Source organism: Bidens hawaiensis, unplaced genomic scaffold, assembly GCF_021521415.1.
Source record: "Bidens hawaiensis isolate Kalapana, Puna unplaced genomic scaffold, B.hawaiensis_p1.1 tig00002477_1, whole genome shotgun sequence".
NCBI classification, from domain to species: Eukaryota; Viridiplantae; Streptophyta; class Magnoliopsida; order Asterales; family Asteraceae; genus Bidens; species Bidens hawaiensis.
In genome coordinates this window covers 3,114,197-3,186,285 of record NW_027491136.1, presented here as the reverse complement: position 1 = coordinate 3,186,285, position 72,089 = coordinate 3,114,197, and the positions used below count along the sequence as shown (strand labels likewise).

General features: G+C 33.4%; 6 protein-coding genes across 7 annotated transcripts; 2 read left to right on the top strand and 4 right to left on the bottom strand.

The window, feature by feature from the left end:
* The first annotated feature begins 20,481 nt into the window (after positions 1-20,481).
* Positions 20,482-20,910, top strand: LOC143619548 (bZIP transcription factor 44-like). The gene has a single exon (XM_077091444.1). It carries the CDS (start codon positions 20,482-20,484, stop codon positions 20,908-20,910), a length of 429 nt encoding a protein of 142 aa, XP_076947559.1.
* A 14,897-nt stretch (positions 20,911-35,807) lies between these two features.
* Positions 35,808-37,211, top strand: LOC143619714 (uncharacterized). The gene is made up of 5 exons (XM_077091581.1): positions 35,808-36,356; positions 36,450-36,590; positions 36,665-36,784; positions 36,868-36,963; positions 37,079-37,211. Exons 1-5 carry the CDS (start codon positions 36,135-36,137, stop codon positions 37,181-37,183), a joined length of 684 nt encoding a protein of 227 aa, XP_076947696.1. The 5' UTR covers positions 35,808-36,134; the 3' UTR covers positions 37,184-37,211.
* A 3,637-nt stretch (positions 37,212-40,848) lies between these two features.
* Positions 40,849-43,069, bottom strand: LOC143619713 (peroxidase 9-like). Its single transcript, XM_077091580.1, has 4 exons — positions 42,659-43,069; positions 42,388-42,579; positions 42,121-42,286; positions 40,849-41,261 (listed from the first exon to the last, which is right to left on the bottom strand). Exons 1-4 carry the CDS (start codon positions 42,974-42,976, stop codon positions 40,849-40,851), a joined length of 1,089 nt encoding a protein of 362 aa, XP_076947695.1. The 5' UTR covers positions 42,977-43,069.
* A 6,747-nt stretch (positions 43,070-49,816) lies between these two features.
* On the bottom strand, positions 49,817-52,073 carry LOC143619646 (BEL1-like homeodomain protein 3). Of its 2 annotated transcripts, none has more exons than XM_077091529.1 (5): positions 51,993-52,073; positions 50,843-51,596; positions 50,380-50,750; positions 50,238-50,298; positions 49,817-50,161 (listed from the first exon to the last, which is right to left on the bottom strand). In XM_077091529.1, the coding sequence occupies exons 2-5, from the start codon at positions 51,515-51,517 to the stop codon at positions 49,982-49,984; spliced, it is 1,287 nt and encodes a 428-aa protein (XP_076947644.1). In that variant the 5' UTR covers positions 51,518-51,596; positions 51,993-52,073; the 3' UTR covers positions 49,817-49,981. The 2 variants fall into 2 exon arrangements, with proteins under 2 accessions (XP_076947644.1, XP_076947643.1); XM_077091528.1 differs by having other exon boundaries at positions 51,947-52,057.
* Positions 52,074-54,440: 2,367 nt separating this feature from the next.
* On the bottom strand, positions 54,441-59,054 carry LOC143619547 (putative ubiquitin-conjugating enzyme E2 16; the record flags this gene model as incomplete). The annotated part of the gene is made up of 5 exons (XM_077091443.1): positions 54,441-54,564; positions 54,668-54,756; positions 54,867-54,930; positions 58,769-58,871; positions 58,945-59,054. Coding segments are annotated over 5 exons (462 nt in total), but the record flags the coding sequence as incomplete, so codon positions are not given.
* An 8,606-nt stretch (positions 59,055-67,660) lies between these two features.
* Positions 67,661-68,882, bottom strand: LOC143619644 (thioredoxin H1-like). Its single transcript, XM_077091527.1, has 3 exons — positions 68,784-68,882; positions 67,975-68,098; positions 67,661-67,871 (listed from the first exon to the last, which is right to left on the bottom strand). Exons 1-3 carry the CDS (start codon positions 68,867-68,869, stop codon positions 67,719-67,721), a joined length of 363 nt encoding a protein of 120 aa, XP_076947642.1. The 5' UTR covers positions 68,870-68,882; the 3' UTR covers positions 67,661-67,718.
* Positions 68,883-72,089: the final 3,207 nt, after the last annotated feature.

Sequence of the window (72,089 nt, the reverse complement as noted above, 5' to 3'; positions counted from 1 at the left end):
TACTCGACATTAAATAACTAAAACGTGAAATTACTAAACATAACTTTCTTTTATTTATCAATATAAAAATTTCGGGATGTTACAAGTCTTCCCTCCTTAAAGAGGTTTCGTCCCCGAAACCTAACTTATTCCCTATAAACGGAAAACTTCTTATATTTACACGCTTTACCATCACACAACTATTTATTATAACCAACATGCATTCAAGTTAAATTCATAGATCGTTCATACTAAAGCACAAGAAGTCACAAGTACTTCATAACATAAAAGGAAATCATTCAAGCTTGCTAAACAACATAGGTTCAACTGTAACATAAAACACTCTTTAACTACTAAACATAAAACAACTGTGACATGCCACTTATTCTCCTGCAACCTCCTCAGCAGCTAATAGACCATCCCTTCACGCGTTTCCTCTTCCTTCCCTCACTGCCACGGCTTCTCTACACTCCCTAGCTATGTGACCTGACTTACCACACCTATAACACTTCTGGTCCTCGGTGCATTCACGGGAGAGGTGCCCCTCCCTCCCACATCGGTAGCACTGGTTTGGACCAGCCTTGCATTCCCCCAAGTGCATCTTTCCACACACCTTACATGCTCCACTCCCTGCCATCTTCTGTGTCCTTCTCCCTGCATGTTCCACGATATCCCCAGCTCTTTTAGTTCCTTTCCCTTTTCCCTCATCTTCCACTCCCACATCATCCGCCGCCAGATCATCATAGACTATCTCCGCCAACTCGACCGCAGACTCAAAGGTAACAGGTTTGTTGGCCCTGACCAACATGCGGACCTTCTGGGGAAGTCCTCTAACGTAGCACTTGATCCGTTTCGCCTCGGTGTTCACCATGTCAGGTACCAACCTAGACATGCGGTTGAATTCAGTGGTGTACTCACGATGTGTCATCTTGTCCGCCTTTAGATTCAGAAACTTCATCTCGGCCCTCTCAACCTCAGCATCAGCACAGAACCTTTTCATCACTAACTCCTTAAGGTCATCCCACCTCATGGCCTTAATCTCCTCTCGGGTCTTCCTTTGTTCGACCGTTTCCCACCAGTACATGGCCTCATCTTCAAATGACTGAGTGGCATAACCCACTGCTTGGTCAGGACGACACTCGCTAATGCGGATAACCTTATCCATGGCGGTTATCCACTGAAGAGTAGCGATTGCGTCTCCCAAACCAGTCAACTTAGGCGGGTCACAACCTTTGAAGGACTTATAGTTGCAACCGCCTCGGCCCCTCTTCCTTTCATCATCTTTCACAGACTTTACCTCACTCGAGTTATCCCTTTCCCTCTCGTCATTCTTTCTATTATTACCACCTGCCCCTTCAACGGTTCGTTCACGGCTTCCAGCAGACCCTTCGGGATTCAGGTTCTTCACAGCAGCAACTACAGCTTGAACAATGGCTGCTTGAACTGCAGGGCTAAGTTGAACTTCTTCGTTGTTGTTCTGGTCTCCTCCAGCTGCGCTTCCTTCATCTTCGGTGTGGGAAGCTTCTTCCACCGAGGGTTGCCGGACAAGACGAGGCCTGCCACGACGCCCAGTGCGACCCCCAGTTTCAACAAATTCTCCAGCTCCAGCCATCGTAATCTAAAAGGGAAAACACAAACATCATCACTCAAGGAACTATCTAGTACAAGGATAGTAAGGCTAACAGGTAATAACAGTGGCCAGTTGTGATTAGCTGATCACGTTACTTTCCGTGTCCTATACACTTCCCTTTATGAGTCTATTTGTGCTGGTTCTACTTAAGCAGTTGTCAAATCAAACAATCAATTATTCCTATCCCTGACGTTCACATATCTTTCTTTTCTCATTAACATATATCATTTAATCATACACCTTACCTTTACTGATCTTGCTTGAGCGACACATGGCATTCTTGAACTGGCATCTTCTTTCCTTTCTTACTTAAATCCCATTTTCTGTTCGAGTCTAAGCATGTAGGATGCTTAAATCTCTCGAACTTATGCTCTGATACCAACTTGTAAGGCCTCGTTACCGGAAGCCCTACTTTCGCGTTGGATTTACTCATAAACACAGTTCTAAATATCAGAGTTAATTTAAACATTTACGCGGAATATGAAACTTTCATAAAACATTACATAATTCATAACTTGTCTCAAAACATCCTTTGTTTTTCACATTAAACTATTAAAATTAAAACGTCATAAGTCTTCAGATGCCAGACTCTCGTTCAGTGCCATGTGTCCCCTCAAGCGAGCTGCCTCATTCTACTCACCTGCGTGCATACTAAAAGTCAGCTACGCTGAGTGAGTTCTAGATAATCACATAATCATACCCTTCACATAACAATATATTCATCCTTTCATTCATACTTTTATACTTTCATACTTTCTTACTTTCATACATTCATACTTTCTTACTTTCATACTTTCTTGCTTTCTTTTGTATTAACTTACTTTCATATCTTATGTTATAAAGAGCATTACGCCCTACATTCCTCGAGTATTATTAGGGCTCGGTACCCTCCTTCCTCGAGTATTATTAGGGCTCGGTACCCTCTTTCCTCGAGTATTATTAGGGCTCGGTACCCTCTTTCCTCGAACATTAGTAGGGTTCGGTTCCCTAGTTCTCGAATATTAGTAGGGTTCGATTCCCTCTTCGTTACCATACAACCATACATTATCGTTTCTTTCTTTTATTATCTTTATCACGTTCATACACGTAAACATACATATCATACTTACCTTACACATAGCGTTACAACCTGACAGTACGTGCAATATCCGAAGATCGTTCACGTAACATCAAGCAATCATTCATACATATCATATCATTCACATAAGGCATACACTTATCTCTTAGGATAAGCGTATTAACAACATATTGAGTATGCACACAGCCCCGAAAACATAACACATAAGGGGGCTAGAAACTCACCTGAATACGGTTACGTTCTCCGTTGATTGTAATTCCTTTCTTTAACTGGGCTCGGCTAACTGTATAATATTTACACATATCAATTAACTACTACTACCCGTTTTCAATAACTGCCTTAACACATTTCCCATTAGGTTTTTAATTCATTTTAAAAACGAACTTCGCTTCAGGCGAAGTTAAACCTTAGGCGAACTTGGAAACAACTTGGTTCTGGCTTGATTCGATCGAATAGGAACACGTTCGATCGAATAGGAACACGTTCGATCGAATAGGAACACGTTCGATCGAATAGGAACACGTTCGATCAAACAGGAACACGTTCGATCGAATAGGAACACGTTCGATCGAATACAACACTCATTCGATCGAATACAAAACTCATTCGATCGAATGAGTTGGAGACTATTCGGTTGCTTCCCTATTCGGTCGACTGGACTTGTTCGATCTACGCATTCGATCGAATGGACTGATTCGATCGACTGGTTCGATCGAATGAGTCTGATTCGACTCCTTCAAGCTGGGCGACGGAGAAACCCACGGGTTTTCCAGATTTTCCAGATTTTTGACCCAAAATCGAAGTTTTTGACATGGAAATGCTCGGGATTGAAAGGGCTATCGATTCCTTGTACTTTTAAACACAAAAGCTTGCATTTTGACATCAAAACAAGGCGGTTTTTGACCCGAAAACTCAAGTTACGAAAATAGGGAGTTTTTTGCTCGATTTGAGCTCGAAAATGGTTATGAAAACGGATGATTTTCAAGAGGGACTTACCAAAAACGATTAGGAACAAGATTGTGGACTCGGATTTGTGATTCGAGAACTTTCTCTCTCTAGCTTCTCTCTCTAGAAATGAGAGTGTTTGGGTGGGTGTAAGTGAAGGAAGATGGTGAAAATGGTGGAAGTGTCAAGAACTTTCGTTTATATACTACGGGTTTGGTTAGGCTCGGGTTGGCTTCCTACGGGTCGAGACAGGCCGAGTTCATAAAATAACTAAGCCCAAGACCCGTTCCTTACTCGACATTAAATAACTAAAACGTGAAATTACTAAACATAACTTTCTTTTATTTATCAATATAAAAATTTCGGGATGTTACACAAAACCATTCCTTCCCACCCCCCTTCTTTTTTTTCATTCCGTTCCTCCTTCACCATACTTTCTCAACAACACTACCACCTAACAACAACCACCAACACTACCATTGGCACCACCACCGCCGCCGTCGCCACCACCATCGCCACCATTTTCGTCGCCGGAGCTACCACCGTCGCCATTGTAGTTTCTTTTTTTTTTTGGGTTAAAAAGTATTTTGAGATATGAGTGTTTTTATTATTTCTATTTCATTTCTACAATTTTTTTGGATACCAAACAATAAAAATTAATAATTGATTTCATTCCCATATGTTAACCAAACAAGACAAAGAAATGGTAATAGTCCATTCCATTCTCTCTACCATTCCATTTCCCCTTCATTCAATTACCTCCAACCAAACATACCCTTAGTGTTTGTTTTTGGTGACTGTTTATCTTACAAAATTTTTATTTTTAACGTGTTACTAGATTATCATAACTGGATGACAAATAATGCTTTTATGTTTTAAGAGTTAAATTTCAAAATGTTTTGATTCGAAAACGATAAGAAAAATGAAGTTAGAGTTATAGTTTCTACTTTACTCAAATTCATGTAAATTAGACATTTTGCAGATGATACATCCATTGGACAATATGCAAATTAAAGACAGGTATCAAGACTTAAGTAGTGGCTCATAATGAAATGCGAGCATAAAGTAGTTCTTTACATATTATTTGTGTAAGGTGTATTTCGGTTGTGTTTTTCTATACAATCATCAGACATAAATATCAATACGTGAGTAAAATCCGACATAGTATAGGTGTGATATATTCGATCAAACCATAGAGATATGAAACCTATAACAAAATAGATAATTGTAAAATTCTCTTTAGATATATGAATAATTAGATTAAGTATAAAATATATCAATGTCATTGTTATCTAATAATGAATGAGATCTCATGTAACATGGCGTCTCCATTACCTTCTCATAAATTTTCCCATCTCTCTCTCTCTCTCTCTTCATGTCCCTCCCCCGCCCTTCCTCTCTCTCCCTCCGCCAGTCTCTCGTATAAAATGCATCTCTCTATTTTTAATAAACACATATTATAAAAAATAAATAAATGACTAATACACTGATAAAAAAACATTTATAATAAATAATTTTTTATTTAAAAAACTTTATTTACGATCACGTAGTAAATGAAAGTCAAATTACATAAATAGTAGTATATTTTTGAAAACAATTATATAATTTTTACATATAAGATGTAAATAAAAATAAAAAAAAGTAACGCATTTATATTTTCTCTCTCATCTATTATTCGGTTACTAAGCTAGTTAAATTGTAAAACAATATGGTAATTTTGTCAATAACACATTTCACATTGGCATGTTTTGAATCGAGGCTATAGGCGAGAAATTCAATATGTTGTTTTATCAACTAAAACATTTTCTTTTAAAGGTTATCCATCTAAGTTGCTTATTGTTTGATTTGAACACTCGACCTTCCAAGAAAGGGAACAAGAGCAATTAGTTAAGAGTATTCTTCAAGCTTTGTTTTTCGAGTTTTGGGTTTGTTAAGTCGAGTTTTTCGGTTTTAAGGTTTTAGATTTAAACTCGAAACTCGGTGTTGTGTATTCAAATTGACAAAACGAAAGAGAGAACAAATTATGCAATAACTACTGTGATTCGATTGATTCAATAGACCGATTACAATGAGAATTCAAAATAACAAAGAAGGAGATGAGAAGCAGATTCAAAGAAGTGGGATGAGAAGACTAGAGAGTACAGCTTTCTAACATTTTATTAAAATCCGTAGCTCTTCTTCTAACACTGCTTATAACCTATGATGGCCTCATCACAAACTCTTTTGTTGGGCTTCTAATACTCTTTGTTGGGTTACTTTATCAGGCCCAGTATGGTGAGGTTGCAATTAAATGGCTTAGGCCCAATAGTGACCACAACACTCACCCAAATCACTCATGGTTTTTCTGGTTCGGGTTATTTGGGTTCGGGTTTTTACAGTTTGGGTTTTCGGTATATAAGAAAAGAAAAGTTACAACATGAAAACTAAATCAACATACTCTTCTTCTTTACTCGTTACATAAAAACCGAATAATAAATAAAAACAACCGGCTAAATCAACATATGCTTTGATCACGTTTGTTATTAGCCATGAAAACAAAATATATATAAAAAATAAATCGTCAATCAACCATGATAGGTGGAATGGGAACAAGTGGAATATGTAAAGTGTTCCGTATACAATGTGCATACCTAACAATACTATAATGTTATATACAAACAGATTACAAATGTGGTGGTGGTGGTGGTCAGAGGTGGGGTGCCGGTGGTGGCAATGGCAAGCAGTGGTGGTGATGGAGGCGGGCGGAGGTGGCAGTGCCGATGGTGGTTGACGGTGGTAGTGGTAGCCAGTGGGGGTAGTGGTGAACGATGGTTGTAGTGACCAATAATTTTGGAGAAGCGGATGTATGATTTAACGGTGTTTAAAGAGAATGTGATTCATTATAAACTAGGTAATTATGGTCTAAACATTTTTTTTTCATCCTCTCTACCCTCGTAATGGTAAACCATCGTCACGAAAAAAGGATTGACACCTTCCATTCACCAAACGTTTGTAAGATTATTAATTATTTAAAAGATTTTATTCGAGGCATTTCAAGATATCATGTTATGGAACCGAATTACTTTTAAAATTATCACTCAAACAAAAAAGTAAATAAAGTAACCATTGTCTACACAAAAGAAAGAATAATCACCGACTACGATATTTTGTACCCTTAATTAAATAATACAAGATTCCTTACTATTATTTAATATCATTATTATTGTTTTATTACGATACAATATTTAATTTGCATTTTGATTTGTAAGTTTAAAGAATAAGTTAATGCTATTCTGGCACGAGAGGAAGAAACACACCATGTTAATTCGACAATAAATTAACATGGCTTTGCCACATTCAATGAACATTGAGAGCATAATATTCTACGTAAGTATTTTTATATAATTTCCCCCGTAACATTTTCATGTACTTCTACTAATATTTAAATTGCATTAAAAAAATAATAAAATAGGCCCCCGTTAATAATAATAATAATAATAATAATAATAATAATAATAATATTAATAATAAAGAGAACCATCACCTAATGTAGCATTCAATAATTTTAACTTTCATTTGAAATAAAAATATTAATTTAATGTAATATTTGGAATTTCGGATGTTACAAAATAATTAGTATTTGGTATAAATGTTTAATTTATAGGAACAGTTTTATGTAAACTTTTAACTAAAAGAATCATCTGGTTAGAATGTGATATGAATAACTAACTTTAAAATATTTTATGTGTAAATTTTAAAATTCTTCTTGCCAAGTTCTTATTTTGAGAATATTTCACATAAGGCTACACGGAATGCATCCAATGTCCCGCAATGAAGCTTCATTCTGCCTCCGATACCATTGCCATTGGTGTTCCCGCGCTACTAAGTCTTGTTCCCGCTTTTATTTCCTGTCATTCCTGAACTTTTCTCCAAAATGGTGAGTGGTTCCCCTTTGGCTCCCGATTCCTTGCTGCCTCTCAAAGACCATGGATCAGTTCCCTGCTAGTTCCTCATTGTCACCTCAATCCTTTCAAGCGGTTTGTTGCTTCCAATCTAGGGAGCTAAACAGTTAGAAAGTTTTGTTAAAGTTTTATTAAAGTGACTATTTTTTATAACTAAATTTTCAATATTGTTTTATTATGATGATTTTCTGTACATGCTAATTAAAAAAAAATATTAATATGAATCTTTTATATCAAATAAAATCTAAAGTGAGAGGTAATTATTAAGAAAAAGTCTTTAAATAATAACATAATTCTTTCATTTAGATCACTAAAATAATGAAAAAATTCATTAGAATAAAACACTTACGAAAGTTAATTGGTTTGATACTCAGTGGCAAAACTTGGGCTTCATCATGGGGTGACCGAAGTCACGGACCCAAAATTTTCGAGTCGATGATTCGGTTCGTGTCGGTGGTTCGGTTCGGATCCAACAATATGACATTTATATATCTAATTTTTTTTCATTCATTCAGACGATTGTTCTTAAAAAAGGCTAGATAATTTTTTAACCAACAAATACCTAAAATATTCATAATAATGCGAGAGCCACGAGAGGAAGGGTGAGTACCTTAAAAGACGAGTTACAAAGCAGCTCGACAACCTTTAAGATTTTTGAATTCCTCAATTATGGATTCCGAATCAAATGTTTCAGCAATTTCTTTTTCTATGTAAACCACCAAGCTATTCGCGAGATACTCATCTGATATCTTATTGCGAAGGCGATCCTTGAATATTTTCATGGCTGAAAACCCTCTTTTTGTTTAAACAAGTTTTTATTTTTACAAATAACCCTCTCAATTTTGAGTTTTATAAAAACAAAGCTTTTTACTACTCGGCTACTATTTTTTAACTTTTGTTTATAAAAACTGTGAGATTTTATAAAAAAAAATCAAACACTGGGGTATTATATTAAAGAAAAATCAATGGTGACCTGTACCTCTTTGGAAAAATGCATTGGTCGGTGTGACCACGCTTAAATCCTATAAAAACTTTCAGAAAACCACGAAATTTACCCTACTAACAAAAAAAATGGCAATAATAGGGGTTATCCCAGGTCCCTAAAGAGTTGCGCCCCCATTGATACTCACAATAAATAAATAAATAAATAAGAATGAGTTCATTTTAAACAATATTGAAATTTACTCATTATTATTTATTTTGTGTACCACTCTTATATTCTTTTAAAACTTTAATTATATTATATAAATATAAAAAAGTTGTACATTTTTGTGTTTGCTACTAGATTTTAGTTGAAATAATATTAAATTAGTTCTTAATTTGTTTTTAGTTACTATGAATGTAGTTATGATGTTGCATGCATGAGTTGTATGAATGGATTCCACTACTATATTTTATTATTACGGATGCCTTTCGCCTCAATATTTGACTATGAGTATACATGACATGATCTTGATTTTGTATAATATAACGTAATTAAATAATCTGCTACTTTAAGAGAAGAATAAAACAAGCATTTAAAAGCTCAAAGCATATTGTCACGACCTTACGTTAGTGAGCTTAATTTAAGATATTTAGTTTTTATTGCATTATTCTTACTCAGATTTATATGCCTATTGTTATTATAGTCTTGTATTGGTGGTAAAGACTTATGTCTTCTAATTTAGAGAGAACGATCATGGTTTAAATCCTAATATAAGATAGATTATCCTTTGATATTGCTCAGAGTAGAAAGTAGATGAGTGTGTCAAATGACATTAAAAAGAATTAAATTATATAACTATATTCACATGATAAAAAAATTGGAAACTAACATAAATTCGCTTGTCTTGTTTTGAACCAATTTCTTGTTGAGTCTATCTTGCTTTGTATTCAGGTTAGTGTTTAATATACTACACCTTGCCTTTAGATATGATATTTTAGAAACTTCAAGGAAGGATTCATCATATTCTTTGGAGAGTAATACGGAGATCTCTAGATCTTGGTACGTATCTAGTCTTTACATAAAATTTCGAGCATCTTGATCCAACTTTGGAGCTCACGACGTTCATGTTGTGCTATTCTCATGATAGATCTTGTTCTTGTCACCCTGTTCACTTTTTTAGTTAAACGAGTATAGGCCAATGTGAATATGACTCATTTATTCAACAAGTTCTGATAGCCAAAAATCAAATAATTTTCATGCCGTGTTAAAATTTATCATCCTATATGAAAGCTTAAACAAAACATTTAAAATATTCAAAATATTCTCTTCTCTTCTCTTCTCTTCTCTTCTCTCTCTTCAACTTTCTTTATCTCATTTAAAGCTATATAAAAAATTGCAGAAATTATCGAAAATTCGAAATTACTCATTGACAATTTATAAGTTGAAAATATAGTGGCTTGTCGATCAAAATATTCTTATGTTTTTTTTTTGTTGTGATATAAGAGAACTGAATAAGGAATTTTGAAATTTGCATGTCCCGTCATAAAAGGCCAAATCTCTCATTCTCTTGTACGTACCCCTCGTTATTCATATACGCCGGTCTTTAAATCCATTCATACATTTTTCAATGTAAAGCTCCAGATTTTGTAGTTAACCATAAAACAACTTATTATTGTCCATTACATATTAGAGCATTTTCTTCATCTAGATTTATATTTAGCAATTAATCAGTGTTTTATAAGTGCACAAATCACATTGAAATCGACATGCATTTCATAAAGATGTGATTCTAGAACAAAGTCTCAAAGTTCACTATGTTCCAACGGTTCAGATTGATGATCTTCTAAGTCCCACAAGGTTTAATATTCTTAGTTCTTAGCTTCACGTTGTTGCATATGTCTAACATACTTGCATGCATAAAAGGGCATGCAATTTAAACAGTTTATTAGTTATTGAGAAAGTAGTTGCTTATTTCCGTAGGCCTTAACGAATAACGAAATATATAAGCTAATTTTTATAAACGATGATTAATGTTATAACAATAAATATAACAAAAATATAATATGAATGTAATATCCAAATTTCCGAAACCCTAAAACTTAATACGTATACGAGTTGTTAGTACAAAATTTATCAAAATTAATTTAGTTATTTTAACATATGCTCAATTTTTTAAAATTGTTTAAAGGATTTTAAATTGTATGTTGAAATAAAAGTTAAGTGTGATGTAACACCCTAGCTAAAACGGAACCGCCTGAGTGTGACGTACAGATTGCTCAAGCACACGTGACAGTATTAGATGACCATAATAACATTATTTCATTTAAAACTTCTTGTAACACAAGTTTATCAAATAATACAAGTTGCAACAAATAAATAAACAAATGATAAGTTGTTCTTTGAATATCCTATAGGCATGTTATGTGTCTTCTAACTTTCATCCTCGTATCTTTACACCTGTAACATATGTATAAAATAAAGTCAGCTATGAACATAGCTGGTGAGATTCCCACAGTTTGATATAATATGTAAAAATCATACAATTCATGGACAAGTGATAAACGAGCAAGTAAAGTCCTTTCCAGTTGTTATCAACCAACGTACTCGGGTAATCGCGTAAGTAAGGTTATTTCCAGTTGGCACCAACTAACGTACTCAGATAATGAGGCCCTTTTCCACTTGATACAAATGGACCTGAGTGCAAAGGAGAGCGTATGATCATACTTATTGAGGCTACCACGTGCAAGTAAATTCGAGCAAATAATCAAGTAACACACAAGTCCATATAATGAATTGTAGTTTGTAATCGCAATAATAAATACTTGAAGTTTTGTAGGATACATATGCTACCCCAAAATATAAAAACGTTTAAAAAGGGTGGTGAGAACACCTTGAAATTGAAGATAAACGTTGCAATACAAACCGAAAGCATGATAACGAAACCGAAGCGATCGAACATGCGTTAAAGAAATCCGAAACGATTGAACTTCTCGAACTATAATTAAAACAAAAGCAAAGTCTAATTATTAGGATTGAAAAGGTTAAAATTATTTTGTTAACGGAGTTAAGTATTATTTAATGTAGCTTTTATTATTTTATGACATTTTTATATTATAATAATATTTTTTAAGCTTTAATGGGTTTTAACGATTTAAATTAATATTTAATTAATAACTTAACGCTAATACGAGAATTTTAACGATAGTTTTATCTCAAAAAAATGATTATGTTTACAACTTATAAAAAGGTAACGAGCTATTGTTAACGAAATGGAAAAATAAAATAATTTTATTGGGTTTAATGAAGGTGATCGTTAGTTTTTAGGTGAAAATGTTAAACTGAAATTTATAAATAATTTATTTATGTTAAATAATTTTATTTGATTTAAAATAATTTTTAATAATTTATTTGGTTTATTTAATAATAAAGACGACTTAAAAGAATTTGGTTCATTTTCGGTCGGACCCGGACTCAACTTTAGGTTGGGTTTGCTTCCGACATGGTAAAAAGTATTATATTTTAGAGAGTGAGATGAAAAGAGTTAGTTTTAGATGCTGAATAAATAAAATAACTAAACCAAACCGAATAAATACATAAGCGAGTCAAGATCGTTTTTGATGAACTAACCACTAATGTTAAATAAATAATATAACATTAACTTCTAAACGACCCGAACAAGCAGAAACTAAAAAACATACCCGGAACAAGAACTTGGATAATAAAAGAAGAAATCTTGAATTTCACGTTTTACTTCATAAATCAAAGTAGGTGAAAATCACTAAAATGAGAGAATAACAAGAATCTTTTGTAAATTGAGTTGTGAGGAAATGAGAAGGAATGGAGCTCTATTTATAAGTGAAGTGAGCTAGAGTTGTTTCAAGTATATTAAATTGGTCAAAATACTTAATTGGTCATGAATGCCATTTAAAGCTTGTAATTGGTCATAAAAATTAAATTGTAACCTACAATTTATATTCAAACACATTTATTATCATCATAAATAATTTTGATCAAGATTTAAATGTAGTAGGAATTTATTTTTCTTAATCTTTTAAAACTAAGTAAAAAAAATATACTTTGGTTATGCATAAGTAATGTTATCTATGCAACATTTGAATAAAGTATATATGTATATGTATATATATATATATTAGTAATGGTTAATATATTTAAATAACTTTAGAAAAAGCTATTACATACGAAATATGTAACATATGATTGTATTTATAACTAAATGGATCACATCGACTAATAAAACGGATTAGTTTTCAAAATATATTTACTCTTTAGTCCTTGAACTTTGAGGTGCAATCTATATGAAATAGAATTTATATAACTTGGATATTTTTATATTTTACCCGCACAGTTTGCAAATTGTTTTATCTTTAAAACATTAACTTTCGTTAATTGCGCAAAAGGAATTAAAAGTGACAAATGATAACCGTAAATCTTCATAATTTAATACGAATAGAAAATGAAGGTATGATAAACGACGACCAAGAGTACATTAAAATGACAAACCGGGTCGGTTTAACGAATACCATACAAACTCAAAAATGACGAATGTCACATGATTGTGAAACTTGAGAATATTAATATATATATATATATATATATATATATATATATATATATATATATATATATATATATAAACAAAACCCGAAAACTTGAAATGGTCAGGTTTTCGGGTTTGAAAAGTAACGAATGTTACATGTGAAGTATAACTAAACAAACTAAAATAGGTGAGTATGTAAATAATATCTTTAATATTGAAATAAAGGGCAATATTGAAATAAAGGGCAGGGGCTATTTTTACCATTATTTGTAGGGGTGTGCACATTTAGGTCTGGCCCGAAAAAACCTGAAGAACCGACCCGAAAAAACCCAAACCCGGACCGACCCTAGACTTCCTTGTTTTATTTCGGTCCTTGTATTTGGAGATAAACGGTCTCGGGTCGGGTTCGGGTCGGTCTCGGGTTTAACTATGGAGAACCGAATCCTACATAAACCTAAACAAACCTGATAAAGCCTTCGTAATTCTATTTCTGTCATTTGATCTGCCATGGCTACATATGAAGTGAAGGTGAAGAAAACTCTATTAGTGGTATATATGACAGGTGTGCTATTATATGCTGATAGACTATAGTGTTTTCAAAGTTTGAGGTTAGCAGCTTACAATTTTTGTTGTACAAAGTACAAATTATTAAATCCTTCAGTATTGGATTTTGAATCTTTTGATCTGGAAAAGTAATTTATATTATATTCTTTTAACAAATGACTGATTAATATAAAAAAAAACATGAAATGTAAAAATATAAACCCATCTTCTTCATTTTCTTTTCCCTACAACATATATGACAAACATCAACGATGATTACCAGAATGAGTTTCGGCATACCAATTTTTACTCATTTTATTTCATCTTAACATCTCTACTACAACAATTTAAGAGGATAAAATGTCTCTATGACTCTATCGTGTTGTTCCTTTTGGCCGGAATTTTTTTCCGATGAGTTAAACTCGGTGCCGGTATAACCCGAAAACCGATTTACCCGAACCGGGACCGACATAAACCGAATGGGGCATTGGAGGTCCGGTAGTCGGTCTCAGTTTTTCCAGATTTTTGGTTCTCGGGTCGGGTCGGGTTTATGTCGGGTCGGTCCGGTTAATACAAAATGCAGCCCTAGTTATTTGAAACTTGATTTTGTTGTCATCTTCCCCAGCAAGACTTTCTGGCTAAGTTATCCGATATGAACCTATTTTAAAGGTGACTTTTTAACACCATTATTAACGACCAATTCAACCAATTGAAGATGCAGTTTGACTCAAGATCTTTTCTATATCAAACATATATATGTATAAAAAAGTTTGGTCCTCCAAAACTTATGTGCCACAGCCGGGGGTGTGGCTCACACACCCCAGGGCCGGTCCTGTCTCTGTATATAGTATATAGAGGCACATGCTAGTTTCCGTATAGTAATCAATATATATAAACATTTGTATATTTTGTACTTAAATTTTATGAATCACCAGCAATTTGTAAGTTGGAGATGCCAATGTCTAACAAATGAGCAATCTTAGATAAGTTCTAATGAACCGGGTCAACATTGATGGATGTTTGACTCGACCATGCCACCTAATTTGAGTGGCTTATACTTCTATTCATCAAGTAAATTTATAAAGGGTAGCGGGGTGGCCGGGTATAGTACGTGCAAATCTGTGTGGTGAAGAAAATCAAGTAGATCGATATAATTAAAATAAAAATGTTGAAAAGTCTGCCTTTACACGTTTGTCAGTTGTTAATGGAAGACATGACCACCAAAGGTTATATAAGTGGATTGCCATGAACATGGGGCACATGCCAAAATAAAAACTTAGGGTCACAATTCCATAGGTCAGAAAATACAAGTTTCTACAAATTAATATAAACCAAATTATATCAACAATATGAATCGCATTTTATCATATCTAATATACAGAGAGTAAAAAATTGGCCAACAAAATGATAGCGAAAGTGAATCAACCCAAATTAATATACCCCAAACGATAACAATGTCTCAACTCTAAACTAAATATTATCTTCTTTAGAATCTTTATTCTTCTATGCATACCAAAATAGCTAATCTCCAAAATAGCTAATCTACAAAATGAGATTTCAACTTTGTCTCCTAAACTTAATATTTCTAAAAATTGCCCTCTCTAACTCATCTTTGACCATGTATTAGAAAATCTAACGCGTCTTTGACAACATGTTAGCAGCTAATCTACAAAATGAGATTTCAACTTTGTCTCCTAAACTTAATATTTCTAAAAATTGCCCTCTCTAACTCATCTTTGACCATGTATTAGAAAATCTAACGCGTCTTTGACAACATGTTAGCATAACATGTCGTCAAAGACGCGTTGGATTTCCTAACACATGGTTAAAGACGCTAACACGTCGTCAAAGGCACGCTAGATTTCCTAACACATGGTTAAAGATGAGTTAGGCTTCTAAACACGTAGTCAAAGATATGTTAGCATCAAACGCATAGTCAAAGATATGTTAGCTTTTTGTTTGTTTGTTTTTAATATTATATTTTTATAACTAGTTTAACTTATATTTGTTTTTCTTTTATAACTTTTAATATATAAAGTTTTATATTATTTCGAATATACCGACGAGACATGCTTACTTTTACCTACTAACCGACATAAACTAACTCAAACTCGAGCCGTGCCAAATCAATATCGAAATATTCAATAAAATTTGACCCCGCTCGGTTTTAAATAAAATTTATGTCGGTCCGTAGATAAAAGTAAACATTTCTCGTCGGTATATTCGAAATAATATAAAATTTTATATATTAAAAGTTATAAAAGAAAAATAAATATAAGTAAAACTATTTATAAAAATATAATATTAAAAAAACAAACAAAAAAAACTAACATATCTTTGACTACGCGTTTGATGCTAACATATCTTTAACTACGTGTTTGGATGCTTAACCTAAAGCAATGAGATGCTTAAATGGAATTCTTTTAGTTCTAATAAATCATGAGGAATTTAATGACAAGACATGAATTCAAGTCCTGGATTTTAGAATTGAGAGAGATATTGAGAGAGATCAAGAATTCTCACTATTTCTTAGATTCCTGGACCTAATTCAATTCAGTGGGATCTTTCATTCACATTTTTTTCCACTAAGAACGTTTTATAAAACTTTTTGACCCCCGAATTTGGAGTGTCCTACTTTCACACAATTCACAGGGTTCAACAAGCAATCGATATTTCACGATCAATGGTGTAATACTCTTTGGAGTAGCGGTCCTTATATATCGTATTAACAATCGAAATATGGTCGAAAGAAAAAATCTCTATTTGAAAGGGCTTCTTGCGACGGTTTCATTAGATATCTTACAACTAGAATCGCTCTTTTTTCCGATCCACTCCCTCCACCCCGCGAACCCCTGTTAGATTCAGGCATGCTACACTTTTTAGTTATTGGGAGAACCCAAGTACTCTCTTTCGGATTCAGGAAAGAACTATCATAGATCTTTTTTCCTTTTGGAAGATACAAGAGCGAAACAATCAACCTATTGATATTGGAAGACCCAACGGATTCTTCCAATGTATCATTTCTGGGTCCAATGGAATTCATAAATCTTTAACCATGTGTTGGAAATCTAACGCGTCTTTGACGACATGTTAGCGTCTTTAACCATGTGCTAGGAAATCCAACGCGTCTTTGACGATGTGTTATGCTAACACGTCGTCAAAAACGCGTTAGATTTCCTAATACATGGTCAAAGATGAGTTAAAGAGGGTCATTTTTGAAAATATTAAACTTAGAGGACAAAGTTGGAATCTCATTTTGTAGATGGACTATTTTGAGGATTTTCCCTACTCATGAACCCCTATATCGGTATTAAAACCCAACAACGCATACACACACGCTGAAAAAACAAGGTAGCGTGGTTAACGTAACATAGTTAAATCCTATATATTGTTAATTAATAAATGTTAAATAAGCGGATGAAATTTGAAGTAATAAAATCGAAGCTCTACGTTAACAAGAAAAGTCAATGAGGAAACCTGAATTGGAAATTTGATCATCATAGAAGCTTGCTACCAACATATATATATTTATCTCCCCAAGGGTGGCTTCACAATTGAAACTTTTAATAGCATAGAAATAATGTTACATATATTTAAATTTAAATTTTGCTAGACATATTTAATCTGAGACTAGCAGACCAGCAATATCTATAACAATAATTGGTGATGCATGTGAAAAAACTAGCCAAATTTGAAAGTGTGGGTTTAAGTTAATATAATGTCATTTAAGGTTTACACTTTACAAAATATCCAACCAACCAGATTCGTTTAAGTTAAATGGTGGGACCCAAATGTGGTGTTGACTCATACTAAAGCTTTTGTTTCTTTTTTTTTTACATGATTGTGTCATGTATATCGGGGTTTAAGTTCTAAAAATGAGTAAAGTGAGGGTTTATTTACCATCGGTGGCATCCTCCACCAGTGAAACTGTAAAATCATCTTGAGCATCGACATTAGGAAAGTAGAAACCTTTGTCAGTCGTTAAAACATTCAAATTGAAAAGCTAGACAACCAGGAGCATAAGACCCTATCCACCTTAATCAACTCCACATGGCTCTCTGCTTGTGGGCTACTGAGCTACGGACCCACCGTGGTCTTTTCTGGAACTGGATAGCCGATGGCGAACCAAAACAGGAATAGGCAGCCCGCCAGGCATGCCCATTCTAAATTCACTCAATTTACTCCACCAATCAAAAAGTTACTAGCCGCCTAAAGAGAACTATGGGCCCCACCTGACATAACTTTTCCATGGTTTCCCTAGCATGCAGTTGCCCTTCATCATCAAAAAGTTACGAGCCGCCTAAGGGGAACTGGTCTCCATCGCCTGAAAGAACTTGCACACCCAAGAAGTTGGGCGATCAGACATTTAGGTCTTCTACGTACACCTTAAATAGAGTGTAACCTGTTTATCTAAATGGGTCAAATGGGTTGGGAACTCAACACCAATTGGGTAGTTAGGTATAAATGAGCTATAAGTAAGTTACAAACGGGCCGGAAACAACTTTGCGTCTTGTGATAAAAGTACTGAATGAGTTAAATAGGTCGCAAATACGTTGTGCTTAGAAACTATATTTTTACTATAGTTTTAAAAGAATTGACAAGTTAACTCGATTAATATATCACAACTCAAATCATCACTTATATATGTGTTTGAATGCTAACCTATACATAACATATTTGTTAAATATTTAGATTAGCCAACCGAAAGCTTGTTTACAAAGAACGACACCTATATAATATATACCAACCAAAAATATCAACCCAGATTATTTTTTTTTTTCAAAAGTGAATTTGAAACAAAACATCTTTTAAAAACTTGATGACTTTGTTAAAACTAGACTCTTCAAATTTGGAGAAACAAAGCCCTAAATTTTACCATATATTTTATTTAGTGTTTACAATTTCAATATACTGTACATAGTTAGACCGGCCATTGTGGGCATCAAAGGGGCGACATGGGGGCGATTTGGGGGGGTTTTAACAGGGATGACAAAGTGATGTGGCATAGCATTAAGGCCCAGACGGTAAACAAGAAATTGGCTACGGGGCTTTAACAATGAAATGGTGGGCGTTAACATGTTAAATGGACTTTAAATAATAATGTGGTGTTAAAGAGATGTGTTAGTTAAAGCTGGCAGTGACGCATCGCTTTAACTTGATGACGTTTAAAGCCCACCAAAACAAGTGGCATAAGTATGCAATAAGCTTAATAATAATTGAAATGTATCCCGAGCAAATGTAATTTTGTGATAAAAGCAAGTATAACCACCTTATTGAGTTATTGTATCAGGAGGCTCAGTTTTCCATTTCACTTTGTGAAAATAATTTTAAACCAAAGCATCTTTCATATACTTGTTGACTTTGTTAAAAGTCCACAGTTTTCAAATTCAGAGAATCAAGGTCCTAAAAGTTGCGATATTTGTTATCTACCGTGTAAATATCAGTATGTCTTTTTCTTCCTTTCTTTTTTTCTTACTGCGGATACAATTTTATTAAAAAGATCAGTAAGAATGCATACGCTAACACAAAAACTGAAAACATTCAATACCGGATTACAAGAAATTAAACATGCACCAAGAATAATAATCTAAAATTGTAAATTTATTCTATTTTTGGCCCATAAGAATGCAGTGGATTTTCCAAATATGTTATATGAATGCCCTATCTTTATCGTCGTAGACATTATAGTTTCATGTTGACAAAAATTTAAAAGATATGTAATTGCTTTTAACAATGCTTGGAACTACCTCCCTCTTTTTTTCTCTAAGACGGGACGTCAACTCATCCATATTAATTTTAACTTTACAATTGTGACTCACACATGGACATTATTAAGGTGGAAACCCATCACGGTGAAAAAACGTCAATGAGTCACATTACAAAAGATATGTAAATAAGACGAAGATTAATGCATTTATGCAAGTTGGCGTCACAAGACACTTTTGAAATGTGGCATGCTTAATGTGTCGAGAAAAACGCTCAATTTCTCTCCATCTCTTGCTATATACCATAGTAAAAAACAAAACATGAAATGTAAGGGTGTAAAATATAAGTTGATTCCCTAACCAACACGAATAAAAAGAATGATATCGTTAAACCTTTTTCTAAATCACGTTTAAAAAAAAAAGAAAGAACACACAAAAATATATTAAACATTAATTAAATGATTAAGTCATTGGGGTGGTGGTCCAACGGTTGAGACAAAAGTCTCTTAACACCAAGGTCTTGGGTTCAAGTCCCACTGCTGGCAAAGAAATTTACCTTTAAAAAAAACAAAAAAAAATATTAAATGATTAAGATATGAATCTATTTAAAGAAAAAAAATTAAAAATCTGTTTATAGCCTAAAAATCAACATTAAACATGCGATGGAGATGTAAGCAGTGTTCTGTTACATTATTTTGTAGTTTTCCACCATCTCCAGCTGTCGTTTGTTTTCTTCTGCCAATTGAAAACTCTTCTTCGTCCCCAATCACGCCCTTTTCTATTATTATTATTATTATTATTTTAACCTCCTTTTCCTTGTATTTATTCACCCCTTCCCTTGTTTCATTCCGCCAACCCTTGAGAAACCCCACTCGTATTCGGTGTTACTATTATTATGCTCCATTTCGGTAAAACCTAGATGCTACAAATTAATGTCTCCTGTTCTCAGTGAAATCCTCCGGTCCGGCTTCACTATCAACTCCTCCCTTCGTCGCCGGACTCATCTCGTTCAATCCTTATCCGTCGTCTTCCTCTACTGGTTCTACGTCTTCTCATGAACACCTCTTTATGAATCCACTAATCATAATAGTATTATACATATCTATCAATCATTTTTCAAAGAATTAATAATCCGATTTCTTTTTATTTTGTTGGAATAATCAATCTATAACTCTCGATGGCGTCAAGTAACTCGTCTCAGATCCAAAACTCCGGATCCGAATCGGATCAAAGGAAAAGGAAGCGAATGCAATCCAACCGCGAATCGGCCCGAAGATCTCGAATGCGGAAGCAAAAGCATCTGGACGATCTCACCGATCAAATCAACCAGATCAACAAGGACAACGCTCAAATACTCTCCACCATTAACGTCACCAGCCAACAGTTTGCTCACGTGGAAGCGGATAACTCCGTGTTACGAGCTCAGATGTGTGAGCTCAGCCAGAGGCTGGATTACCTCAATGAAATTATTAATCTCATGAGCAACACCAACAGCAGCAATGGGTTTGAGTTTGAAGGCCATTATGAGTTTATGAATAATCCTTGGAATCTGATGTACCTGAACCAGCAACCAATTATGGCTGCTACGGAGATGTTGCAGTACTAGTGATGAATGCATGATGAGGTTGTACTGTACTGTACAAGTATGGTTAGGTGTGGTGGTGGTTTATTAGGTTGTACTTTTAGGTTTGATGATGGCTGAGTTGGTTTGGTTGGTTGGCTCTGGTATCTGTGGAAAGGGAAGAAAGGAATATCACGCCTTGCCTTTATTTATTTTTATTTTCTTTATTATTATTAAAATTATTGTCTTTTTTAAATAATAAAACAATGCTAGCATTATTATTATGATTAGACTTTTCTTATTAAGGTTTGTGTTTTATAATAAGTTAAGTTAATATTATTATACTAAATTTATCACAATGCATTATTATATTTCTTGTAGAATTGTATCTTAGTGATATATTATAATAAAGTTATGATTTATTGGACGCTAATAGTTAATATTGAGGATGTGATAACTGATAATCATAAATTACCTTTCATTTCCGCTTCAAGAGCAATTCTCATTTTATTTCGTTTACCTCTAATTTATAACATTATCATCAGGTAAAATCATTCAATTATTCATTAGAAACAAAAGAAACACAGTTACTTATCCGTTAAAGTAAGACAACCGTCGCTAAAGAAAGTGAATGTTAAAAGTAGTATCGGCCTATGCGGATTATTATCATTTGATGGGTATTAGGTATTAATATGGATTATTAAATCAGATTTGGCTGTATTATCAAAATTATATTATTATGATATTTATGAATTTTTGATAACTTAATTTTTAACAAGTTATACAAACTTTAATGACTTGATCAATAAAAGCGTTTGCTACAAAACAAATTTAAATAATAAAAACATGAGATTTGTGTAAACTCTTTTATTTATGAATGAAAGATAATCACATTAACCTTTTTTTTCGTTTTATATTTAAATTTGGTTATATTTATGAGAGAAACAAATCAAACATTAACCTGCCACATATGTTATTATCAAAAATTTTAAGATTGAAAAACACAAGTGGGCTACGTAATGGAAGTGGTTTTGAAATTTGTTAAAATGCCTCGTTTTCAGTCACGAAAATATGATTGATTATTAATCAATTCTTGACAAAAATGTCTTATCATATGTAGTTGTCTTTTATTGAAAGGAATCTATGTTGATATTAATTATTGATGAATACAGTGATTTTATATGCATCAGATATTTGTACATTGTGCATATATATATATATATATATATATATATATATATATATATGAGAGGGATATTTTGAGAACTATCTTGAATTTTTAAAAACTTAAGAACTCAATTCTAGGCCATACATTTAATTAGGTGGATTGAAATATGTGGTTGAGATTAAATATGGCAAAAAAGTCAAAGTAAGAGAGAGAATAAAGATGTAAGTGGTTACACTAACTTTTACGTTCATTACACATGTGTAAAAAGTCGGCTCGGTGCGTAAAAAATTCTGTAATTTTTTACGTGTATGTAACTTACATATATTACGTATGTGTAAAAAAAATTCGAAAAAAAAAATCGTTACACTGAGTTCTTTCGAGTTCTTAAAACTCAAAGGAATTCTCATTTGAAATCTCCCATATATATATATATATATATACATATATATATATATATATGGTAAGGTTAAAATAAAAACCCACTTAAGTTGTGAAAACTCTAGAAACACATTCTCAACCACATGTTTTTAATTAAAGTTTGAAACTTGTGGTTCACAATTAAAGTTAATAAAAAATGTAAATATAAATATAACTTTTTCTCTCTCCTGAAAATATATATAAAAATTAGTAAAAAAATGTTAAAAAATAACAAACATTTTTTTTTAGTTTTCGATGTTTTGTATTAAATGTTACAACATATATTACGTGTGTAACAAAAAAAAACAAAAAAAAACGATGTTACATAGGGTTTTTACAACTCAAGTGTGTTTTTATTTTATACTTCCCCTATATATATATATTATAGTTTTAGAGCCCGTGTTACATACGGAATAATTTAAATTATTAAATTATAAGTAAAACAAATAATTACATGGCGTATATGAAAAAAATGTATTCCATCTATGCTTGTATCTATACAATGTGTACATAAATTGATTTTATATATATCACAAAATGATTTTTTTAAATGAACTTAAAATAAAAAAATGTCAGTACAAAACGTACCCGTTCTATTGAAAAATTCATTCTCGGTGTCATATATGTATAATTGAAAGAATTTTGGTTATGAACCAATTTCGGAAATAAGACTTCTAATACGATAGTAGTTCTAACCACTCAGCCTAAATACAAAAGGAGCGTTACCTTATTGATATATTTATCAATTTATCACCCATCAAAGGAAAGTAGAACATTAAATTATAACAATGGATGTTCTTCAAAAACTATGTTTTTCTGAGCTACACCATGAAAAAGATTTTGATAAGTTTCAGATGGCTTCTCGACTTTGTCCTAATGACAACTTAAAAAGTAACATGTTAACCCATTCAATTTTGTGAATATTTTGTTTCATTTGAGCATAGTTTTGCATGACATGTTTCCCATACAACGTTCTGATCACCATTAAAGGAAAAATTAATATTGACATAAATATATCGAATTTGATAAAAGCTAAGCATTGATAGGCATGTCGAAAGTGTTCGAAATCTTTTCTTAAATTTTAATAGTTGAGGGAAAAATAATCAGTTTGCCAAATCCCGAACCTTTTGATTATTCCAAAAAATACTCTTAAAAATAAACTTGAAACCCGAATCATGTTTAAAATTCTAATTTTCATACATTTGACATTTTAAAGTCAACACTTTGAACCTATAACAAATTTGACGATAAATCTATTTTGCATTCTCAAACTTTTAAAAATACTCAAAATTTTTATTTTTGACCCGTAACAAATTTTGACCAAAATGTAGTTAACTTGTACCAAACAATCTATTTACCAACTTTTGACCCATAAAATCAAATTTAAGTTCCACTAAAAAACCCGAAACAATTTTCATTTGACAAACATGATTTGTTGTTGATTTTTTAAATTCACCAAGTATTTTAAAATATGTTGTAAAACAATATGTTAATATTTATATTTATAAAAATATTAGATATTATATAAATATAGTGTAAAGAGAATGTGAATAATTATTGATTTATCTACCTATTCTAATAAAGTAAAATAAATGTGGACACTTGTCATGTCTTGATTAATTCTTACATTTTTTTCCCTCCAAAACTAATTTACCTTAATATATGTAACAAATCAATAATTATTCACTTTCCATTTACACTATATTTATATAATATCTATATATTTTTATAAATATAAATATCAACATACTATTTTACTACATATTTCAAAATCCTTGGGTGAATTTCAAAAATCAACAACAATCATGTTTCTCAAATGAAAATTGTTATCGGGTTTTTTATGGAACTAAAATTTAATATTATGGGTCAATAAGTTGGTAAATAGATTATTTGGTACAACTTAACTACGTTTAGACCAAAATTTGTTATGGGTCAAAATTGAAACTTTGAGTATTTTTAAATGTTTGAGAATGCAAAATAGATTTATCGTCAAATTTGTTATGGGTTCAAAGTGTTGACTTTGAAATGTCAAAAGTATGAAAGTTGGAATTTTAAACATGATTCGAATTTAAAATTTATTTTTAAGGGCATTTTTTAAAATAATCAAAAGGTTAGGAATTTGGCAAACTGACTATTTTTTCCTCAACTATTCAAATGTAAGAAAAGACTGCGGACATTTTCGACATACCACCCCAATGCCTATTAATGCTTCTAACTTTTATCAATTTTGAAATATTTATGTTAACATTAATTTTTCCTTCAATGAGGATCAGAACGTTGTATGGGAAGCATGTCATGGAAAACTATGCTCAAATGAAACAAAATATTCACAAAATTGGATGGGTTAACATGTTATTTTTATGTTGTCATTATGACAAAGTCGATAAGCCCTCTGAAATTTATCAAAATCTTTTTCATGGTGTAGCTCAGAAAAACATAGCTATTGAAGAACATCCATTGTTACAATTTAATGTTTTACTTTCCTTTAATTAGTGGTAAATTGATAAATATATCAATAAAGGTAACGCTCATTTTGTATTTAGACTGAATGGTTAGAACTACTATCGTATGAGAAGCTTTATTTCCGAAATTGGTTCATAACCAAAAGTCTTTCAATTATACATATATGGCACCGAGAATGAATTTTTCAATATAAAGAAATATTCTCAGGTACGTTTTTGTACGAGTATTTTTTTATTAAGTTCATTTAAAAAAATAATTTTGTGATATAAATAAAATCAATTTATGTACACATTGTATAGATACAAGCATAGATGTAATACATTTTTTTTTCATATACGCTATGTAATTATTTGTTTTACTTATAATTTTATAATTTGAATTGTCCCGTGTGTGACACGGGCTCTAAAACTAGTTACATATATATTATGGTATATTAGTTTTGGAGGGAAAAAATTGTGAGAATTAACCAAAACATGACAAGTGTTTACATTTATTTTACTTTATTAGAATAGGTAGATAGGGGTGAGATCTAGAAAGAACTCATCTTAAAGAGAGAACTAGAGAACTAATAAAAACTGTTTTTAACTTTTTTTAAAAAAATGTTTTGTTATTTTTTTATCTTTCCTCTTTCTAATAAGATGATATTGTTCCTAAAAAAAATCGGCGATATAGTGCATATGTGCACTAATGTGTATTGCATATATACGATAGTGTTTTATTGCATATAATACAACACAATTGCATTATACAATACACACTATTAAATATATGTAAATACAAACACTAATAATTATACTCGAAACAAAATATCCCATATACGTAATACAACACTAATGCACATATGCACTATATTGTTTTTTTGGTATTTTTGTATATAATATAACACTATTGCACTAATACAATACAAAAAATTGCATATATGCTATTCAACATTATTGCACTTATCAAAATACACACCAGTGCACATATGCAATAAAAAAAAGTCGATGTATTGCATATGTGCACTACAACGAGTTTTTTTTATTTATTTTTATATTTTTCGAGTAAATGGTAACATAATATAAGAATAATGGCAAAAACGGAAATTTAAAAATATTTTTTTTAATAAAATTAAAAATATTTCTTTATTAGTTCTCTATTTAAGAAGGAGTTCTCTCTTGATCCTCTCCCTATATATATATATGCAAAATATAGAATGAAAACTCATTTAAGTTGTGAAAACCCGCGAAAACCCTATGTAACATCGTTTTTTTTTGTTTAGTTACATGTAATATATGTTGTAACATTTAATACAAAACATCGAAATATTAAAAAAATTGTTTTGCTATTTTTTAACATTTTTTTATATGTTTTTAGGAGAGAGAAAAAATTATATTTATGTTAAGATTTTTTATTAACTTTAATCGTGGACCACATGATTTAATATTTAATTAAAACATGTGGTTGAGAATGAGTTTCTAAAGTTTTCACAACTCAATTGGGTTTTTATTTTAACCTAACCATATATATATATATATATATATATATATATATATATATATATATATATAAGTCATCACGAAATGAACTTGAATCAACCAGCTTAAAATTTATAAAATATTACTAGAAATAATGTAAAAAGTAAAAAGATCTTCATACTCTCCACGACCAACTTTCACGTGACAGTAGGGTCGCCTTGAGGGACCCGAAGACGTGATTTAAATCAGTTGATAGGATATGAAGTGATATCACCAAACATCAAGAGTTGGTGGTTACACCAATACTTGTTGTGAGAAACCTGATCACGAAAAGTCATATGAAGTGACAACGTGTCTTAAAATGATTATAACTTATATAAGACACCTATACTTGTGTTGGTTCTTTTTTATTTTTTTGGAACGGCTTTATTATTATAGGCAAGGCCCACATGAAAGGCCCAAAATATAGAAATATAGAAATGAAGTGATCAAATTATCTTGAGAACCAAACTGAATCAATAAAACATAATTCGGTGGAATAAGTTTTATGCTTGATTATCCAAGTTTTATGAATATGCATTTTAAGCAAATGAATATATAGAATAATAAAAAATGCTATGTTTACGAGTCTTCAAAACGTGATCTTCATCGTGAACCTTGAACCTACATTGTTGGGGATTTGTGATATAAACAACGTCTGAATAATCTAAGATTCATCTAGATTTGTGAAAATATTTTCATATTGAAATAATTTAGAGATTCTCTCAAATCTTAGTTTGTTAAAATTTAAAATGACATACGAGTTTAAAATTTTTACATTTTTTTTAATTGGCCGATAATAATCCAAACTTAAAAAGTAACTGTCACATGTCCCACATTTCACACTAATTGTTTTAATTGGACATATATTTTTTAAAAAAAAAACACCTTAACTCCATTAGGTATTTTTCGAATTTCAAACTGATGTCTTAGGGCTAATTTAGAACGGAAGGGGGATATGATTCGGCTGATGCAAAACTTACGTCAAAACGGCTTGATTTTTGTTAATCCACAATTTAAACACCCAAATTGAAGCACTGAATTGTTGTTTGGAGCACCGTTTCAAACTAGTTTATATCAATTGGTTCGTATCCTCATTTCGATCAAAATCTCTAACATCAGTTTAAAATTAAAAAAAAAACTTAGCTGAGTTAAATTATTAGTGTGAAAAATGGGACCGATAATAGCTATTTTTTAAGGTAATAATATTATTAGCCAACTGACAAAAAAAAAGAGAAAGAAAGCAATGTTTTAAAAAACCGGTATTTTGCTCGTACTGGATTTAGTTCAAAATGGTATAACCGGTTGAACTGGAATATACCGGGAGGGTCAACCAAGTTGAATAGTTTACCTTGTAATTCCACATAAATACAATTTCAACTCAAAAAATAACACGAAAGTACATTAATAAACATCACACTTGAACCAAATATCACACATGAACAATGGTTGAGTCAGATAGAAAGTTTGTACTTTGTATACGAAATTTATCAATTACAAAGAATGTAAATAAACCAACATTAGATTTTCATGATACAAAATTAGTTGATTAACGAATCGTCGTTTAGCATGTTTACTATTTTCAATTTTATCCTCTATGTTAAACGTCATTTTTGAAAAATATCGGTCGCAAAAAATATCAAAAATCTCTTGGATTTAAAACCGGTTTACCGATTTAAACCGGTATTTTTAAAAAAACCGACAGTATGATGTTCTAGTAAACCGCCTAAAAATACTGGAATCTAAACACCGGTTTTCTTACAAAAATCCGGTATAAACGGTTCAACCGGCCGGTATGTACCGGTTTTTAAAACATTGAAAGGAAGCAAAGAGTTATTAAAATCTAATTTCTTTTAGTGAAACATTACGAATACGCTGTTATATAGGTTGCACATATTAAATTATTAAATTAAGTGGCCTTAAAACATCCAGCTAATTGGGCCTCCATGGTTACTTGCAGCCGCTGCACAGATTCGAAAACCAGCTCAAATCAAAAGTACGGAGAACAAGGGTTGTCGACCGAGATAAGAATTAGAGGTGTAAAAAAACCCGGTTTTAGACAACCGAACCGGTTTGGGTTTAAAATCGGTTTCACTCAAACCGGTTCCCAAACCGCCAGTTTCAGGACCGGTTCCTCTTAAGATCTACCAAACCGGTTTTAAAACCGAACCGGTTTGAGGAAAACCGGTTATCAGACCGAACCGACGTGACCAGGCCGGCCTGTCTAAACCGGTTTGAGTCAAACCGGTTTTGACCAGCCGTTGACCAAACTGGTTCGATTTATAAACCGGCTCGGTTTGGGTTTAAAACCGGTTTTATACACCTCTAATAAGAATTACTCCGCAATTATTTTTTTAGTTAATAGTTATTTTATTATTATGCAATTGGGCTAAAATATTTGAGTTAAACTATATACTGAACAACTATAAATTACTAAAAATTTAAAATAAATTTAAAAATCTGTAAGTTAGATTCGGCTTTTCGGTTTTAGTGACAAGTAAAACCGAAACCAAATCGAAAGTTCGGTTTTTATAAAAACATAAAGGTTTGATTAATTTATTTTTTTTGTTTCGGATCAGTTTTTTAGGCTTCATACACACTTAATGATGGTGCGTGGTGTCACACCCCGACCATTGACGGAAACGTCGGGGCGCAACCGATTGTTCATAGCACACGACACTATTAAGTGACAATATTTAATCAACTCATTTAAATTCATAAAAACACAAAGAGTCACATAACTTGTTCATACAATAACCGAATTCAAATCATAGTAAATAAAATATTGTTCGTTTTGCTAATATTCTAATAGTCTCGATAACGTTTTTTCTTCAAGTCCTCGAGTCAACCTAAAGTCAAACCTGTAACATTGCATAAATAGAATTTGTCAACACAAAGGTTGGTGAGCAATTTCATAGTTTTTGAACAATAGATATATAATATGAAATTCCACAACTTGTATACAAAACAATAAATAATAGCAACAATTTAGATAAATAAAATCGTTGATAAGAATACATTAACGACACCTTTCTATAAGGGGATGCCAAATATACTCGGATTTTGTATGAAATCGTTAATAAGAATACATTAACGACACCTTTCTATAAGGGGATGCCAGATATACTCGGATTTTTGAATCAACTATCCAAAAGCAGTAAACACATTAGCACTTAAGCATATAAGCATATAATCACCAAATCGAGCATTTATTTAAGTAAAGTATACAATAAAGTTTGTGGTTTAAGACTCAAGTATAAATCATTTGGATTTGAATAAGTTTGCAATGTCACCCCCAAAATATAAAAGAGTGAAAACGGGGGATAAAAGTACTCACATTCAAGTAATAAACTTGAAAGATTTGATGATTTGGAGATTAACCGGAACGATGATTTTAACGAACGAAGCCTAAAGGAGAAGAAGTCTTGTATTAGAAAAGTTGTCTTGGAAGTCTTCAAACGAAAATAAATGATAAGAAATGTAAACAATTTAAAGTTTAAGGTTTAAAATGTAAATATTTAATAAATTATAATAATAGTCCTTTAAAAATGTAAGTTTCCTCGAAACCGGGTTAAAGTATCTAGCCCTTAATTTTACTCAACCTATGTTAAGTAATAAGGTGGGTAAAAATGCAAGAAAGCAAGTCCCTTTATAATATAGATACTAAAACGGGTTTTAACGAGTGTTCGGGTGGTCGGTTTGGGTCTTGGTGACTTGACCAAACCCAAAGTCAACTTTCCCAAAATAATAAATGTAAAAGAGATAACTCAATAAATCTTAAAGAGACTTAACCAAGTATGTAGTTCTATTGTTTTAGAACTAACAACGTCCGTTAAGCGAGTGTTCGGTTTAATCGGTCCAAACTTTGTTATAAGATCAAGTTGGATTCAACATTCCGAGTACTTTGTGAAAATAATTAAAATCAGTTTATAAAGTATTTTTAAAGAAATATATAAGCTTTAATGGTTAAAAACACACTTGCGTGTCTTAAGCGAGTAGACTTGGTTTAGTTCGGTCTGGTTCGGTTTTTATCTTGGAATAAGGCCAATAATGGTTACCATATGTCCAAAAATCATAGAACTTGTAAAATAATTTATAAATAATAATATCAAAGTCTTACATACAAAAAAGTCAACAACAAAATCTTTAAACGAAAGTTCGGTTTCCGGTTCGGATCTTGTTTCGGGATAAGACCGAGATTAGATTCTACAAACCCATAACCATGGAACTAATTAAAATGTTTTTTAGAAACTCAAATCTTACATAAAACATGTTTATACAACTATTTAAACAAACTAGTAAACAAGAGTTCGGCTTCCGGTTTGGAGCTATTTACGGAATAACCGAGGCTAGTCTCTACAAACCCATAACCATGGAACTCAAAATGTAAAATAGAAATAAGATGAGCAGAAGTTAAACAAGTATAACAAGTTTGATAGTTGGATGCAGAAAATATATATAATCAAGGACTACTACGAGTCTTCCATGTAGCTTTGTCTTATGGGCCGGACACTTAACCGACCGAGACTGGAGAAATGCCCACCGAAGGTACAAAGGGTGCTACTATATATATGTTGTATAACAATCTTAAAGTATAAATAAGTGTTAACAAGTTGATTATAATGTAAGTTAAACTGCCAAAAAAATATGAAGAACACCTTTGATTGCTTGAGAATTGGAAGAGAAAGAGATGAATGAGCAAGGATTAATGAAGGGGATATGGGTGTATATATAGGGTGGGTTGAAAGGGTCAAGCATGGGGTGTGATATCAAGGTTTGAATGCAAGAGGGGTCAAGAAAAGTCACAAAACAACAACAAAAAAAAGATGGGGCTGGTCTGCTGTTGGTCAGCACGTCAGTTCACGTCCGGAAGTTCGTTTTTGATGTATCTTGAGCGTTTTAAGTCCATTTTCGAATCCGTAAAATGGGTTTTTCAAATTAGACAAGCGGGAATGTTTTAGTAACATAAAATCCAAAATTTTATATATTTGAAATGTTTGGGATATAAATCGGGTCGGTTTACAACATAAAAACAAATACAAATACAATTTAACCCCAAATCGAGGGATGTCACACGTGGAGTTTATAGAGTTTCAATCATTAATCTCTATATTAAGTGGAGCCAGGGTTCCATTAACAACTTTTAGGAAAACATAAATAGATGTAATACAAGGGAGGATAGAACGGATGCAGGGTGGGCTCGGGAAGGCTTGGCCCTGCCGGAAACACAACCCTAGGTGGGTTGGGCCTGATATAAACTAGCCCCGAACGAGGTAGCAACACTGATTGTCCCGATGGTTGCAACGGCTATATGACCGTTGCAATGTCTTTATTTCATCTTCATGAAACTTAAGACCGTCATAGCATGGTGGTGCCCAAGCCACCTCACCAACATACTCATTAGTCACCCTCAAACCAACTTACGGGAGTGCCAACGAGGGCTTTTGCCCTTTCTTCGCTAAAGCTTAACGGGCACGAGGAACAAGGGAGATGGGATCTATCATGCTTCCACCAATCACATGCATCCCCAAACTTCATTTTTTTTATTATTTTTATTTAATTTTTTTTTTGAAACGACGACTTTCTTATATTTTGGCTACCGTACCCTCTAAATTTGGAGAGTCCCGTTGCCCCACTCTGACTAGACTATGCTGTCTTAACCTGGCACACGCTGGCTTCAGAGTTTGGCTTGGGCGTTTCCCCGATAAAACATACCGCTGGCTACCACTTGACTGTAACATTCGTTACTTTTAAACCTGAAAACCCGACCCGTTTTAAATTTTCGGTTTTGTTAAATATATATATATATATATATATATGTATAAATACATATTTCTCAAGTTCATTTCGTCTATTTATATAACTTTAGTTAAATGATATTCGAATTCGTATTTGTTTTCTTTTGAAAGAGCCGTTTAGTCATTTCATTGTATCCCTGTTTAACGTGCATTGTCAATATAATATTTCAAGTTTCTTTTTACGTAATATTCGGTAATATTCGTTTGAATTTACATTCATACTCTTTAAACCGACTCGTTTCGTCATTTCATTTTATTCGTGTCTAAAAAGTTATAGGTGTTTTTTTTTTCGTTCGTTTTCTTATTCATTTTGATCAATTAACGAAACTCCGGGATTTAAAAGTTTTCACTAAAGTTAAACGCGTTGCAAATGATTCGGGTGTAATATAAAAAAAATCATCAAAGTATTCAAACTTCCTTTTCATTTTTTTATAACTTCTCAAAGTACAAGGTTTAAAGTGTAAATGCTATATTAATTTATGTTTTAAAGAAATTTGAAACTTCAGGGGTTATTGTGTAAATATGTTTAAATTAAGATATTAAATTTAATATAACCAACAGTGGTCCTTTCCTTGAACACGTTTTTCCGGCCGGACAAATTCCGGCGAACTACAACAAATCCGGCGAGCCATTAACCACCACATAACGCATGTTTTAATCCGATTAATTCACATAACGGCCTTAGACCATAACGGCAAACTCTTAATATTCCTTATTAATGCATTATAACAAACTAATTCGCGTGTATTAAGCCTTAACCGTCGGCCGGAATACATGTTAAATCACATTAACGAGCATTAAACAATTTACGTTCCAATTAATCCTATATAAAGGATCCAAATCACTGTCTAAACTCATTCTAAACTCATTCATCATCTCATAATACAATAACAAACGCCCTAAGGTCACTAAATAAACCGTCGAAAATTCGTTTTTCCGGCAAAGCTCGTTCTCCGTCAACCAAGGGTCTTTCCAGGTAATAATTACATGATCTTTGTTCGTCTTTAACCTTTAATCAAAACCCCTAAAATTAATTCTTCGAACATAATATGAATTAACAGATTATAACCTAAGGTTGTCTATGAGGAAGAAGATGAAATGGAATGTTAATTATTATATTTCTATTTCCATCTTTAACCTAAATGTCAAGATAGTCCAACCGGTTAGTTTATGTGTGTGTGGATTTGAAGACCTGTGTTCGAACCCTGTTCATGCCATTTTGATTTTGCATTTTTTTAACCTTGTTCACATATTATTAATAACAAAATTAAATTATTGAAATTATTTTAAATCAAATAAAAATCCTTTCAAACTAAATGAAGATGAGTGAAATTTATATTCTATCTTTTTTAAAAAAAATCCAAAAACCAACTTCTCAATTCCGTTAGTTTCATGAAACCCGACAATATTATATTATTTAATTTATTTACAACCTGTTAATATTATTTTATATTATTTATATATTTTAGTTAATAACGTTAGTACGCTGAACTAATGATTTGAGATAGAAACTACGTTAAAACCAATGTTCCATAAACGTTAGAATCGTCATAAATTAATTTAAACTGTTAACGTTAGTTTATAATTCGTTAGCTTTTATTTCGTTAGACTTTATAATTCGTTAACACAATCATTTTCAACTTAAAACTATCGTTAAAGTCCGTAATTTGCAAATATTACATCCCTCACAATAGTGTAAAATTATTTAAAAGAATATTTAAATAAATTAAAACGTTAAAATTCCGTTAAAGTTTAAATATAATATTATACGCCATAAAATGCTAATAAAAGATATAATAAAATAATACATTTTCCCAACAAATAATTAACTCTTGTTATTCCGTTAGCTAGTCTTGATTTTTCTTTACATTTCATTTATTGCTCAAGAAGTTCAATCGTTTTGGGATTCTTTAAACGTACTTTTGGTTGCCTCGGTTTCATTATCGTACTTTCGATTTCAATTGCAATGTTATCTTCAATTTCGAGGTGAGTTTCTCACAACCCTTTTTTAAACGTTTTCATATTTTGGGGTAGCATATGTATCTTATTACAAATTCAAAGTATTACAATTTCGCTTACAAACTGCAATTCACTATATGGACTTGTGTGTTACTTGATTACTTGCACGAATTTACTTGCACGTGGTAGCCTCAATAAGTATGATCATACGTTCCCCTTTGCACTCTGGTCCATTTGTATCAAGTGGAAAAGGGCCTCATTATCCGAGTACGTTGGTTGTTACCAACTGGAAAGGACCTTACTTGCGCGATTATCGAGTACGTTGGTTGATACCAACTGGAAAGGACTTTACTTGCTCGTTTATCACTTGTCCATGAATTGTATAATTTTTACGTATTATATCAAACTGTGGGAACCTAACCAGCTATATTCATAGCTGACTTTATTTTATACATATGTTACAGGTGTAAAGATACGAGGATGAAAGTTAGAAGACACATAACATGCCTATAGGATATTCAAAGAACAACTTATAATTTGTTTATTTTTTTGCTACAACTTGTATTATTTGATAAACTTGTGTTACATGAAGATTTAAATGAAATAATGTTATTATGGTCGCCTAATAGTGTCACGTGTGTTTGAGCAATCTGTACGTCATACTCAGGCGTTTTCGCTTTAGCCGGGGTGTTACATTGACAGTCATTGTGCCGCCACAAGAGCATAACTCTCTGGCGTAACACACGGTGGGACGAAAACCCGGGTGGGCTCGGGGTTCAAACTGACAACCTTTGCATGAGGCCTAGCTCAAACCCTTCATTGCCAATATATCCACCCAAAGTGACACAAGTAGGAATCGAACTTGAGTCTTCATTAAATAGACTTATACTTTTTTTTTTCTTGTTTTTATCATTTCCATTGTTCGCTCACGAACAATTGGCTCTATCATCCTCTCTTGTTGGCTATTTAAAAGACGTAAGGGCAAGTGGTGTGTTGCCCCTTGTTTCCAACAATTTCACACTTACGAAGAGAGGAAAGAGGGAAAAAGGGGGGGGGGGGGGATGGATACTCCTTCAACCCAAGATTACTCGGGTGTGGCGAGTTGGATGCCTTGAAATGCATTTGTTGTGATAATGTAATGACTTAGACTTTCTGTTTCTTATTAAGGTATTAAACATTGTAACATTTTAAGTATACATGACGCTATATTTATGATCGGTGCGTCTCTTTATCGAGATCATGGTGTTACAATGAATCACTTTGGGATATTAACCATTACCGGTTTATCAAGAAACACGACTAGAGGAAACGCATCCATGTACAACTGAAACAAAAACTAATACGATTCTTTCCAGATTTTCCTAGGACATAGCTTGATGTCAGAGGTCTTAGACTTGGTATCCATATGTTTTACGTAAGACATTTGTTCCAGGCTTCAACTTGATTCTGACTAACATAAGATTTTTATTCTAAGATTTAAAATAGAAACGGATTTCAAATTTAAGATTTTACATGACTGTATACATGTGGAGGAGGAAATTAAATGGGATTTTTTCAGTTAGAAATGATCGGTCTACTGAATTATTTGGCAAATGGTAACCTAACTAAAAATACTTTAAATGATGGATAATATATACTAAACTCATGTCATGTTTAATATATCATGTGTTGGTTAAATGTCCAAATCATTTTGATTGTGTACATACAGATACTAAATACAGCTTACCCACCTCTACCATCTCCCCCCTCTAGCTCCCAATTAATATATCTAAATATAGATTCCAACAACCACCAACTTCTCTCAACCTAAAGCTCCTCATTTATTGCTTTATGCTAGCTGTTTTTTTCCTTCTTAAGTGAAAACAAATAACTAACTTCATAGCATTGTGATTGTAAAACTGATCTTGATGACTCTTATGTTGTTTATTTAGGACACTTGATCAAAGGAGCTGCTTGGATCAACTAGCTATGGAAGACTATGCAAAGGTTTATCTAGTTGTTTCCGGAGTGATCTCATGGACAAGTGCATTCTTTTTAACAAGAAAGATTTTCCCAAAAAGGTCTTTCGATTTCTGTAACCGTATCGTTTCCACAATTCATGCTTTGTTCGCGGTGTATTTGTCGTCTAAGTCTGTTCAAGACTGGAGCTGTCCAGTTTGTCCGTTGGCTTCAAATTCTTCCCCTCTCCAGGTTCTACAAATTTTTTAAAATTTTGTTGAAACTTCATTAATTTTGTGAAAATCTTGATTTTGTAATAGTGTTTTCTTTGATTTTTGTGAACAGATGAAAGCTTTAGGAGTTACTCTTGCTTACTTAATCTATGATTTAATATGTTGTTTATTTGACAAGTATATAAAGATCGATAATTCGGTTCATCATTTAGTTAGCATAGTTGGAATTGGAGCAGGCCTTGCTTATGAAAAGGTACTTTTATGTGACATTTTTTTAATAACTTTTCCTTGAAATGAATTTGGTGCCATAAATGATGGGATGTGTAGTGTGGGTCAGAAATGGTTGCTGCATTATGGATCACAGAGATTTCTAGCCCATTTCTCCATTTAAGAGAGCTTCTCAAAGAACTTGGTTATAAGGATACTGATCTTAATCTAGCAGCTGATGTTAGTTCCTTATGTTTTCTCAATTCTTAAAAATTAAAGATGTTCTTTTTGGTTAATTGAATACTACTTTATTGAATTTACAGGTTGCATTTGCGGTGATATTTACACTTGCAAGAATGGGTTTTGGACCATATCTATGTTATGTTACACTATCCGCCCCGAATCCTATTCTCATCAAGGTATTATAAAGTTATATTATTCAATTGGTCAAGAACTTCAAGATTGTATGCATCAATGAGTTGGCACAACCCGATTTTGAACTTTTTTTGGACCTTCTGTATTGATTGTGTGCAGGCAATGGCCTTGGGACTTCAGCTAGTCAATGCTTTCTGGTTCTACAAGATTGCCAAAATGGTGAAATACAAGCTGATTAAGAGATCTACATCCAAAACCAGATAGCTCTAGCATGCTAATGTATAAACCTGCATTCACTATTAATATTTCTTTTGTGAATTTGGCTTCGTGAAAAATCATAAGGTATTGTTTTTAGATAACCTTTAGATTCAAATATTTCAATGGTACTAGTCGAAAGCTTAATCAAATTCAAAGACAAATAGGAACTAATATATGCAATATGTTATAAAAACATCGTTTGGGAATTAGTCCAAACAGTATAAGGGACAGACCATCACAATATTTCAGTTATAAGTGTGACATTCGTCTTTTTTTTTTCTTTTCCTCTTTTATAATCGTATTTGTTTTATTTTTTCCGTCTTGTAACCGAATATTATTTATTAAGTCAAGGTATTAATTATGTCACACAATTTTGTCGTTATTGTGTTTCACGCATTAACGTTTTGTAGATCGTTAAAGTATCGATTATATGAACTTTTGGACCCTAAACTTTTGTTTAACTAATTTCTGGACCCAGCCCAAACCACAAGGACTATATTGCAAAATAATAAAACTCCCCCCCCCCCCCTTTTCTTCCTCTCCCCGTCACCACCGACGACCCCCCCTCCATATTTTCGCTTCGTTTGACCCGTAAAATCAGTAGTTGTTGATGCTTAACATCCACGCCAGTCGTCCATATGGAAATAACGAGTAATTGCCTACTAATTGAATCAATTATAATCAAATTCTTTAACTCGAGCCGCTGACTGAAATTGAACTCGTTAGCCTATAAATACGAGCCTAATATACAATTAAATGAGCACACAATATCCTCTCAACACTGAGACCTTAATCCCTAAAGCAATTGCAAGTTACAAACATTCCAGGATCGTTTTTGTTTGCTTATTCAAACCGAAACCCTAACTCGCCGTTCGCCTTCAATCTGTAACCATTTCAGGTAATTGTAACGTGCATTATGATCGTGATTTAATCCTCTTCAAAACCCCTGTCAATTTTGATTGACAGAGGGTATAAAAGCCGATTGCAAATTAGGGTTCATATGGTTTAGGGGTTTATTGGGATAACTGGTTAAGTAGTTTGATTTCTGAAATCTGAATTGGTTAGCCACTAGCCCAGTTGGCTAGTGGCACCTCGAGTTAAAGCTAAACCCGACCTGGGGCGCAGGTTCGAACTCCCTTGTCCGGTTTTATATATTTTTTCTAATTTAATTTGTTTCTTGTTTTAATTAAAATTATTAATTACTAAATTATATAAAAACCCTATAGTGTGTTTTCACTCGTTTAAGCAAACCGAACCCCGATAAGTATCTAAAATAAAAATTATATATATATAAATACACTTAATTATTTATATATATCTATATATTTTTTCCATTAATAATAGTAGTCGTAGTAGTAAAGGTGCTACTTATCTTCCTAAATGAAATCTCGTTAAAACTATCACCTAAAATGTTTTCATAGAAAAGTCGGTATTCATATTTTTATATGTTTTCTTTAATAAACAAATATAACTTTTCAATTATTTTTCTCATTATTAAAATTAATAAAAAAAATTTGAATTACACCTTTACCAATATTATATGAACTACAACTAATGCATAAACCCCAAGACCGTTATAAACCCATCTCCTTGTGTCTTGTTCGTTTATTTCGTGCAAGTATTTATTTCATTTACGCTTTAATAATTATGACAAATTGTCGGGAATTCTCGTGGGATCAACTAGCTTACTCTAATCTTTACCGTCTTCTCATCACCGTATTCCTCATTCCAAGTGAGTTCTTCGTAACCCCATTTTAACGTTTTATAATATTTTGGGGTAGCACGTTACAAGTTTTTCTTTCGTTAGTTTTATGATTGTTTACAAACCGATTCACTTACATCGTACATGTTAATATTATTCGTGCATATTGTTTATGATTATACGTGAACTTGCTTGCGATGTGTTTATTGTTTTTATGGTGGAAGTTACGCAAACGCATACACATAGTGAGAGGGTCCGACGGGACGTACCCGCGCCGTCTAACGTTATGACTCCGGTTGTTTACGTAAGGTGGTTCTCATTTCCCCTACTTCAATGGCTTTGGCTAAATGAACGGGAGGACGACACTATTTGAATTCATTTACTTTACGTTTGAATACTTATTGCATGACGATCGTTGAATCGCGAGTTTCCTATATATATATGTATACACAAAAACTTATGAAAACTCACCAACTTAATTGTTGACAAAATATATTATTTTCAACGTGTTACAGGTTGAACCGATGGTGTGATAAGGACGAAGATCATTAGTTTGTCGTAGGATATTTGAAATAAAGAACTTGTTTACTTTTCGATGAAGTGTTATCTTTTGTTTTTATTTATGAACAATATGTGTACTTTTGATGATATGAAATGCATTAAATATAATTATTGTCGCTTTAATAGCGTTACGAGCTTTGAATGATCTGTACGTTATACCCGGGCGTATTCCGCTTAAAGCCGGGATGTTACAATAAGTGTCGTATATAAGATAATTATACTAGTAAAAAACCCACCAGTAAAACTCCATCAGTCGTAAATCCCCACCGAGGAGCGAAGCTCCCTTGAAATAGCTTGTATCAACATTTATTCGTATTTTCCTTTTAAGTAGAGCCAAATATATAAAATGATACACGTTGACATTAAAATACCAACACATGCGACAATTGTAGGGATATTCACACTATAACGTGATTTGGACAATGCCTTAACACTTCTAAGATTATACGCATCAATAAGTTGTACCATAGCCTCCAAAAAGAGTATTATACCATGCAAACTAAATGATGTCAACATACAAATATCTGCATGCGATGAGCTAGAGACCAGAATTGCCAGTGCTTTATGGTCATGGGTAGCCTTTTGGATTGTGTATATTTGATTTTTAGATTAAGATATTTTATGGGTTCATGAAATTAATAATCTGATAAGAAAGAGAGGTTGTAGTTGGTGGTTGACCGATGACGACTATAACTGCTTTCAGTTTTAGCAATTACATCATCTATACTGGTTAAAGCCATTGATGGCCATGCCAATAAAAGAATCTGTTATCGGTAACTAAGTTACCGATGAACACTTAGTGGCCACTAGCTTATACTTATTTTTTGTCACAGCTGGACTAGGTTGCTACTAATAATCAGTCACATAGACCTCCATTTCTCATGCAATTCTAGCCATTCATGTAGATTCAATGTGTTTCTAATGAAGCATCTTTTAGGTAATAAAACTTTTTTTTCTCGGTGGGTGTCACTCGCTAACTAGGGTGTTGCCCCAACCCCTACCAAGAGGGCAACTGCCCCCTTGAACCCCTGGTGTGTTGATGCATGAATTAAGAATTGTCACAAGCAAGTGTGTATTTTACACCTTTTAACTCATAACAATCTATGCATTCTTATTTCTCATTAATTTGGTCTTTAAGTAAATTTCAACTACATAAATAGCATGATAGCACTAAAATCACTAAAACTAAAACCCAGTTTAGTTAATTTCAACTACATAAAGTGCGTGATATTTTATGCCGAGTATATATATGATTGTATCAACTTAATTAGAAGAAACCATATTTCAGTTCATTAGAAACTAGGATATAATTTCCAGCATTACAAGAAAATAGAGAATTTAGATAAAGCCATAATATCATACAAACTCATGAATCTACGGTAGGCAATATTGTTATATATAGTTATAACTAGTTAGCCATTCGACAGTTCTTCCTCACTTCACCATTAGAACCAGTAAGGGGATTAATATTTCCCATTTTAACCATTGACCTAGCAAACTGGTCAAAGAAGAGAGCATCATCCTCGGCGAATGCCTTAACCAGAAACATAGTTTCTTCAACATTACCTGTCAAAAGAACTTGATCAGAATTTAGAAGTCCTTTTCCCCACATTATGAGCTTGAAATATGTGTTATCAAATGTCGCAGGTGATGCAAAATCTAGAGGAGAAATGTTGTTGTCGCCACCCGTTTGCGGGCAAACTGTTTTTAAGTCATTGTAGTAGGTCATCTCTAGAGTTGAATCAGGCTGATTGTTTCCATCTTGATTATATAGCCTTTGCTTAAATGAACTGCATCTGGCCATTCCTATGCTATGAGCTCCTACAAAAAAAAATGTTATTACGAAGATAGATTTATATATATACACGGTTACGATGGTTATGCATGCTTTTGTATTATCCATGAACCTTTTTTTTTTGGGGGGGGGGGGGGGCTTGAGTTTTATATAACTAGGGTTGTTCAAAAAGCTCCAACTTGAGTTCCGCTAAAAAAACACGTGACTTAGAGGTTTTCTAAGAGAAGCTCGCCTGAAATTGGCTCATTTGTAAATGAGCCGAGATCGAGCAAAGGCAAGCTTGCATACTGGCCATCGCGTTGGCGCAGGGCCGACCTGGAGGTGGGTGCGGAGGTCAACCGTCCCCGGCCCGAACACCATGCTAGGCCTGGATTTTTTTTATATATATATTTTTAATGTTTCAACCCAATTCTTCAATTCATTTAAACCATTTTGATAAAAACAAATAAAAACTGTACAAGTCAAATCATAACAAATAAGCCCATTTAAAATTTAATTGTTTTAAGACTTTATGCCCTTTAAAAAATTATATTTTTACTAAAAGCCCAAACTTTTTCTCGCCTTCACCCCAAAAATTTTTAGCGATTCATGGGCAAGGCCCTGCGTTGGCTTGCTCACTTGACTCATTTAAATTAAAGCCCGGGTACGTATAAATTATAACTCAGAAGTATAATACATATATAAATTATAGATTTTACAGTTTATTATTTCTACATTATTTTTTATTTTTATACATATTAATATGTGTAAAAATAATACATAATTATTTTTTTAAAAAATAAATGAGTTGGCTTGAGCATTTACGAGTCAAGCTTAACATTTGATCATCTTGTTAAGATAAACGAGCTGAGCCAAGTTGTCTCGTTTACAACCCTTATAACTAACCAGAAAGAGAGACCAAGTCAACTTCATCAAGGCCTTGCCGCTGGAAAAGTGTGATGAGATTTTGAATGGTGGAGTTCGGTGGTGGAAGGTTGTTGTTTGCGCCGCTTAGACTTGCTTGCATCGCGTCCCTCCTTCCTAACGGCAGTTCCCAGTTCGGTCCACCACTCTATTATATCATAATATTACAAGCAAAGTTTTTGTATTTACCATAACACCTAGCTAGAATTATATATAGAACCACATGAATATTAAAATTTGATTGCTTACTAGAACAGTGGAACCTCTAGCAGCAAGTGCAAGAATGTCAGCACAAGAAACTGTCTGCGGACATGCTTCTTCTAGTTTAGACTTGATCTCATCAATCACTTCAAATCCTCTAATCGAATTACTATTAGGCCCTGCGTTCTTTTCGCTTGCAAACATCGCACCATCATCCAACAACACAGATGCATCACATCCCTGATCAGTTATAAAAAAAACATATAAATCAATGTGTAGCATAATTATGTGCCATGGAAAAACTAACAAATGCAATTACCTGAACAAAGCAATCATGAAAATGAAGCCTTAGTAAAGAAGCAGGCATCCTTGGATCATTAACAATGGCACTCTCAAGTACAGACATGACAATGTCATTTGCTTGAGGACATGATAAACTGTAAAACTCTGGGAAAAGACCAGGATACCCTTGACCACCGCCAAACGACACGTCTCCACCGCCACCAAAAGACCCTTCTCCACCGCCACTACCACTGCCAACACCCCATTCGAAGCTGAACCCCGGAAAAGCAAAGCATATTGCGGTGGAAGAAAGCAAGGCAATTATTATGAAAGTAATGTTATGAAGAGAGGCCATTGATGAACCTATTTGTGACAAAAGATTGCATGATAGAAAGCATATAAATAATATTTATAAAGGGTTAGATCAAAATACATAATTTACATATTTGCCACTAGTGTAGTGCCATGACCATTTCAAGATACATACTTTACATAATACACTTAGAAATGGCCAAGGAATAGTCTACTCAGAGTACGCGTTTCTGGTAAAATCGTGACGAGTTAACGGGGCCGTATGGTACAGGATCTTACGGAAGATTAGCGTTAGGTTCTATAGAACGTACGGGTTAGGTTTGATGACACAGGTGCAGAAGAAAATGATTGAACCAAAATGGCTAGAATGTGGTACTTATAGTACCAAGTGAAGAGATAGGACAGGAAGAAAAGAGCATGTTATGGTTTTTATAGAAAGCTTGAAAACAAAGATTGGTTATACTTTTTAAAGAGTGGTTGTGATTTCAGTTTCACCTGCTCCAAGATAAAATATGAATCTTCATATGTCATTTTTCTACATATATATATACTAGGTTAGTATCCTGTGTGATACACGGGCTGGATAGATAATATTTTGATTTTAATAAATAAATATAAGGATTTATAAAATCGAATAAATTACAAATTACTGAAGAAAAAAAAATCATGATGAAGTTATCATAAATCTAAAAAATATTGTTTATATATGAATATGCATGCCTAACTGGTAACATTTGAATTATATAAGAAAAAAATATCATTAATCAAATATTTTGATTCATAAATAGTATAAAAAAAACATATGTATTAACATGTTTTCCATATAAAATCTTTCGTGATACATCACAAATCCACAATCCTAAAGAAACTTGGTCCTATTGAAAAAGTCTATAGATGTGTGTTTGCTTATGCTAGTAACATTAAATTATATATGTTTGATTTACAAACAAAATATGAGAAACTACCAAAAAGATAATCAGTTGATCATGATAAATAGACAAACCAATATAGTCTTAACCAAAAAATTACTCATGCTAAACTATGAAATACATATGATTATCCATAAATGAATGCATCTATTTGTTTTACTTATATACTCTTTACAAGAAATAATGTACGTTAAATTTGCAGATAAGTTAGTTACACAAATAAAAAATAATATATAGATATGTAACACCATTTCATTTATGATATAAAAAGACAAATTATTACACAGTTCATCAGTTATATCAACAAAGTAGACATGTTCTACAAATGCATCATTATCGATTCTCAAAATTAGTCAACATTTACATCAAATTTATTAAGTTTGTAAAGTTTAATCAACTTTTTCTCTAATTTAAAAATTACATGGGAACCCTATGAGAACAAACATTGAGCAGATGTAATATAATCATCAATAAAAACACAAATATATATGGTGATATAAATTAGAAAATACTATTTAACAAATTCAATAGTATTGTAAAAATTAAGACGTTAACTTAGAATATCATAAATTTAACCAAAATCAAAGATGTAAACAAATCATAAACCTTAGAGGTTTATTATCGAGTTTTGGAGAAATCATGAAAGTATTTACAGATAAATTGACACAACCGAGATTTGATAGACGGAATAGCTTGAGATTATGTGATTGAATTTTTATTTTCCAACCAAGATTTCAAGCTGCAGTTTTTTGTGTCTGATATCATTTAGGGAGAAACTCAATCGCGTCGGATATGATTTAGGGAGGCATGAAAAGTCAGCATGTGTATTATAAATTATATGGAAATTAATATACTTTTTTTTTTATATATAAAGGGTTGGTTACGGGATATCCATTTATCAATTTTGATTATTTTTTTAAAGAAAGAGTTTTAATGATTGAAAATAAAAACTTGCGAAATGACACAAATATAGACATATATAATCTATTTCACCACATGCGATTATATTTTTAATGCATAACGTATAAATGTTTATGCGATTCTCACAATTTTCTACTTCAAGTTAGTTTTGAACTGGACACTTGTATATATAATATGATTGATTAATTATAAAGATTATAGTAATATTTGATTATTTAATCTAAGTCCGTTAATTTTGTTTTCTAAATAATATACACTCATGTGAGTCATGCCCATGTCTGGTAGAGATACTTTCATTCGTGGGGTCTTATAAATTACAATAACGTTGCCTCACAATGCTACGTCACTATTATTAGTTATTATTATTAATTACTAAATAATTAACTCAATATAAGATGGACATATTTAAAGAAAGGGTCGGTTACGAAACCATTTACCAATTTTGATTATCCTTTTATTTAAATAAAGGAAAAAAAATGTTTTAATGATTGAAGAAAAACTTGTCAAATGACAGAAATATAGTGCAATTAGACGCCGCGTGGCATAAATAGATTTTTGTTTATTATAATAGTAGATAAACAAAAGATCGATGGTAGCACTTCGGATTGCCAAAAAGGAAGGAGGAGCACATATCGCTTGAAAATTAATTAGGATTTATTATGGTCAAAATAGTGGCGGAAATATTTTGAATCAACTGGGTTAAATGAATGCCATGTGGCAGAATGTGGGTCAATTAGATGCCACATGACACAAACATTATTTTTATTTATTATATATATATATATATATATATATATATATATATATATATATATATTGGGGGAGAAAAGTATAATACATGACATATGAATGCATTAGATGAGTAATTAATTAGTGAAAAATGAATTTAGCACTTGCGTTGCCACAAGTTAAATGACAGTTTATGGATATGGGTTGGCCCATTGGACTCATTTCTTAATAGTAATTGAATAAGAATAACAAGTGATGCTATTAAATGCAAATGGGGAGAGATATGGTGGTTAAAACTTAAAACCAAATCAGGATAAGGCCATGGTCCAAATTTCTATCCTTGAGATGTTGACTCGTGATTGTTCATTAAACGCACATCATCTCAATATGTTATTCATGGTTAGGACGGTGATCCCGAACCTTGTTGTGACTCAGGAATATTCAGGGAGGTCTGGCCCGTAATATTCCTACTGTCTGGACCGACAGCGTCCAATGACGTCTTAATACCTTTTTTAAACAAGAGATACAAAGAGAAAATATCAGGCTTGTACAACAAGCGAAGAGCTTTTATATTGTTGAATATAGATTGACCCGAGGGATCACTCAGCATTCGTCAAGTGATGCGCTCTGTTGTTCTTTCTAAGCGGGACAAGTAGACAACCCCTCATGTTCTACCTTTCACAAAAGACCAGAAAGCATAACACATTTTCATAGCAAGTCAAATTCATATAAACTTGAATTGGTAGCATCCTCTAAGTTTCAAAGCATATATATATATATATATATATATATATATATATATATATATATATATATATATATATATATATATATGAGTGGGATCTAGAGAGAACTCCTTTTAAAGAGAGAACTAAAGAACTAATAAAAACTATTTTTAACTTTTAAAAAAAAAAATATTTTGCGATTTTTTTTCTTTCCTCCTTCTAATAAGATGATATTGTTCCTAAAAAAAACCGTCGATGTAGTGCATATGTGCACTAATGTGTATTGCATATATACAATAGTGTTTTATTGCATATAATACAACACAATTACAACACAATTGCATTATACAAACACAATTCCATTATACAATACACACTATTAAATATATGCAAATACAAACACAAATAATTGTACTCAAAACAAACTATCGCATATACGTAAGTAATGCACATATGCACTATATTGTTTTTTTGGTGTTTTTGTATATAATATAACACTATTGCACTAATACAATACAAAAAATTGCATATATGCTATTCAATATTATTGCACATATCAAAATACACATTAGTACACATATGCAATAAAAAAAGTCGATGTATTGTATATGTGCACTGCAACGAGTTTTTTTTGTTTTTTTTATTTTTATTATAATTTTCGAGTGAATGGTAACAAAATATAAGAATAATGGCAAAAACGGAAATTTAAAAATATTTTTTTAATTAAATTAAAAATATGTCTTTATTAATTCGATAGTTCTCTCTTTAAGAAGGAGTTCTCTCTTGATCCTCTCTCTCTCTCTCTCTCTCTCTCTCTATATATATATATATATATATATATATATAGGAGAAGTATAATTTGAAAACCCTCTTGAGTTGAGAAAACCCGTGAAAACCCTATGTAGCATCGTTTTTTTGTTACATGTAATATATGTTGTTACATTTAATACAAAACATCGAAAACATAAAAACAAATGTTTTTTCTATTTTCTTTTACATTTTTTTAATAATTTTTATATATGTTTTCAGGAGAGAGAAAATGTAAATAAACTTTTACATTTTTTATTAACTTTAATTGTGAACCACAAGATTTAATCTTTAATTAAAAACATGTGGTTGAGAATGAGTTTCTAGAGTTTTCACAACTCAAGTGGGTTTTTATTCTAACTAAACCACATGTTTTTAATTAAAGATTAAATCTTGTGGTCCACAATTAAAGTGAATAAAAAATGTAAATATAAATATAACTTTTTATCTCTTCTGAAAACATATATAAAAATTAGTAAAAAAATGTTAAAAAATAGCAAAATATTTTTTTTTATGTTTCGATGTTTTGTATTAAATGTTACAACATATATTACACGTAACAAAAAAAAACGATGTTACATAGGGTTTTCGCCGATTTTCACAACTCAAATGGGTTTTTATTTTAACCTTATCCAATATATATATATAAAATATAGTTTTTCACATGGAAAGTCATTGTTTTGAGTATAGTATAAACCTTCGGTGAAAATGTGTGGAACCCGGTATGCAATATGTAAATGTTAATTGCTTTGTCTAAATCAATTTCAAAACTCTTAGTTTAGAAAGAATTCTTGAAAGAATTTGGTTCAAATATAGGATATTTATCAGAAGTTTTAACAACTCAGTCATAGATGATTAACATCAAAGATTTAACCTTTTAAATTCACTCAATATCTCACTCGAGGCCTCAAAAGCAAAGAGATGTGTATCAGATATCAGATATGCATCAACAGGAAAGAAAATGAATGCATAGAGGAACTCCCACACATTTGCAATGTCATAATGTATTGAGCTAAGACTATCTCCCATGGGCCCTTAGGAGATGAGATAAATCCTAGAAGGTTATTGGATGCCCTTAGTATCAGAGGGTATTGCCCTTAGACTCCCCGCTATGGGGTGCGGAAGAGGAGTGAGAAGGGCGCTGTGGAGGAGGGAACATCGCCGGGGCGCGTGGTGGAGGTGGGCGCGGAGGGGGGAGCGGCCATTTAGCCGACCTGCGCCATCAAGAGCTCTCTCTCTCTCCTCTCTCACATACACACATACATATATATACATATATATATATATATACATATATATATATATATATATATATTGGGGCACCCAATGGGCATTAAATCATAGCGGGATGGGCTTCGATGCCCCGTTTTTTTACGAGACGTTGACGTGGCACTGTTGATGGGCTTCAAATAGCCTTGGGAGGAGAAGTGCCTTTATGAAAAGGTGGGCCCAAAGTAAAAAAAATGTTTTATATTAATATTGTGTATAATGGGTAGGTGATGAGGGGAAATTAAAGAGGGTATGGAAATCTGTAAGGTTAGAGATGAAATTGAGGTTTTTAAGGATTTGTAAGGATATTATGTGGCATACGTGACAGTTAAGGACGCGCTTAGCATTGAAGAATGAAGATAGTCTTAACAACATATAGAATTGCTTCCACCCATTTGCTCACTCTTTGGGGAAGGGGGGCGGCACGAATGAGTCATTAATTGTTGGGGTAGGTGAGTTGGTGTGATTGTATACTCGGGAGGGGTTTCAAGAGCTCAAATGAGTAAGCGAGCCGGGGTAATGTGCCCACTCATGCTTTTAAGTAGGGGGATTGTGCCTACGCGGTGCTTTCCTATTGTTTGATGTTTAAGTCGCCCATACATGTCAGGTGTCAAGTTCTGATTTCTTTATTTGGTGATGAGATCATCAAGATTTGGTCATTTCAAAGATTAGCATGGATAAGATGCTTACAAACGACAGATGCAGCAATAAGGAAAAGAATGCATACAGGAACTCCAATATCATTAACCACGGAGTTAGCAACATATAGAATTTGCTTCCGCTCTTTTGTTCACTCTTAGGAGAAGGGACCTGACATGATTGTTCACTCAGCGTATTGTGTCTGCAAATAGTCTTTCTATTGGTTAATGCTTGTGGACGCCAGTCTTTTGAGTCGCTGGCTCATTGTTCCCTCTGCGCCCATTCATGTCATTTGTCAAGTTCCGATTTCTTTATTTGATCAATCTTTACAAGCAAAAAATAATAGTTGATGTTTTATTTTGATGCACTTAACCAGCAAAATGCCTACTTTCTGTGAATTTCTTTTACCCAAAACAAATATAGTCATAAACATAGGTCAAATGGAGTCTTGCATTATCAATTAGGGTATACAAAGTACCATCTTTTTATATGATGCAAAATAACAGAGGATGTTGAAAGAAGCAGCACAATGAGGGCATAAATGGTAATTACTTTCACATTTCAGTCCCCACATAGGCATTTACATAAGCTTCCAAACTGAAAAAAGACCTATATGTATAACCAACCATGGTAACAAACAGCTAAAACTGGTAATCTCACATGCAACTATCCCCTAGTGCAACACCCACACTCAATTCTGCATAAAAAAACAAGTCTAGAGATTCTTGCTTTATTAGTGTTACAAAAGAAATGGTTCATTAATGTGCATTCATTCTTAGCAAATAACAAGTTTATTATTAATCCAATGATTTCAAAATATCTTTACTTAAGAGGATGGACTTTGATGAAAAATTCTTTACTTATATCCACATCCCTATTTACACTACTTGTTCACAAATACAAACCAAGATCATCATCATGTATGTGTATTGTGTACACTTCTTACTCTGGTTTTCAACACTAAATTTCATCACACCAAAAAATCAGATAATAACTGAGGTTCACCAAACCTGCTAACTTCCATCTGGTTTAAAAACTCGCGATTTGATCACTCGATTCTCCAATCATTGGCAGTTCTTTATCTTCTGAAGATGCGTGTTCTTGTGATGATATACAATTTCCTTCTGCGTCACAAAATTCTTCTTTATAGATATCTTCTATCATGGGTTTCCATAATCGCACTCGTGCATTAATAAACCAATTTGCAATCTAATAAAAGAAATGTACAAAATTTAAATCAAGATTATCAAAAACAATAAACTAGATCACTAAAACCTGTAATTACCTGGCTCCAGGTGAGACCCGTTTTTTTAGCTAGCATAAGTTTCTCTGAATCTTTCGGGTAACTGCAGAACATTAACAATTTAACAACATAAACAAACCAAAAACTGTGATTAACAACATATGAAAAATTAAAAAGGACATACGGGTTAAGAAAGTGCTCAAAGAGCCAAGCACAAAGAACGGAAACTGAGCCTTCGGGCAAGCCTCGTTGTGGCCTCCATGAATGGCGAGTCCCACCAAGATGATGAAGATTTCTCTGTTGTCTGAGCTGTTTTTCAACGATCTTTAAACGTGGTAAAACTCGTTCTGATGAATCGTCTTGTTGTTCTCCTAATCTTTGACGGATTGACTGAATTTGACCGTTTACTGCATCCCGTAAGCACCGAAAATGGTGGGAGATTGTTCGACGTGCAAGTGCAGTGTACGGCCTTGCGAATCCACTACCAGAAACCACATCCAATGCGGTTTCAACAATTCTCAACTGTTGATAATATTCTCTATATTTTTTATCTACCTATATGCCAATATTGTTAAATTATTAGTAGTCCTAAATCATAATGTAATATTCATGAAATGCATTCAAGGGTAAAATGGTCATTTACTTACCTCATCTAACAAGGAAAGCAATTTCGTTACTTTTTTCTGAAGATCTTGTTTCTCAGAAGCCGAAAGCTCACCAGAAGAACAACTGGTAGTCGATTCACGAGGTGTAAATATGGAATCTTTTTCATCGACACATGGCTTATGTGGATTATCATGCCTAATCATCTTGAGCTGACTCAGCGCGTCACGAAGATTAACAACTTCATCCAGTAACTCTTGTGACGGTTTGAGATATTTAGGGTCCAAGATTCTACCCACAACACCAAATGAACCACCATCATACGTATCTGAAATCAAGTATTGGGCTTGACCACCGTTAACAGCCTCATTTTTCAAAGTACCAATCAAATTGAATGCTTTATTCGTTTGAGAACCGTGACCACTTGAACTCGGAATATGTGAATTCAAGTAATTGAATTGAAAGCCATTCAAATCCATTGAAGAAGACGGCAACTGCATTCCTAAACTAAGTGACAATTCTTGATAATTCAACTTCTGCTCGTCATCTAAACCGTTACAAATTTGGGTATTCGGTTGCATATTACCGGATAAAAGCTCCAAAAACGAGGTGTCGGTTGACTGGTTTTGATACATAATATCAGCAGGAGGACAATATGATTCTTGATATGAGCCCACATCACTTTGATGACTTTTAGAAGTTGGATAATAAGTAGCCATCTTAACTCCTAAAAACCGGAAACTATAAAATGGGCGTATAAAGGCGGGCTAATGGTCCTTTTAGAAGGTGACATGATACCTAATTCAACAAGAAAGTATTAAAGGGAGAAACACACCAAAAGATAATATAAAAAAACATAACATAGTTTCTTGATTTAGGTTTTAGCTATTCTAAACAAATAACTCATCAGACCTAAGTAAATGCTGTAACTGAAAACACATGGCATGATTAATAACCCTATTCACAAAAAAGAAAAAAAAATACTTTTTTTTCTAAAAATTACATAATTGGCATTTCATCGAACACTTGGTGTGCAGACAGACAAAACTTAAAATTGTTATAATTTTCTGATGTGGGTTTTAAAGAAACAGTTGGAATTGAGATGGGTTTTGGTTGAATTGGGGTTTTGATAAGTAAAAACTGAATACCAGTTGAAGAACATTGCTTGAAAAAATGGGTATTGTGAAGAGTAACCACCAGTTGGTAGACCTAAACTGAGCACACCTGATTCTTCTTATTCTTCATGTTGCTGAATTAAAATATTATAAATAAGTGATTATTGATGAAGAAAAAGAGAGGAGTCTCGAGGTCAAATGAACAACGTGTATTACGTTTCATTATATTAATTAATTTGCCGGCAACCAACGTCACTTGTCATCCGATCCTCTGTCCACCGTCCGATTGTTATTTTTCTCTTTTCATAAATTATTGTAAATTAAAGGTTGTATCTTTTTAGATGTACCTAGAAAAAAATGAATATAAATGGTATACGTTTTAACTTCTTTATAAAAAAAAAGTATTGATAGGTGTTATTCTCGGGGCTTTGATGCATAAGATTCAATTTTAATCTATTGAATGCAAAAGCAAACATGTACTTCTTGTTGGCTCGTTGATTATAGTTGTAGCTGACCTAGTTGTTAGTGATCATAATTTTCACTTAATGATCAAGTTGTTATTGATCATAAATTACTAGTTTTTCATACAACTTCGCATCGGCCATGCAAATTCGAAACAACTTCAAATAACTTTCAACAAGGTAATCCAAAAGATTTGTGTCATATGCCGCAGTTGAAAAGTAGCTAGCCTTTTATGTGAGGAACACACTTCAGGTACACTAGAAAAAAATTAAACAAAAAGATATAACTTTAGTATGTAATTTATCTGTGGTGAACTTTCTCTTTGAACATAACTCATTGTCTTTCAAATCGTTTTAAATTTTAGGAATACTGGCCTCATATAATCCCGACTATGACTCATTGGCAAATATAATGACCAACTATTGAAATGGCAAAATATAATCCCAACTACGCATGTGGGTGGAAAATTAATGGGAAGTTAACATTCCGTTAGTTTTTGTGACGTGGCCGCTGACGTGTCTCTTAACCAGCTGACTGGGACGATGAGTTGTCATTAACCCGCTGACTGGGACGATGAGTTGTCATTAACCCGCTGACTTGGACGATGAGTTGTCATTAATTTAAAAATAATAATAATAATAATAACAACAACAACAAATTAACAACATCATCTCACACCCTTTCCTGTAGACATCTACACACTCCAAAACCAAACCTTTCCCCAAATTACAAAACTCAAAGAACACAGCACCAACAATCAATCAATCAATCAATTACTAAAATTAACAACTTTGAGCTATGTGTGGTGGTGCGATCATCTCCGAACTCATAGGTCCTACGGCAAGCAAGACTCGTCGTTTGACCGCCGCTGACCTTCTCGGGAAACCTGATTTTTTGAAGAACCCTATCCGATCTGAGGCTTTTGGATCTTGATGATGAGTTTAAGGCTGATTTTCTAGGGTTTAAAGATGAGGGTGATGCTTAAGAACGACAACGTGTTATCTTTGCTTCTGCACAGGCCACCACCTCACCATCTCTCCGGCCACCGCCTCACCATCTCCGACCACCATCATCATCAGCTACTTCACCCCACCTCCACCCTCCACCGTGGTTACTCCGAGCACCATCACCGGAGCTGGCTATTACTCCGAGCACCATCACCGTCACAGTTGCCATCGGCGTTAGAAGCCAGCGAAGTTACTGGAGAGTTAGAGAATGAGGATCGGAAGTAATCGTCATCGGGAGAATGAGCTAATGAAAGAAGGCAGGTGATGGTGATGGTGAGTATGGTATAAAAAAACTGAGGATGATGATGATGTATGGTGATGGTGGTTTTAAGATTTTTTTTTAAATAATTAATAGCCTCGTCAGCATCCCCGTCAGCAGCCGTGTCAACGGGTTATGAGACAACTAAGCCGTCACGTCACAAAAACTAACGGAAGATTAACTTCCCGTTAATTTTTCACCCATATGCGTAGTTGTGATTATATTTTGCTATTTCGATAATTGGTCCTTATATTTGCTAATGGGTCATAATTGGGATTATATGAGGCCAATATTCCTAAATTTTACGAGACATTGTTTCATGTGTAAAGCTAATAAAAAATTGTGTAAAGCTATATAGATAGTTTTTCTTACATAATGCAGATTGTTATTTAAAAAAAACAAAATACTATAACATATCGCAAAATGGCATCCCGCTAATAAAAAAGATAGATGATTATGCTAATATCAAAATATATCTTCTATTTAGAAAGTACTTCAATTTTAAACAAGTTAAAATAAATTTTAATATGCTACAACGGAGGCGGCAGGTCTTCTAATCAATAAGTGTGATCAAAAGAAGACCCCGAATACATTGAAACGGATAAAACCTAAGACCTAAAACCAGACGAATGAAAGGATTTAGAATCAAAGAAAGAGATCATATAAGCTCTTGTGAGCTTGCATTTTCATGAGGAAATGCTTAGCACTTTACAATCTGCATCCATCATAAGGCATTGTCATACTCACACCCATACCAATTTTCACTTAAGACCAACTAAAATGTAAATCTTAATCTCATCATATTAATTTTTTTATTGAGACGGATATTATACTTTATCGTCGTGGAACCACCATCTCGTCTCCTTGGGAGACCTCCCATTCCTGCAGTTCTTCACATACCGTTCATCATCAGCCGGACGTTGCTGTCACACCAAAATCTCGCCATTAATCATTTGAGTTTTTGAAAAGTTTAAGGTTAGAAGATCAAGCAAGTTACAATGAGAACAAAAAAAAAAAAGAAAAAACCTTAGAAGCAGAGCTTGATAGCATGGAGACAATGCTGATGCATACAGAACTAACGGTCATTGCAGGGGACCATGAGTCATACAATATATCTGCACCAATAGTCAAACAGACACCACTCAAGATATATATTCATACATAATAATAATAATACTAATACTAAATATGACCATTGATGTAAATGAGAGATCAAGATACAAACCTAAACAGATATGACCATTGCTGTAAATGTGCGGATGAAGTGGAGCCGGAGGAACAAAAATAACCTTTCCAACAAACAAAAGTCAAATCAAGAGTTAAACACACAACCAAACAAGGTGGTCAAAACAAATTACATTGTACATGACATGATCTTTGCTGTGATATAACATCCTTCAAAATATAATTTTAATTCTATACCTCATGCATAATGATAATTAAAATGAAGGGGTAAACAAACATGACACTATCCGGACACCACTAGCACGTCATAGGACAGTACGACGTTTTTTACTGATAAAGAAATGATTGATATGCATCGCTTGACCATTTTTCACTCTAATATACGGCAAGTATATTGTGACAGGCTTTGGTGTGCACTAGAGGTGCACAAATCGGTTTTTTTGAAAAAACCGGTTCGGTTATTAACCGGACCGGTTTTTTTTATCCAGAAAAAAACCGGTTCGGTTAATAACCGGACCGGTTATTAACCGGTTTTTATTGCTGAAAACTCAAACCGGCCAAACCGGTTTGGACCGGTTTAAAAACCGGTTAGAACCGGTTATTAAACCGGTTTTTTATAACCGGTTTTTAATAACCGGTCTAACCGGTTAACCGGTTTTTTTTTTTTTTTTTTTTTTTTTTTTTTTTTTTCTTTAGGGTTTAGGGTTTAGGGTTTCGTTGTTAGCATTCTTTGCTTGGAAGATTAAAAACACATAACTTTCATTTATAGCTTTTACATTAAAAATACAAACATTAAATCGTTATCGCATATTCGTAACTCAAAAATACAAACATTAAAGAATGCTTAGACACGATTACATTAACAAGTTGATGTTTGTTACTCATTTTCTTCGCTACCCGATCCCGAGCTATTCCTTAGGTAATCGTCGTACGCGGCTTCTTCATCGGTCATTGGTTGAATGTGTCCTTGATTGACCTCGTCTTCATACAAGGCCGCCTCATAGTCCATTTCCCCCTCGAGTGAGCGTTGATGTTGTGCCCTGTCTAAAGAGTCCAAGTAATCCTTGTAGCAAATCGACATCTCTACAGCTGCTGGAGTGAGTCGAGTCCTCCTAATCGATATAACCCTGCCAGAAACAGAAAAAGCAGACTCCGAAGCTACCGTGGAAGCTTGGACCGTTAGTAAATCTTTGGCCATGGCGGCGAGGATCGGAAACTCATCCTCCTTACCTCTCCACCAAGCCAGCAAATCAAGACTTCTAAATTCATCCGGAGTCATGTGTTTCACAAAGTTGGTACCACCATACCTTCCAAGTTCACTGCTTGGGGTGTTTACCCTTTGACGTTTACCGGCGTCTTCCCAAATCATGTAGTACATCCCCATTTCAAGGTCGGTTTGGGATTGGGATTGGGCAACAGCTCTTAACGAGTCATGAATTTGGGAAGACGACCCGTGTTTTGTAAGGTAAACATCATACATGTTTGCCAATGTGGTGTTGAAATCATTCTTTAAAGTTTGGCTATAATAGGGGTTTTGATCGTCGTTTAACCCTAGCTCATCACAAATTTTTTCTATTAAAGCTTCAACACCACCAACATTGATGCAAGGGTTTAACGCAGCCGCACAGGTCAAAACAGCGGGTAGTTGTTGAAAATATTTTATAAATTTTTCTTTCATTTTTGCACCCATATCAAAATAAGGTGCACCCCTACAATGAATTTCAGTCAACTTTGTGCACATGACAGCAATTTTTGGTAAAGCAATGGGGCTTGTTGGATAGTAAACCCCGGATAAACTAGTTGTGCAAGATTTAAAAATTTGAAGAACCTCCGTAACGATCTCAATCAATAACCAGTTTCTAGGATCGTACGGTGCACATTTACCCCTACTTGACATTATTTGATGAAACGCAACTAGTGATTCTTTTTGTTGGATGGCTTTCTCAAACATATCACAAGTCGAGTTCCATCTTGTTGGACAATCCCAATTGGGCCCCAACCATTGACAATTAGCTTCATCACAAAATTTTTTGTATCTTGAAAATGTTTTATTGTTGCTAAAAACATCTCGTAACATTCTTTTAAAATTGTTTCTTTGCGTTTCGATCACGTTTAACCCATCTTGCACGGCCAAGTTGATAATATGTGCAATGCATCGGCTATGAAAAAACGCTCCATCACAAATAGGTTTATACTTTAATTTTAAATGGCCAACCGCGGCCGTATTGTTGGACGCGTTATCAAACGATATTGAAAAGATTTTATCTTCAATCTTGTATTGTCGAATGACTTTATCCAAGAGTTTAAAAATATTTCTACCCGTGTGCGGGTAATCAAACAATTGAAACGCAACGGTTCGTTTCATCATTTGCCACGACCGGGGGTCAACCCAATGAGCCGTCACACAAATGTATGAGTCGGGCGAACCATTAGGTACCGACCACACATCCGTTGTTAAGTTCACACCAGTTTGTAAGTTTGAAAAGTATGAAATTAGTTCGGATTTAGCGTTTTTCCATGCTTTAAGCATATCTCTTCTAAGGGTCGAACGACTTACGTGTTGGTAGCGTGGTTGAACATACTTTTGCATCATCTCCGTGAATTGAGGGTTGTCGAAGTGGTTGAAAGGAAGTGATTGTTGAATCACAAAGTTGCCAAACTGTTGACGTACCGCTTCAAGGTCGTACGTAAACACCGTTCCTTGATTCGTCATCTCCGGCTGCGAACTACTTCCGGATTCGTCCTTCAAGACCTTGCAAGAGGGCCTTTCTACATGAGCTCTTAAACTGGAGTTTGCTTCTTTGTTATAAAACTTCAAACAATGTTTGCATCTAGCTTTTTGGGTTCCGTTAGACATTTCGCATAGGTCGAAATGTTGCCAAATATCTTGGTTTCGTTTCGTGGGGATGACCCGAACGACGGTTTCTCCCGTGTTCGAGGCACCCATGTTGACCGATGAAGCAGCACTTTGGGAGGCCATGATAATCGACTACGAATTAAGAGTGGTATACTCGAGTATGAAATAAACGACTACGAAAGAAGAGCGTTTGGAGTTATAATCGCGTATGAAATAAACGTTTAGAGCTTTTGGAGTTGTATAATCAAGTGTGATCTAACCAATACCCAACCTAAACTATATATAGATGTTTGTGGGGGTAAAAAAACCAAAAAAACGGCTAAAAAAACGGGCAAAAAAAAAAAAAAACGGCTATAAAGCCGTTTGGTAACGTTCGAAAACCGGTTTAACCGGTTAACCGGTTATTAAAAAACCGGTTAACCGGTTTTTTTATAACGGCTATAAACCGGTTATTTTAAAAACCGGTTAACCGGTTTTTTAATAACCGGTTATTAAAAAAAACCGGTTTTTTTTATAACCGGTTATAAAACCGGTTTTGGCTCCAAAAAGTATAACCGATACGTAAACCGGTTACGTAAACCGGTCAAACCGGTTTTTAAAAAAACCGGTTTTTAAAAAACCGGTTTTCCGGTTAACCGCCCAAACCGGTTCCGTAACCGGTTTTTTTTGAACACCTCTAGTGTGCACTGTGCAGACTTGATTTGACATCATATGATGTGGCAGTGACATGCCACCTAATTAGAGGTGGCAATATGAGTTGGTTGGGTTGGATTTGGGTGATGGGTTAGAATGGGTTTGGGTCAGGATGGGTATGGGTCAGGATGGATTTTTAAAATAGAGGGTTAGAATGGGCATGGGTCAAGATGGATAAAGTTAATCCATCTTGACCCAAGTAAAATACCTAATATAAGTTATTAGGGTGGTGTTCAGACATTTTAATAACACAATTTGGAAACTGACAAACGCGCGATTGATTTGGAAACCGACAAACGCGCGATTGATTTACAAATAGCTCTTAACATGAAACACGCTAAAACTCTACTATTCCTCAATAATAATAATAATGAAATGACGATGATTGGTACCTGTGGGGCCTCCATAGGATAATGTTCAGGAAAATCAACTTGCAGCTGGTAAGTTTCATTAGCATACAAAGTCCCAGGTGCACCGTTGACCTCAATTATCCATCTTTAAACCATAATTAAATCGATCATACAAAATTAAGTCTAAACTTATAAGTGAAAGAGTGATAATAATATACCTTTGGAGATTATCGGTGAGTTTGTGTTTGAATCCAGCAGGTGGATTGACCTGCCATTCCACTAACTCTTTCTGGAGGCGATTTGTTGCGATCTTGCTTAGTGCCTGCAATTAATAAGATGAATCATAAATTAGGGATATAATAAAATAGATAAGTATATAGGATTGCTGATATATCATATATGCATAGGTATATAACTGAGAGAGAGAAAAGAAAAGAAACCTTGCGAGAAGAAGCTGAGGGACTCGTCATGGCTGTTTGATAGACAGAAGAGAAGGGTGTTTCTGTGTCTGTTTTAGTTTTTGTGTCGAGAGTAAGTGCTTGTGCTCTTCTAGAAAACCATGTTTCACTTTCGACCCTCTAGTATGACCAAATGTCATTTTAAATCCATATCAATGGTTATTTATAGCATTCCCAACCTATTCTCTAAAATTTTGTCAGTTTTTGTAAATTATAGGATATGGTTAAGAGTGGTTGTAGTGAAAGTTTTTGTAAATTATAGGATATGGTTAAGAGTGGTTGTAGTGAAGAAGAAAGAAAAGTTATTGAATTTTTTTTTTTAAATTTGGAGAAAGCTTGTTTACCCCCATTTATTTTTTTAATATTTGTCGAAATTAGTTGTGAGTAAAGAAAGAGAAACCGTAATGATAAAGCTATAAAAGAATAAATTATTTAATTGAACATGAGAGAGAATTATAGTGTTATTTATTGTAATTGTAGAGATTGGGATGGAGAATGAGCTGAGAATGCTCTTACAAGAACAATCACAATGAATAATTGCATTTATTTTTTGTTAAACCGATTTTCACAAGAATTATGGGTCGGAACAAACTAACCGTGGTTTAAAAACGGACAAATCAAACTTGTCAGGTTGGTTGTGTCATTTGGAATGACTAAAATTGTTCTATTAGATGGTTTGTGCGGTTTTGAGCATGTTTATTAAAATCATTGGTTTGTATTTAAAAATTGAAAATGATAAAATGGTTAATGTTATCATACATAGGAATAGCAACATATATTACAAACAAAAAAAGATTGAGTAATAAAGGTAAACGACTAGATCAGTTTACACAACGGATTCTAAGTTGCAAACACTGGAGCAGATGATTAAACCACCGGTCTTTTAAACTGTGAATTGAACCATTTAAACCTCAAACTAATCAATTGAACGAGTTTAAATGATTCAACCGATTATGATAAATTTATACCCAAAATTATGTTTCAAACATTATATCATCAAAATAAGGAAAACTGGAAAACTATTGGGCACTATGCTCGGCATGATTTTCCAAATAAGTTATTCTTTGCAAATATTACAAAGTAGTTGAGGCCCGTATATTACACGGGTAATTGATTAAAATTTTAAATTTTGACCATTAAGTGATATACAGTCAATAAAATAATCATATATTTGTTAATACAGTTATAATTTACATTAAATTTACAGAAATTACATAATTAAGATTACACAAATATGTTACAAATAAGTAAAACCTTCCTTGTACACCACATTTGTGATTGTATTGGTCGGTATACATTGTTTATAAAAAGTCAACATCTTTAGTTCATGTCTGTTTGTAACTCTTGATAAGGTAATATATAGGTCTGCTTATAATTCTTCTATGTGACAAATAAGGTTTTTCAAGTACATACCAACCCTAGATATAAATGATAATGTATCCATGAAACTAACAAAAAATATATATTCATGCACATAAATATTATGCCTTTTAATCAATTATTATGATGTCATTTTAGATCATCTACTCATATTTATATATAAAAAAAACATGATTATCTCAAAAATCAGATTACTTGAACGTTGTTGTATCCTTAGAATCTTTAGAATTTATGATAAATTTGTTGGCATTAATATTCTTTGTATAACAAATTTTTAATTGATTTTATATTTTACAATTAACAATTGTATAATCAAGCAACATATAAAACCGAAAAACTATAACAAAATGATTTGTTTCATTTCATATTAAATGTAATTACAAGAAAAATGACAAATCTATACTAACCTTAAAATCATGTTCAAATAACATGAGAAAATTAGGTTGCATGTTATTATGAACATTTACTTTGAGCTTGGTAATATTAAGGGCATAATTGGCAATTTAGATGGATTGACATACAACACAATTATGTGAGAAGCTGCAAATACAAATTACTTTTGGGATCCTCTGCAAACTACGCTTACAGTGGGGGGCTTAATGCCAGTTTGATTTTGTTAAAACCTAATGTTGTGTTCCCGAGTCTTATTTAATGAGGGGGGGAAGGAAATAAAAGGAAAATGTTAAAATTTCAAGTTCCAGAAATTTTTTAAAGAAAGAATGGGAGGGGAATGAAAGAAAAATACTAGAAAATTTAAACATATATTGATCCTCCCAAATTGGAAAGATTAGGAGAGAACATCCTATCAATTACTAAATTACCCTCAAAACTAATTTTATTTTAATTTTACTTAAAGGGTATAATAGTAAAATTATAACTTTGTTTTGTTTTCCTCTCAACTCGGGAACACATAAAATTTATAAATTCCTTGATTTTCCTTTCCTTCCTATTAAACTCGGGAACACAAAAAAAAGCTCATCATCTCATTTCTTTTCTCTGCTAATTTCTTTTCGTTCCCCTCCCCTCGTTTACTGAGACTTTGGAACACAGTGTAAAAGCCAAACTCGTGATGAGTATACAGTCAAAAAGTCGTTCGTGATCGAACGGTCAGAGTTGCTCTTTGTGAGATCAAACCGAGCCTTATTATCTTAAAATCTTGTTTTATAGATTTAGTTTACATGATTGGTTCCAATTTTCAAGTTCAGACATCGAGCTATTAAAACTGAACTGTAAATTGTACCAAATATTTCAAACCAACGACTTTCTTCAATTTGAATGGTTCGATCTACAAACAGCAAGCCATGACTCACGAATGCAAAACCCACAGACGTTGCATTGCACGGATAAGTGCATGGATCATTGTTTAGCGATAGAGACGCAAAGGTGGGCCCTTGACTTCTTTTCTCTTTTTTTTATTACGATAAAATTATAAATATTTATGTAGTTTAACATTTATAAAATAAATGCATAGATTTATAAGTTTTACTCATTTAAATATTTAAGAACTTATATGACTTATACATTATTATATACAATAAAATAAACTTACTAAATATTACACTTTATAGCCGTACAACCCGAAAACCCAAATTATTCAAAATTTTAAAAATCGATCATATGAAGATAACTTAAAACTATCAAAATGAACCCAAATTGGTAAGGTGGTGTTCCATCTATACCCAAACTATCGGAATATATTATAACCAATCATGTGGTGTTCTATCACACAATCATTCATCTTTTCAAATTACATTTAGGTTGCAGTACTCGATTTCGTTTGCGGATTTGTCTTGAGACACTTTATAAGATGAAACCAAGGTACTACCCGATTGGCCCCTAGTAGCCTAGTTAACAAGATTTTTTATGTTTACAAAATCAATATAGAAGGTGATAGTGACGTGAAAAAGCTAAAGTTGTTTGGTGATGGATGGATTGTTACCAAAGTAGGTGACTAGATATATTAGACCCTTTCCCTTTGCTAACTCTGTTGGAATTACTGACCGGTTTAGGTGAGTCAATACGGTTAATCTGGTTATGACCCATGAGAGTACCGTGAGGTAACAAACTAAAAATCCTTTTAAATTAGTCAACCAGATTAGACACTTTAATGAGATAAAATTACATGGAACGGGCTTTTGGAGCAAGACATGTACTTATTGGCCCATTGGGTTTATAACTAATTAGATTAGTTAAACCTAGTTAAGGGATTATATAAATATGTGATATTTTTTAGAGTAAAGTGTCATTTTCGTCCTTGTGGTTTGACAAATAATGCGACTTTAGTCCAAAATTTATTTATTTTTTGCATCTGGACCCTTTAGGTTTTCCATTTCTTGTCAATTACGTCCAAACCACTAACTTCGTTAGATTTTAACGTTAACTCAAAGTATTTTTGTACTTTTAAATAAATATTAATACTAATAAAATTTAAAAACAGAGTGTAAGTAAATTGGGTCCCACTTCTACCCACATTACAAGATCTTCCCCCATCTGAAAATCGAGTTCATCGCTTCATCCTAAACATTCAATCTTTTCCTACCTAAAATTCCCATTACACCCAACTGAATCTTGATCAATTTTCTTCTTGTTTTGATCTTGTATTTGTCCTCTTTGTGTTCATAACCTACAAAGACTTCACCTTCACACCTTTATCATGGATTTCATCTTTAATTAAAAACAAACCCTAATTCCAAGATTAGGGTCATTTTTGTCTCAAATTGTTTTCCTGTCGATGTATTTAAACCACCGGCGGAGGCAGGAAGCTGCAAATTTTGTGATTTTAGGCTGCGGCGGTGGTGGCGGAGGAGCTAGTTAGGCCAGAAGGGGAGGCGGCAGCGGAACTGAAAGTTGTTGCTCCGTCAAAGCCCTATCATTGGAGCTGCTTAGTGAGATGATCTATCTATTATAAGACGACACGACAAACACGATGACGACAGTCGTGGTGGCGGTTTCTACCGGATCGACTCGTTAGATCTTGATTGTGTATATATATTTTCCCTCGATTTCGTCGTGATTCCGTGTTCTTACTGAAAACCGGTGCAAAGATTTAAGCGGCGGTGGCATTGACTGGTGCTACAAATGTTGCAGGTGGATGATGGCTGAGGAAGGGAGACGAAGTGTATTGAGGAGTGGTATTATTTATTTTTGTTTGTGTTTTTTATTTAGTTAATAAAAGTGGATTATTGAGCTAAAAAATAATATAATAATAAACTAAAAAGACCATAATACTCTTGACTTAACGTTAAAAATCTAACAGAGTTAGTGATTTTGACGTAAGTGGCAAGAAGTGAGAAATCTAAAGGGTCCAGTTGCAAAAAAAAAGGGTTTTTGGACTAAAGTAGCATAATTGACCAAACCTTAGGGACGATTTTGACACTTTACTCTATTTTTTAACCTTAACCTTAACCTGAATTCAATCAACAAGTCCATCTCTTTCCTTCTCCACCCTAGCCACCGCCGGTCAACATCACCACCGCCCCTGTTGCTTCGTCGCCGCCGCCGCCCGTCGCCTCTGCCGACCGCCGCTGTCCGCAGCCGATTGCTGCTGTCCGCCGCCGTCCGCAACCGCACACCACCGCCGCTGCCGGGTTGCTGTCGTGCACCGCCACCGTTGGTCGTTGATCTCGTTGTGTCACCTAACTCGGTCCGCTAGCCTTCGGTGTCTCAACCGGTTATTTATTAACCGAGGTAAACTTAAATATATTGTTAGTTTTAATTATATATTTATTGTTTGACTCGTACTCGTATTGTCTGTAACCGGATTCTGTCGGGTTTACTTTTGGTGCTGATTAATTATATACTTTCCACTGCGTATAATTATTAATTAATGAGATTAATTATTGTTAACCAAGTTTATTGAACCGATTTTAATAAACAAAGTTTTAACAGATCATCATTGAAACTCAACAACAGCTATAAATGGTTGACGTGACCATTAACTCAAAAGTAAATAAGGGTCTCTCTTTTATGAGTCCCTTTCATCTTGTATGCTTTGTGCCGCTTGAAAATCACGTAAGTTACCTACTCTTTTACCACGTAGATTGAGCATCTTAAAAATAAATTTAAATATATATACTATAAGATATGTGAATCATTGGTCCTATGATGTGTGTAAATGTTTAAATAAAATATGAAACTAACACAAACGGTTTTAAAAAGAAATCATCAAACTAAACCACACACAATCGACAGCTGTACCAGTCGTAGTGTAGTAAAGAAGGTAAAGACCATATGTCAATCCGTGGACACTATAGCAAAAATCTCGACACTGAACCTATATCGAATCCTAGCCTAAATTAATAAAGTAAGTTTTATATAACAACCAAGGGAGTAAACAAAGAATACTAAAGAGAATACAAAAAACGAAACTATGAAACCAACTATGAACTAGAGATACACAGATATGGAGAAAACCACTAGGTAGGTAAGAAACCATGATGGAATCGGGATCTTAAAAGACGAAACCCCTAGACAATCTAGTGGATCATTCTCCGGGTGTGACCAGAAGAAAACCTAAAGAATGTATGACGCTTACTGGTTGGTCGAATTACATGTCAGTCTTTCCAACAACACTAAAGTACCCAAAAGATAAATTACATGTAAGTCTCACAATCTCAATACAACATAAAGTGCAAAGGGTAACCTAAGAACAATAGAGAAGACGCATAATGGCAACTTGCAACGAAACTAGGAAATTATAGGGCAATCTCAATCTCATATCCAAGCATTTATACCTAAACGCTTAATATCACAGACATCCAGACCATCTATCATGTTAGGGCATGGATTTTCAGTATCCTCAACAAACGTTATATTCAGAACAAGTCTAGGATGCGGTATCCTCTAAGGTAACAGGTATCCTAATTATGTTATATAACTAACGCATTGTCTGCTACTTTCCTTGTTTAGCAGGTCAAAGATAGTTGCATAAATTCCCCAAAGACTCGCACTTTCAGTTAATAAAGCGTGGCAAGAAAGGAAACGTGCTGATTAGAGGGTTAAAGGCTAATTGGACTGATTCCTTAGTTTCCTAAATTATAGGCAATAGTTGTTAGGCTTTGTTTATTATAAATAGAGCTCTAAACATTGATAACACACACTCTAGCACTCGAGAACCTACTAGTAATCGCATTCTCTATAATCACGATCAAAGTTTAAGCTCCACACTTGTAATCACCTTTATTATTAATAAACCGTTGGTGATAGTTTTCACCACCCGGGGTTTTTTTCTTGTTATCCTCAGGATAACAGGTTTTTTCCTCGCAATAAATCTCTGTGTTCAAGCCATCTTTACAAGCACCTAGTCTCGATTTACTAATTTGATTACGAAATCACTGTTGTTAATTTTTGACCAAAACATATCACCTGTCAACTATCTAGACAGGCAGAATATAAAGTTCTAACCGACTTCTAACAAATCACCAATCAATGCGTTTATGGACTGCTGCTGTCTAGGCCTAGCAAACCATAAAATAATCACAAACACACATTAAGCGGCCTAAACATGCATCTATAACTTAAAGACATTCAGTAAGACACATGATGAACAATGACTAACAATAAATCAGATCTAGATACGCATACATATTAGATCAATTGCAATAAGTTGTTTACAATGACGCCAATCCATCAGTAAGAGTCCATAAAACCAATAAAAGACCAAAATTCAACAATAGTCATCAAACTTAAGTCACACTATGGGTTAAAGCAATAAAAGATGTTCAAAAGCATAAAACAATCAGTAGACTCATAAACATGATGTCAAATAAGTCTAATCAAACAAAGAATAATAATCAAATGCTTGATAGATACTATATTCTTGGCCCCGTCTTCAATTATTGATCCCGGATGCCTTATCCAACTCAGAACCGCCCCAAGAGCCCCAAAGGGATAGTTGGAATTGAACTCCCTTGAATAGAATGTGTTAAAACATATATGACCGGTTTTTATGGTTTTCAACCGAAATTTAGCGTTTCCGGGCATTTCGAAGGTGTGCTCTTGACTTCTCGCGTGTCGCTAGCAACAAAATAGTGGCAGGCCATTTTCAAACATCTTTTGAAATGCGAAATTTTAAATAAAAACCCCACAAAATATAACTCAAATGTATAATATCAAATAATAACTAAAAATCAATTATTAAATCACTAAAAATAAAGGAAAAATATAAAGAATTGTATGTGCGTTTTACGACACATCATCGCATATTTACTTATTTACTTTTTATGCTTGCGTACCCCTAAAGATTGCTTTTCAGTCTCACAATAAATGATACTTGAACGCGTATATACTTTTTATGCTTGTATAACTCATCATTTATGTACTTTTTTTCGAACTAAAATAGATAATGAGTGTAAAGTAGTTACAAACTTACGATGTCTCATATCTCTTACTGAAACACTAATATGAGCTTTGTTATAATCACGTATACTATAACTATCAGATACGTAATGCATTTGCTGTGTATCTACTTATTTACTTTTTACACTTACTAAGACATTGATAATGTATCACATATTTTATAAGTATCAAATATATGAATCAATTGTTATCTACTAATTTTTTTTAATGATTATGTACACCTAAGGACATACCATGCGCAACAAGAATGGGAGATTGGGAGCGCGAAACAGGGAAGATCTCCCCAATTTGGTGAGCGAAATAGCGAAACAAAGAAAAAATAGAGGAGTGGAGGCGTTCTATTGTTTTAGGGAAGGATGGAGGGCTAGGAACACCATCCGCCTAAGTTGGTACCGAGTAGAATGATGAGGGAGATAAATTAAGCTTCACACTGTATGCCACTTTTTGTCAATATAAATGATAAATGCGTATCTACTTTTTATTTACACTTGTGTAACTTATGATTGATGTATTTTCTTAAACTACAATTGATAATGTGTAAAAGTAGTAATAAAGTCGCATATCTCCTACCTAGGCGTGTGAATTTGTTATGATCTCATATCCTCTTTAGATGAAAATGAATTAAATCCACCCTATAATAATCAATAATCACCATAATATGCAAAAACTTCACAGCAATAACAGATTTATAAACCACAATTACACAGACAATATTTAAGACTTAAGATTTTATCACTAATCCCAAAAGAAATAAAAAAGAGAGAAATAAGCTATAATGATGATGAAACATCCAGAAGCTAAGCAGTTGTAGTAGCATGAGCTTCAGAATGCTTAACAATACAAGCATGAAGATCATCCTTCTTAGCACCCACAAATTTGTCCACCACCACTCCATTCTTGAAGAACAGGAACGTTGGCATTGCTTCCACTGAATACTCTTGTGCAACAATCTGTAATCAACCGCAACCGATTGTAAATCCATAAGTTAAATCCACTAAATATAAAGAAAAAAACATAATAAGAGCATATTTGGGTGTGTAATAATAATATTACCTCAACTTCATCAACATCCACCTTGAGGAAGGTAACATGTGGCATCTTCTTAGCAAAATCAGCAACCACCGGTGCAATCACAAGGCAAGGACCGCACCATGATGCCGTGAAATCCACAACCGCCTGTCGACAAGATCATAAACCAGTATGCGATCAAAGATCCATTTATTTTTTCAGTAAATACATAATCGATAAACATCTAACTGATATAGGCAAACCCTAAACTAGGGGGGTAAATGAACCAGCTTGTGAGCTACCTCGAGACCATACCGGCTCGTAAAAAGCTCGAAACAAGCCGGCTTACGAGCCTAAATAAGCCTATTACATACAGATTTTTTATTTAAAATACTCAATATGTATTTATGCAATCATTATTATTGTACATAAAAGTAAGATAAAAGTATTATAAATAATATATATTAAGTTTCCAATAAAATTACAATTGGAAAATACATAATAATGAAAAACAATTATAAGTATATAATTTAATTAATAAATAATAAACAAGCCGAGCTAATTTAAAATAGAACTCGAAACCATCCGAGCTTGAATTCTGCGGCTCGTGTACACCCCTACGCTAAACCCTAAATTCAGCAAAGGTATGCTGCGATTATAGGTATTAATACGTAACCAGATCAAAAGGCACAAATGATCGAGTGAATCTAATCAATGAACCCTAAAACTAAAATCAATCTTATAACCTTCATCCACAACACTACCAACAGAATCGAATGCGTAACGTATATCAGAATTTAATAACAAATGAATCACAAAGGGTTAATAATAATAATAATAATATAATATATAACAATTTCTGAGAAGCCTTGTGCTTATCAAGCTGTTCCTTCCACTGGTCAACATTGTGGCACCCAATCACAACTCCTTCTTCTGCCATATCTTCGATTATATTCTTACCTCACAAATTGTCTTTCAAAAATATTCGAGTACAAAGTACCTAACCCCAACGGCCTGTATATAGGGTCACCAATTTTATGGTCATAATTACGTAAATGCCACTCGACATATCGGTTTCTAGATGAAGGCTTGGTTGTAATTACGGAAATGACCCTAGAAGTGTATAATGCGTGTGCCTCTATAATTCATTTCATTTGTTTAAACGGCAAAAACAAAACGTGATTCGTCTTATTATGTTATATTATAGTAGATTCTAGAATACTTATGTTGCCATATTCAACTCTGATAGGGCTTTGATATTGATATCGTGCTAGCATCCTGCATTAAAAATCCCGATTATATTTCGATTAATTCTAACGAATTTCAATTAATCTTCAATTAATCTCGATTACTATAACACTAGTAATGAGTGTGGCAGCGAATGTAAACGATTTTAGCGTTAAATTTTTTGGTATCCGTACATCTCTCAAGAAAGATTTATTTCATGTTAGGCCGTTAAAGCAAATATCACCGGATAATACAACTCCGATGATACCTTCTTTATCAGGGAATTTAAGGTAGGTGCGATAGAGAAGATGATGAGAGTTTTGAGAGAGAGCACACAGTTAAATGTGTGTGTTGATATTATTGAATGATATGAGCATCGGTTACAAACAGATAGGTTATTTATAAGGAAAACACAACATTTATAATCGTACTATTATTCTTAATGGCCGACCAGGTCCAAGGACAGCCCTTTTCCAGCTGTAATCCTTTATTCGTTGTATGGTCTTTTTTTCTTGTCTTTATCAGGTAGATGCTTCTCTAGCTTCTTCTGTAGAAAAGCTTCACTATGGGTGTAGATGCCAATTCTGGGGTGTTACCGCTACAGCCGTTAAAAGTTTTTACCAAGTTTAGTTGGGTGGTCGAAGTTTCTTTTACCAAAATAAGTCAATTTTTTTCTTTTGAACAACAAATTTTCATTACTTTACATTTGCAAGAATTTGAACACACAATCTCATATCTGTAAGGGACATTAAATTAAGTCAACTACTGAAATATTTGGGTTATTTGACTGTGTATAAGTTTTTTTTTTTCATATAGATTTTTGATCCATGAAAAAGATTTCTAAAATTGGGAATAAGTTATGTAAATGACTAAGCTTCTAGTTAAAACAATTAATTTAAACATTCAAGTTAAAAAATATCAGGAGTCTTCAGGATTTGCCTGCCATCGAACGATGACGGCCAACTTTCTTTTGGTATTCAATATACTCACAATCTTCATATTCAGAAAAATAATTGTTAACTTGTTAGATGGTAAGTAGTCAGTAGTTCCTATCACCGGCAATGCCGTCATTTGGGTGATGTTAAATTTCGTGAACAATACAACCACCGATGATCAAGTCACATTGTTCTTCAAGCATCACTTGAATACCATATGTGAGATCAAATCAATCACCATGCATCCGAGTTCTTCGTACTCATGCCCTTTCCATTGGGATGAATTTTGTTAAATATATTCACAATGAGATGCTAACAAGCTCATATACCAACTGACGCAAAACATAAGCAAAAGCAGAAAAAGAGGAAGAGAATTTTTTGCAAAATTTGAAGAATTAATATTTAAGGGTCAAGTTATTTTACAAAGGGAGACAAAAATGAGAAGGATGAGAAGAATTTATAGCCATAAAAAAAACCTTCAAAAAAACTAAAAATAAATAAATAAATAAAAAATCATAACTCAAAATTTAATAAAAAAACAAAAAAAGTAAAAACAAAAAAATATTTCCACCGTCTTCTTCGTTCTTTAAAAAAAAGACACAATATTAAGTGAAAAAGACCATTGTGTCTTTTTGTTTATCATTGTGTTTTGTGTTTATTTTCGTCATTGATTGTGTCTTTTTCCTTGACATTGTGTCTTTTTTTTCTTGATATTGTGTTATATTACTCAATATTGTGTTATATTTTGTTCGGCATTGTGCTATATTTTGCGATTATTGTGTCTTTTTTCAGTTATAATTGTGTGTTTTGTTCATTTTCGTCATTGTGTCTTTTGTCTATGTATTGTGTCTTTTCAGAGTATTTTTTTTTTGGAACGAGAATGACGAGGGAAACATTTTTGGTTTTTAAACCTTTTCGTTTTTTATTTATATTTTGAGTTATGATTTCTTTTATTAATTTTTGAGAATATTTTTTGTGTGGCTACAAATCATTCTCATACTTTTTATTTTTGTCTCCCTTTATATTTTAACTTTTCCCTAATATTTAAACCCTCTTTTACCGGGCAAGTCTAAATATGATACATTGAGCAAAATTCGAAATTGAAATTCACTATTTATATTTATAATATTACAATTTCAACTGAGTTATGCATCAACACTTTGTACCCTATGCAAGTGATGTTATACACTAAGTTGTGCATCAACATTTTATACACGATGCAAGTGATGCTGTACACTCATTTCCACGTCAGTCTCTTTTACTCCAGATTTGGCAAAACCAGGGTCTCCTCTGTCAGTTTCGGCCATCGATTTGATCTAACATAATTGTTGTGTGAACACGTGTGTTTAAGCTTTCCACGTATCTCCTCTTATGTCAATTCAAATATGAATTGAAACATACGAATCGCCGGAGCATATGAAAAGAGTGAATTTCCTCTTCAAGATTCCAGACGGACGGTGGTGGTTCGGTGCCAGACGGTGGTGGGGACAGGCGGGTTTCCGAGTGATGATGGTGGAGATGGTTTTCATCTCCGACAAGACTTTCGGATTTCTTGCCTATGAGCTTCTGTACTTTTGTTAACAATTAGGGATTTTTGGTTTAAAACTTTCTGGCTTTCATAGCGTACGGCTCCGTTATGCTTTTGATAGGTATTTCCGATTTTGATTGCATGTGATTTTGACTGTTGCTATGCACTATGTTTTTGAGTTTTGATTAGGCAAATGAATTAGTATATGTAAGTTATTGTAGCTAAACTCCAAAATTATCAACAGTGTAGGGATTTTATATATGAAGTTTTTGAATTCCACCGTATGGGAAGAGATAATTCTCCAATTCAACTGTTAGGTAATGTAAAATGCAGAAAAGCCTACAATCACCGTGATCACTTGCACCAAAGTCAGCAGGTATGCTTCATTAACTACAAAAGTGTAAATCCGAACCGCAGTTATTCAAAAACAGGCCAACCGGTAGTTTGTGTTGGAGGATTAAAGTGTAATT

Excerpts from the sequence above, each read along its gene's own strand:
- LOC143619548 (XM_077091444.1), top strand. The coding sequence starts at position 20,482 with ATGGCGTCAAGTAACTCGTCTCAGATCCAAAACTCCGGATCCGAATCG.
- LOC143619714 (XM_077091581.1), top strand. The coding sequence starts at position 36,135 with ATGGAAGACTATGCAAAGGTTTATCTAGTTGTTTCCGGAGTGATCTCA. Across the intron at positions 36,591-36,664 it reads CAGGCCTTGCTTATGAAAAG|TGTGGGTCAGAAATGGTTGC; the intron begins GTACTTTTATGT and ends TGGGATGTGTAG. Across the intron at positions 36,964-37,078 it reads CGAATCCTATTCTCATCAAG|GCAATGGCCTTGGGACTTCA; the intron begins GTATTATAAAGT and ends GATTGTGTGCAG.
- LOC143619713 (XM_077091580.1), bottom strand. The coding sequence starts at position 42,976 with ATGGCCTCTCTTCATAACATTACTTTCATAATAATTGCCTTGCTTTCT. Across the intron at positions 42,580-42,658 it reads TTCATGATTGCTTTGTTCAG|GGATGTGATGCATCTGTGTT; the intron begins GTAATTGCATTT and ends ATAACTGATCAG. Across the intron at positions 42,287-42,387 it reads CTAGAGGTTCCACTGTTCTA|AGTGGTGGACCGAACTGGGA; the intron begins GTAAGCAATCAA and ends ATGATATAATAG.
- LOC143619646 (XM_077091529.1), bottom strand. The coding sequence starts at position 51,517 with ATGGCTACTTATTATCCAACTTCTAAAAGTCATCAAAGTGATGTGGGC. Across the intron at positions 50,751-50,842 it reads TGCTTTCCTTGTTAGATGAG|GTAGATAAAAAATATAGAGA; the intron begins GTAAGTAAATGA and ends ATTGGCATATAG. Across the intron at positions 50,162-50,237 it reads CGGGTCTCACCTGGAGCCAG|ATTGCAAATTGGTTTATTAA; the intron begins GTAATTACAGGT and ends TTCTTTTATTAG.
- LOC143619644 (XM_077091527.1), bottom strand. The coding sequence starts at position 68,869 with ATGGCAGAAGAAGGAGTTGTGATTGGGTGCCACAATGTTGACCAGTGG. Across the intron at positions 68,099-68,783 it reads CACAAGGCTTCTCAGAAATT|GGCGGTTGTGGATTTCACGG; the intron begins GTTATATATTAT and ends ATCTTGTCGACA. Across the intron at positions 67,872-67,974 it reads TGGATGTTGATGAAGTTGAG|ATTGTTGCACAAGAGTATTC; the intron begins GTAATATTATTA and ends GGTTGATTACAG.